Consider the following 72,089-nt stretch of genomic DNA (forward strand, 5'->3'; position numbering starts at 1 on the left):
CCATATCCCCATAAATTAATAAAATTCTAACATATTTTTAAACATATATTATGTTACTATTAAGAAAAGTCTTCCATAGTAGAGTACCAAGCACCCTCTCATTTATTTTGCAAGACTATTGTTCCAAGGAAATACAATGAATTACTGATCAATGTCCCTACATAATGAAATTGACACATCTTAAAGAATTAGTCCACCTACTATGCATGCAGAAAATTGATGCTCCATTACCAGTTTTATTTCAGAAGTTTTAAAATAGTTTGAAATGATAAAATTGTTGATTTTTATCAACCAAACAATAAATTGAAAGTTACGACTAATTTTCATGTACTCAGAAAGTGGATATATCTAAATGCTTGAAATTTAAAAGCTTAACAACTTCAAATCTCAAAGTATGATAATAATGTAAAGAAATATGCTAGATAAATAATTACTTTATTGAAGACCAGGCACAAGGGCATACATGTGACATGATACCACTCATAGGATAGATCTTAAACACTTTAACTCATTGACAGAGAGTGAAGTGGTGGTGCTCTGACTATGGAGTGATAAAGTGAGCACTGTTCAGTCAAGAGGGGAAAGCTTGGGTGCACAGGTTTATTAAATTCCAGTGAGCCATACAACACAGAGCTTGTAGTTATCTATACTGTATTTGAGATTAAAATTTTCTAAGAGGGTAAATCTTGTGTTAGGTGTTTGTGTCACATTGATAATAATAAAGAACAAAGTGGGAGAACACTTTTGTAAGTTGCCGTATAGAGCATGCGGTAAGCTTAAGGCATAGATTGTAGTGATAGTTGCATAAACATATTCGTGTCTCCAAACTCACCAAGCTGTATATATTACATATGTACAACTTATTGTATGTTATACAAAATTATGCACAACAGAGAACCTGTGTCTGCAACACATTAGCGATAAATAGAACTACCTGAGAAAAATGATAAATGAGTATACACTTTATGAACAGCAAAATACTAATGGTGACAAAAAATGCACATCATTAGTCACTAGAAACTTTCAAATTGAAACCACAATAATTTACCTCTATTCACTGCCTAGAATAACTAAATGGGAAATAATTAACAATACCAAGTAGAAAAGTGAGGAATGCTGAGGACTAAATTCTCCTGTTTTGAGTATCTCCCCAACTGTGTAATGCCTATTTTTCTATATGGACCAGCTCTCGGAGTCCCAGGATTAACTGTAATATGGAGTCTTCCAGGATTTCTGGCTGCTTCTAAAACACTCTGGGAATAGAAAAAGTAATATTTTTAATATTAAGTACTTTCAAATGACTATCATTAATTTGATGACTCCCTGCTTTAGCTCCCAAGTAATCAATAGTTTATTTTCAGAAGTGCTTTAACACTGTTTAGAAGAGAATAGTTCCCTCCCTCACAAGCATCACAAGGAAACTATCCCTACTTCCCCTGCTGGAGTTACACCACCACATTATTCACAGGGCATTCAGTTGTCCTAACAACCCAGGTTCACTTAGAGAAAGATGACTCAGAGAATCCAATTCTCTAGTTAAGGTGCATGATTCCAAGATTAGCTATTACAAACTGTGCCACTATAAACATGGGTGTGCATATATCACTGTGGTATGCTGCTTTTAATTCTTTCAGGAAGACACCAAGAAGGGGGATAGCTGGGTCAAATGGAACCTCTAGTCTTTTTGGAGGAATCTCCACAATGATTTCCACAGTGGTTGCACCAGTCTACACTCCCACCAATAGTAGAGAAGGGTTTCTTTTTCCCCACAGCCCTGCCAGCATGTTGTTGGTTGATTTCTTGATAATAGCCATTCTTTCTAGAGTGAGATAGTCTCGCCCTTGTTTTAATCTGCATCTCTTGAATGACCAGTGATGTTAAACTTCTTTTGTATATTTATTTGCTATTTATACTTCTTAATCTCAGAAGTGTGTATTCACCTCAAATGCCCATTTTCGTATTGGATTTTTAAACTTGGGGGGTGATTTTTTTCAGTTCTTTATATATTCCAGTTATTAGTCCTTTGCAGAACAGCTGGCAAAAATCTTTTCCCACTCTGATGCTTGTCTCTTTGCTCTGTTGGTGATTTCTTTTGCTGTGCAGAAGCTTTTTAATAAGATGAGATCCAAGTTGTTGATTCCTTGTAGTATTTCCTATGCAATCAGGGTTTTGTTCATAAAGTCTTTGTCTATACCTATGTCTTCAAGAGTTACAGCTCTTCTCTCTTTCAGCAGATTGCGTTTCTGTTTTAATAGTTAGATCTTTGATCCATTTTTATTTTAGCTTAGTGCCTAGTGAGAGTCATGGGTTTAATTTTAGTCTTCAGCATGTGGAAAGCCAGTTTTCTCAGCAACATTTATTAAGAGGCTATCTTTTTTCCAGTGAATGTGTTTGGCTCCTTTGTCAAAGATGAGGTGACTGAGTGTGTTTGGAGTTGTTTCTGCATCTTCTAATCTGTTCCATTGATCTTTGGGTCTGTTTTGTTTGTTTGTTTGTTTATTTTTTGCCAGTATCATGCTGTTTTTACCACAGTAGCTCTGTAGTATAATTTCAGGTCAGGTATTGTGATGGCACCAGCCTTGCCTTTGTTGCTCGGAATTGATTTTGTTATTCTGGGCCTCTTCTTGTTCCAAGTGAATTTTAGGATTGTTTTCTCTAGTTCTATGAGATACGCTATTGGAATTTTTATTGAGATTGCATTAAATCTGTGTAACAATTTTGGGAGCATGGCAATTTTTACTATGTTGGTTCTTCCTCCCCACAAGCAAGGGAAATCTTTCCATTTTCTGATATCCTCTTCACTCTCCTTTTTCAGAGTACTGTAGCTTTTGACATAAAGATCTTTTACTTCTGCTGTTAGATTGATTCTTAAGTATTTCATTTTTTCAATGCTGTTATAAAAGGTGTGGTTTCCCTAATATGTCTCAGTGAATTTGTTATTTGTGTACAGGAATGCTATCGATTTTTGAGTGTTGGTTTTGTATCCAGCTGTGTGACTTAGTTTGGTTAATAAAAATAGAAGTCTTTTGGTGGAGTTCTTGGGGTCTTCTGTGCAGAGTATCCTGTCATCTGCAAATAATGACAGTTTACCTTCTTCCTTTCCTATCTTTATCTTTTTATTTCTTTCTCTAGTCTAGCTGCTCTGCCTAGTATTTCCAGGACTATATTGAACAGTAGTGGTGACAGTGGACATCCTTATCTTGTTCCTAATTTTAGAATGAAAGCTTTCAGATTTTGATCATTTAGTATGATGTTGGCCATTGGTTTGTCATAGATGGCTTTCTTCAGATTGAGATAAAGACCTTATATTTCCATTTTCATCATCTATGAATAGATGAGCAGCCACGTTAGAGCTATTCACAAGTAATTGGAAGAAAGGGAGAGACATGTATCCTGATGCCAAAATCAATCTGAGACAAGAGACTAATAGATCCAACAAGACATAGACTCTTTTTTAAGAATGCAGATTTAGTTTGAATTACCTGAGTAGTCTCTGTGAAATTTTTAACCTGTGTCATTCCACTTTGAGATTATGTAAGTTATTTTTTATTTTTATAGACATTGATAACTAAGTGTTTGGCTTTAGTCTCAAAAAAAACCCCTGACTTGGGCTTTTGAGAAATGCTGAAATCTTTGAAACTTTGGGAAAGGGATTATTGCATTTTTTGTTATAAACTAAATAGCTGTATCATATTAGGAAGAATTATTAACTTATCATTGTGTTATTTAGAAATTAAACATGGATTCCAGAAAAGAGTTCAGGTGTCAATTTGACAAGGGACAGGATATAATAATTAAGCTTGTCAACTTGATTGGTATGAAAACTGCCTGACAGGTTACAAGAACACTCTCCTGGACGTCTGAGTGGGCCATGGTGGCCTGTCTTTGGGTGCTATAGCTAACCCCTTCCTCTGTGACATTGTTGTCCTACTTTTTCCCTGGCTACTATGAACTTAGTAGCTTTACTCCACCAGATCTGTCCACCATCATATCCCTGCTTTGACTGTCATCCCTGGACTGAATTATCTGAAATAAGGAGCCAAAGAAATCTCTCCTTCTTTTAAGTTTCAGGTTTCAGATAGTTTGTTCAAGCAATGGGAAAGTTGACTAACAGAGTATCTAGGTACTTTCAGGCCATAAAGCAAATTGGCCACTTAACCTGTACTGCAAGGAAGATTCAACTGTGTTTCTAAATGTTATTCTATGCTTCAAAACCATTTTCTATTGCTAGTTTTACTCCAAGCTGACATCCATAAGAAAGTGATAACTCAAACTGTAAAAAGAACATCAGACAGGAAATCTTATTCCTAAATTCACAGCTACATTCCTTGAGCAAGAACCTCAGCACTTCTTGTTTACTTGCCTGGTGGTTTCACCCATAACTTCATTCTTGAAGTTTCTGGTTTATTTTTCTTCCTGGCTGAGCTGGGTTCTAGTTTCCCATTGACCTTAATAATATGACACGTTAATACAGGGAGGCCCCTGAGGGGACCACTGCACCCCAAACAGGTGCAGATGGAGATCATCAGCAAATGTGAGGATTCAACTTCTTTTCGCTGTTTTTATTCTGTCCGGGTCACATGCCTATTGGCTGGTGTCACCCTCATCTGAGAAGGATCCCCCTCCATCCTTTTGATGACCTATATGTGAACCATCCACCTACACACCCAGAATCAGAAATGCTTGGCATTTTTTAATCCATTCAAGTTGATACATGACTAAGTGTTGTACCAATAAAAAAACCAGAAATCCTAGATATAAACACACATTTACAGCCTATTTACAGTTTTTTTCGAGTGCTAAGAACACTCATTCAAGAGAGTCATTTCTAAGAATAGCAGTGGGGTGCTCACTTCAGCAGCTTATGTAGTAAAATTGGAAAGAATGGTGGTGGGGAAATGGTGGCAGAAGAATAAAACTAAACCTTTTTTCTCACCAGTTACAAAAGTCAACTCAAGATGTAGTGAGGACATAAATGTGAGACCTGAAGCTGTAAAACTACTAAAAAGAAAGAAGGGAAATGCATCAGAACATAGGACTAGGCAAGGATTTTTGGACAAAACCTCCAAACCATAGGAAACTGAGCTACAATTAGGCAAATGGAATTACAACAAAATGAAAAGCTTTTTCTTAATAAAGAGACAGTGTGAAGAATGGTAGAGAATATTTGCAAATTAATAGGATAAATATATTCATATCTAATATATAGTATTATACAGAATAATAAGGAATTTAAAAACTCAATAGGAAAACAAAACGATAAATTAAAAAAATCAATATTTTTTTTTGTACCTGGGACTGAACTCAGGTCCTTGTGCTTGCGCAGCAGGCAGCAAAACCACTGAACTAAATCCCTGGCCCATAAAGATATTTTTTAAAGTGGGCAAAATACCTAAAGAGACATTTTTCACAAGAATATATACAAATGGCCAACAAGTAAATAAACAAATGCTTAACATCACTAATTATCAAGACAATAAAAATCAAAACCTCAATGAAATATTATACCCCCAGCAAGAATGGCAATTGTGAAACCTATTAAAGGCAACAAGGGATGGTGACAACGTGGAGGGAAAGCAACAGTTGTACCCTGTTGGCAGGAATGTGAATTGGTACAGCTGTTATGAAAAGCTGTGTAGATGTTCTTCAAATATTAAAAATGGAACTACTATGTGACCCCACAACCCCTCTCCTGGGTACACACCAAGAGCAATGCAGTCTGTGCACTGAAAAGAATCTGTGCTACTGTGTTTGTTTCAACAATATTCATATCAATCATTTTTAAGAAATCCTGATGTGTTTTTTATAATGGCATTTGAAAACAACATACCAGCTCTATATGATTTTCAGGCTTTTAATTTTAAATAAGCACATCCTAATTATACCAAACAATGGTTTTTATTGTGGTGTCTCCACACATGCCCACCACATACTTTGATCATGTCATCTTTCTTCCATCTCCTCCCTCCCATTTTCATTCCCTCCCTGTCATTAATAGTTTCCCTTCTACTTTCATGTCATCCCTACTTTCTGCATTCAGCATATGAGAGCAAACATGCAACACTTTATGAGTCTGGCTTATTTTTATTAATACAGTATCTCTAGTTCCATCTATTGTCCTGCCAATGAAACGATCCTCTTCTTCATGACTGAATAACATTCCATTGTCTGCAGGTACCACATTTTCTTAGTCCATTTATCTGTTGATGGGTGATTGGCCTGATTTCATAACTTGGCTATTGTGAATTGTGGTGTGATAAAAGTGACCATGAAAGTACAGTAACACCTTGATTCCAAACTGTTCTCTTTGCAAATAATTCAGTTCACGAACAAAAGGGTTCAGGAAAATTTTGTTTCTATTCACAAACTCTTCATTAGATGACAAACAGGATGGTAGTCAACTTCTCCACACAAACACAAAAGCAGCCACCTTTTCCAAATCATAAAACAAATTAAGTTCATAAACCAAGGCATCACTGTATTTCTATAATATGATGACTTTGATTTATTTGGGCACACACTGATAAATTGTCTAGCTGGATGAAGTGGTAGATCTGTTTGTAGTTTTTTAAGAAATGCCTAGACCATTGAGGGTGAACCTTTTAGAGCTTTCCATGACAACAAACCACCTGCTGTGGCATGTGTGCCATAGGTTTGCAACTGCTGATCTATACTGTTTTACACAGTGACTGTAATAATTTACCTTTATACCAACAGTGTATAAGGGATCTTTATCTCATGAGTTCTCCTCAGCATTTATTATTTGTTTGTATTCTGGATGACAGTCATTTGCCTGGGTTAAGATGGAATCTCAAGGTAATTTTGACTTGCATTTCCCTGCTGGCTATGAATAATGAACATTTTTAATACTCATACTGGCCATCTGAACTTCTCTTAAGAAGGATCTGTCCATATTACCTGCCAGTTCATTGAGATGATTAGTTGTTCTTTTTGTGTTAAATTTCTTGTGTCCTTTAGCAAAGAAATAAAGAAGATTTTTAGTCCATTACACATTTTCCATAGTAGCCAATTTGTGGAAGAAACTTAAATGTCACTGACAGATGATGGATAAAAATAAGTTATATAAACATATGAATGGAACATTATTGAGTCTTAAAAATGAAGAAAATCCTTCAATGAACAACATGGAATGACCATGGAGAATACTATGTTAAGAAAAATTAGACCGGACACCGAAGGGCAGATACCATTTTAGAATAAATCTAGATTAGGCTAATTCATAGATTTAGAGAATGGAATGGCAGTGGTTTTGACCAGGGCCAAGAGCACAGGTGAGGTGTTAGAGCAGAAAGTTTTGGTTGCACATGATAATTGAGTTATAGAGATCTATATATGATTACATAGAGCCTGTATTAATACTGTATTGGATACACTCAATTTTGTTAAGAGAATAAATCTTGTGTTAGGTGTTCTTGACACAGCAACACAGCAACAACAACAACAATAGTACAATAATAATGAAAGTAGGAGGTCACTTTTAGAGGTGATTGAATAGGTAAATGGAGGAATTTATTATATAGGTAGTGGTAACAATATCACATATGTATACATATCTCATAAACAATGAAGTTGTAGATATTATATATGGAAACTTTTTGTATGCTAATTGTACTTCTAAGAAGTGGTTTTTAAAATGAAAATGCAATATACCTACTTTGGGTAAATTACATATATACATATTTACAAAGTATAAACACAACAGAAGACATGTATCTGAAATATGCTGACACCTAAAACTACATAAGGAACTAAGACTCACTATTTTTACATTAATGAAAGGCATGTATAGAAACTTCACAAAAGATGATATAGTAAAGGACAATAATGTATGGAAATGTATATAACACCATTAGTCATCAGGAACTTTCAGATCAAAACCACAGTATTTTACCAGTGTGCATTTTCTAGAATCAATAAGTTGTACTGGAGCAAGTACAAACACTGGAATGGCTAGAACCCTCTTCTTGTGCTTTAATAGCTCTCCAACAGTATTCTACACTGATCAAACCATAAAATCCAAGGGGTAACTGTAATATGGAGCCTTCTAGGGCTTCTGACTACTTCTGAAACACTCTGGGAAATAGGCAAAGCAGCATTAAAAGGTAAGTATTTTTAATGGCTGTCATTAATTTTAACTCCTCACTGTTTTAGCTCTCCAGGTGACCAATAGTGAATTTTCAGAAGTGCTTGTTATTCGTAAGAGTAAAGGAGTTACCCCTCTGACAGGTGTCATCAGGAGAACTACATCACTAAACCAAAAGCTGGGGTTATACCAGCATATTATTCACATGGTGCTTAGCTTTTCAAACAACCCAGGCTTGTCTATAGGACAGGGACTCTCACATGTGCAGGTTCCAAGTTCAGGGAATGGAATTCCCATTCAAGAGTGGCTGATTCTCTAACACGTTTTTCCAGAACATGATTCTAACACAAAGCCTTTTCATCAAAGGGGATAATTAATTCCTGGGAGAGAAAACACAGATACAAGACAAGATCTCTCAATCTTTATTGAAACCACTTTAAATATTCTTCCAATGCAAGATGAAAATTTTTTTTGTAATAGTTCACACAACCAAAGCAACATTCATCCTGAGTTGGTGATTCATTAGAAAATTTTTCCTTCAAACTTTCTTCTTCACTGAAGGACCAGAGTCAATAATGAAGATTTTTTCTATAATGTGTCAAGAGAATCCATTCTACATTTAAACTCCAGGATTTCTGTGAAAACAATTTTCAGCTGTAGGTAAGAATATTTAGCCTTTAGATTTACAGTCACTTCATTTTGGATTTGATACAGAATTTTCTAAATAATCTCTTTGCAAGTTCATGATTTCTTTTTTAGTGAAAGATTCTTATTCCAAGAGGTCATTTTGAAGATGGAACTGTTTCTAAAATGCCCAAGTATTATTGAAATCATCTAAGACTATGTTTTTGATTTGGCTCTTGCTTATTTAATATTGTTACTTTTCAAATAGAGTAATAGTTACATTTGTCAAATATAGTCATAGGGTATTGCATCCTCCCTCAAATTCTTAAAAGATAGCTAGCAAATAGCATTAACCTAACTTCACAGTGGACAATCAGAGACTCAAAGACAGGAGGCAATTTATAAGACTCACTTCCCTAAAATCAAGAAACATAATTTTGTCATGAGAGATCTCATTTACTAACCAAGACTGACCTTGGTCATGAAAACAAATTCTGAATACACCTCTAATGTACAAAACATCCATATATTAATTGATGGAAGTTATCAACTGGTGAATTCAAGCCCCAATATGGAGAATCCTTTCTAGGATCAACTGCTAAGAAATTTCTTTGGGGCTTCTATAAATACAAGATATTGAGGACTTCTCCTGCGCTTATGACATAGTAAAATGTTTGCCTGTTTTATTACTCAAACTGTCAATTCTGCTTCTTTTTCATGAGTGTAGAACTAGATATGTTCCCAGAACTGCTTTATGTTTTCACATAACAATCATTATTATAATAAATACAAAACAATATTCTCAATCAAACTTTATACATAATGCAGTTGATGTGCAAAGTGCCAGGAAATAGACCCAAGGAAGAGAAATTCCAAATGGAAGAACAAGAATTTGAATCTCAGCTTCCTGACTCTTTTGACTCTTAAGCCAATATACTTAACTACTCTGCCATATGTTTTAAAACAATCTCAGCAGAATATGGGTTCAAAAAATAAGCTGAGGGAGAGGTCAAGATTCATTTTCTTACTATTTGGGACTTGAAATGTATCATCTTTTGTCTATATAAAGCATGAACATTGATTTTGAAGAATTGTGAATATAATAATAATCACTGGTCATATTAAATAAGATTAAATTGCCATTGTTTGTTATAATACGGCAATATGGAGTATATGGGTTAAAGTTAAGAATTTAAAGGAAAATATAAATTAGGAACTGGAGGACAAATAATAAAATAAGAACAACTTGATTGTCATTCTTGGCTATGCTGTTCATTAGGTGCTTGTCCTGAAGCAGAATCTTTGACATGTTTGGGCTTCTGTTACAAGTAAAAAACTTAAAAATGGGTTTAAAATATCAGTCTTGAGCAGATAGTGTGTTTTTAGTAAGGATTAAGCCAGTAAGTGTCTGTGCAAACACAGAATACATGACATGCTAAACAGGAATTAAATATTATCACTGTTACTCTAATGGTAAACATTAGTCTCAGAGATTTTTTATCTATCTCTGAAATGGACTAAATAATATCAACCACACAGGTTATTCTAAGTATTAAAGATAATTGTGTGTCCTGAGGACTTGGTACCATGGTATACATAAAACATACACTAAAGATTTTCAGTACAGTATTAACTATATCAATATATTAGACTTAATGAGAAGTCTTAAAATTATTTTACTACAGCTCTTTTATACCTTCATTGTATTTTCCTCACTGTCACCCTGACACTGCTCACATGAATTGTTACATATTTAATTAACTGAGATTCCTGTCTTTGACTTCCACCTGTCACTGAACCTCATCCTGATACACACAAGGGAAGGAAAGACATTTACTAAAGCAGTATCCAAGATTTGCCCTTCTTCACATTTCATGTCATTTTTTTTACTCATCTTCTCAATTACCTTTCATAGGCTCCCATTTCTTAGTAATAAAAGATAATATTGTCACTTGCATTGATGCCTCTATTATCCTTCTGCTGCCTTTTTAAGTGTAGGTTCCACTATAGTTGAAAAGTATGACTTCCATTTAGGCTCTCAATCATCTTAGACACTTAAATGTACATAATTGGGCTCCTGTTTTGTGTGTTTACAAGAGTTCCTCATTTGTATCCTCTACAGAATCTTCATCCGGGAGAAAAATTGAGTAATAAGCAAGAATTTACAGCTCTTCACTTTTTCTGAAAAAACAAAACAAAAACCAAAAAACCTCATACAATTTCATAATTAAGTAGAATCTAGGCATTTATTGTTTACTAGGATGAAGAAGGTTAATAAAGTCAAGGTGTGTTAACATTTTTTCAGGTAATATAATTAACTTCAACATTAAGCACATGGCGCATAAAAACAATGTGACAGAATTTGTTCTACTGGGGCTCACAGAAAACCCAAAGATTGAGAAAATCATATTTGCTGTGTTTTCCCTCATCTACATCATCTCCATGGTAGGAAATTTACTCATTCTTATCACCATCACTGCCAGCCCACTACGGAGGTCCCCCATGTACTTCTTCTTGGCCCATCTCTCCTTTATTGATGCCTGCTACTCTTCAGTCAATACCCCGAACGTGATTGTAAATTCACTCCATGAAAAGAAGACTATTCTGTTCAATGGATGCATGACTCAGATCTTTGCAGAGCATTTCATTGGAGGCGCTGAGATCATCCTGCTGACAGTGATGGCCTATGACCGCTATGTGGCCATCAGCAAGCCCCTGCACTACACAGTCATCATGAACTGGAGAGTGTGCAGCCTGCTGGTGGGAGTCTCATGGGTGGGAGGCTTTCTTCATGGAACCATACAGATCATCTTCATCTTGCCACTGCCATTCTGTGGCCCCAATGTCATAGACCATTTTATGTGTGATCTGAACCCTCTTCTCAAGCTGGCCTGCACTGATACCCACATTCTGGGGTTCTTTGTTGCTGCCAACAGTGGCTTCATCTGCCTGTTAAATTTCTTGCTTCTTCTGGTCTCCTACATGGCTATTCTCTTCTCCTTAAAGACTCACAGTGTGGAGGGGAGGCAGAAAGCCCTCTCCACCTGTGCTTCCCACATTATGGTAGTCATCTTGTTCTTTGTGCCCTGCATATTTGTGTACATGAGACCTGCAACAACTTTATCCATTGACAAAGCAGTTACTGTTTTCTACACCATGGTAACTCCCATGTTAAATCCTTTGATCTATACTTTGAGAAATGCTCAGATGAAAAATACTATTAGGAATTCTTTTGGTAGGAAAGTTCTTTCAGGTGACAAATAAATTTCCCTGGAGCCCAACATTTATTTCAAAGATGAAAGGATCAAAAGGATAATATTTTATTATCTCACCAAGTAATACTTACAGTACATATACAAACATACTGTCATTCATAGATTTTGCATTAAGGGTGCAGAAAAAAGTTAGGCAATGTAACTCAGGACCACTCTTTGAATACTTGGAAAATTCCATCCAATCAGAGCCTAGTTTTGCTACTTTCACCCATGTAGGCAGATTCATAAGCTTTTTTTCTAATAAAAATAAAGTAAATAATAAAATAGGTTTTAGTATTAAAAAGTAATATCTACAAGATTCAAAAAAAGTAAGCACTGTTATTGCCCATTTTATTCTGTAAAAACACTGATAATAGGGGGAGTTCTCAAAATAGATATTGTGCTGAGTCAGAAGCCATAATATTTTTCAAACTGTACTCTCTACTCCTATGATCACTTCCAGGACTTGATGATATGTTAGTCATCATTTTTGAGACAAAAATTTTACTGGGTCCATTTATAAGGTTGTTGATCATCTGTACATAAAATCTAAAAATGTTCAATAGTATTCCTTGTGACTTTACATGTTAAATTGATAGTCATTTCTTTCCAGTAACTATAGTATTTGTGATGGTTAAGCATAATTACGAACATGATTGCCTTGAGAGCAACCTAGAAGATTAGAAAGCATACATTTGTGTATGCTCTTATGGATCATTGTGGCCTGACCTTGACTAACATGTCTGGCTGCCTTTTCCCTGCTGGTGCTCCTCAGCTCTGCTGCCCTGGGGCTATGAATTAATCCATGTTGTTCCAGCACAGCCTCTGGCATCATGTCTTGGAGTTAGCTTACCTTGGACTAACTGACCATGGGCTGAATCTTCTGAAACTGTGAACAAAATTAACCTTTTCTTCTTTAAGTTGCATGTGTCATATAGTTTGGATAAATAGTAACAGAAAGTGTACACATTTCTGTAATTATATCTGACTACGTGTTTTGGAGGCCTTGGTTCTGGTTTCCAGGGAGAGTTTGGAAAGTTTTGGAAATGAAAGGCAGAGAATCTCTACTATGCTCTAAACAGAGTCTAATGAGAGTTGCTAGTTATAGCTTAGAAAACCAGAATCCTGAGAAGAATGTGCCCAATGAATGTCAGGTTCAGGAAGTTTCAGTTAGGAACAAGGACTCCATTGGCAATTACATTCTAAGACTTTGCATAAGATTGAGATTAAGACTGATCTTGTGAAGAAAATTTCAAGGCAGCTCAAAATTCAGGCTGTGGCATGGGTACTGCTGACTGCTTTTAGACAGGTGTCTAATGAAAATTGGGGACAGAAATATCGGAGCCAAAATATTTTTAAAACTTAAATATTGACCCAAAATAAACTATGTATAAAGTTATGGCTAACGGAAGTGTGGTTGCTGAAAAAATTAGTGCCATTAAAAAGGAACCAAGTATTTTGTACAGTGACAGGATGAAAGAGGTCTTGAGGGCATCTCAAAAGAAATGAAACCCCACCCATTGTTAGCTGAGGGGAAAAATGTGTCAATGTTTCATTTGAGAAGATAGTCCCTGGGACTCCTACTTGAGAAGGGCCTCCCAGGACATCAACTGCCTGGGATTCATCTCACTTTGCTCAGATACTCGGGCACTCAGTGTCCACTCCAGGGGGATCTGACTATAGCTGTGGCTGACAGCAGACTTTGGTGACACCCAGGTGGTGATGATTTTACCAATATGCAGAATGCAGGAGTTGTGAATCAGAAAGGCCTCCATCTAGATTTCAAAAGAAGTCCTGGGAGGCCAGAAAAGAGGTTCCTGAGAAGGCAGAGTATGAATCTATGGTAAGGAAATCAAAGATAGAAGGAAGCCCAAAGTTAGAGATGCCAGGAATGTGAATATCTACAGGCCATGGTCAGAGCCAACCCAAGAGGAAAGCCATGTGGGCTGAGGCCAGCAGTAAGGTGTGCCCTGCAGCTCATATTTTATTACAATGTGCCTTGGGTGCTGGATAAGGAGATTCAGGACTTCATGTTTGCCCTGTCAGGTTTCAGTTGGGATTGGCTCTGATTCCTTTCTGTTTCCCCATTCTTTCCTTTTGGAATGAGAATGTCCACCCAGGGCCATTGTATGTTGAGATTGTGTAACTTGTCTTTCATTGTTACAGAGGTTCACAGCTGCAAGTTTGCCTGGGTCTTAAAACAACTTTGACTTGGACCTTTAAGAAATGCCGGAAACGTCGAGGCTTTAGGAAAAATCCTTTTAGGGAAAGGATTATTATTCTATAAATATAAGCAGTTGATGACATAGTTTACTGTTAATTTTTGGTCCCATATCTTCATTAAAATTTGCTTCTAAAACTATATAACTCTGTCTACACACAAAATAATTTCTGGGTTACTTCATTCTTAATATACACTTAATATACTCTGTTTTACTTCACTCTTAATACCTACATAGGTTTTGGCCCAAGGATAGTTTCTGGGAGCAAAGAGGTGAATAAATAGACACCCAAGTTTTTCACACAGACCATAGACTGAGAGAGTATTTTAAAGAAATTCAACAAGCTTCAAAAGAACAAGAGAAATGATTTAACACTCTAACAGAGAGTTAAAAACAATTTAAAATCAAACAGCTATCCTTAGCCAGATATACAATCAATGGCTTTTTTATATACTAATAGTGAATGATTTAAAATAGAAATCAAAATAGTAATCCCATTCACAATAGCCACAAAAAATAAATATCTAAGAAAAACTGAACCAAAGGAGTAAATGACATTTGTATTGAAAAGTATGTCATTGATGAAAGAAATGGAAGAGGATCTGAATAATGGAAAGACATCTTTTGTTCATGGGTTGGAAGAACCAATATCACTAAAATTCCCTAACAACCCAAAATAATTTGCAGATGTAATGTAACTGCAATCAAATTTGCCATAAAATTCTTTGTAGACCTAGAAAAAAAAAAACACCCTAAACTTGTATGGAATGGCAAAATATTTTGAATAGCCAAAATTGTCTTGAACAAAAATAACAAATTGGAAACCATTACACCAACAGACTCCAAAATATACTTCAAAGTTGTGATAATGAAAATACTTAATGTCCAGCTTGGTGCTTGACACTCAGTGGGGTTTCAATAAATAACACCTGAGGGCCGGGGGATGTAGCTCAGTGGCACCTCACCTGCTTGGCAAGGTCCTGAGTTTGATCTCCTATACCTAAACAAACAAACAAACACATGAACAAGCAAGCAAATACAAAAAACTAACTCTTGGGGTGAGGTGGAATCTCAGTGTTGTTTTCATCTGCATCATTCGAACAACTGCCAGTGATGTTGAACACTTTTGCATATGTTTATTTGCTGCTTTTACTTCTTTGTCTGAGAAATGTCTGTTCATTTCAGATGCCAATTTTTGAATTGGGTCTTTGAATTTGGGGAGTCTGATTTTTTTAAGTTCTTTTTAGATTCTAGATAATAGTCCTTTGTCTGAAGTACAGCTTCTAAACATTTTTTCACACATTGTAGGTTGTCTCTTATCTCTGTTGGTGTTTTCTCTTGCAGTACAGAAGCATTTTAATAAGATGAGATCTGAGTTGTTGATTCTTTGTGCTACTGAGGCTTTATTCATAAAGTCTTTTCCTATGCCAGTGTCTTCAAGAGTTCTACCTAATTTATGTGGGTTTTTTTATAAAACAGAGTACTACTCAGCCATAAAGAATGAGAAACTAGAGACATTTATACCTAAGTGGATGAATATTGAGGCCATACTCCTAAGTGAAATGAATAGGACACACGTGTAAATAGTGAATAGTTTCTCTAGTGTGAGAAACTGAAAGTGTCAATAAGGACTAAAAATGATTACAATGAATAGCTGATAATTTGAAATTGGAAGAAAAGGTCCAAAGGGGTAGGGGAAGTGGGAGCAGAAGGGGAAAGGAAAGAAGGGAAAGGAAAAATTATGAGAAAAGAAAAAATGGAAACAAAGTCTATGTAAATAGGGAAGGGTGGAGGGGGTGAAGGGTGCACAGGTAATGGGGAAAAAATAAGAACCAAGATACGCCATGTACAAGCACAAGCACCCGATGATAAATGTGAACATATTGTATACCTAAAATGTATCAATAAAAGAATTTAAGCAAAAACAGCAACAACAACAACAACTCCTGAGTAAATAGATGAATCAAAACCACAACTGTATGGGATTGGCTAGTTGTCCTGCACATCCCTTTTAACCTCGTGACCTTTTAAAATTGATTCCCTGACCTAGCAATGCTTTTCCTCAACTCTTGCTATTCATTCCACTGACCCCATTTTACCCCAAGAGTGCATCCTTGACTGGTCCTCTCCCATATCTTTGCTGTGCATCCCTCTGAAATTGTTAAGAGAGTAATTTCAAAATTTCCACCATAAGCACAAAATTAGTGATGTGTTAATGAAATTAGTAGGTTAATGAAATGAGCTTGATTTAATTATTCTACATTTTCATCTATCATCTCTCTATCCACCCCTTTGTCCATATCACTGCATCATATTGATGCATAAATATACACAATCATGATTTGTCAATAAAAAGATGTACATTGCAATTGGAGCTTAATAAATCTTTTTGTAATTAATTGAAGAATTTCCCTTGAATACAATTCATTGGTTTTTGTTAGATTCTCACATTCAAGGAAGAAAGTGTATAAAGTTGTCCCAGATTCATCAAACACTTTATGAAATCCACCCTCATACAGGATGTTGACTGGAAAATGTTTCTTGTTTGCCTTCCCAGGAGGAATATTTAATATTAATGATGTAAAATATATGAGTCTGGGGAAAGTCATTTTCTAAAGGGTCCCTTTCCTCTCAATTAAGAAATATGAACCATATTTCATGTAGAAATTACTTTCCAACTCATCTTCTTCAAATTATGGGAAACTCTTATACCGGGTACTTGTAATTAAAGGGATTAATTTAGGCAATACATTATATTTTTTAACTAAAATAAAACTAACAAAATGATGACATTAATGTAGCAGGGAGACTATTAGAAAAGAGAAAAGGGAGGAAAGGGAGAGACTGGGAAGGGTGGTAGTGGGGAGAATATGATCATAGTATGTTGTGTGCATGTCTAAAAACGTCACAATGAAACTCATTATCCTGTGTAGCTACAATGTACTAGAGAAGACTACAAAACCCTGGACATTATCTCATGGCCTTTTCTTTACCTTTCTCCAATAAAATGAATTAAAGCTTCTCCAAAAATGACTGACTTGTAAACAGCATTAAAAGCATGGCATAAATGTCCCTTCAACATATTCATTTTATTTCTTTGATATATAACCATGAGTGAGATTGCTGGACCATATGATAGCTCTATTTCTGAGTTTTTGAAGAACCTCCATACAATTTCCACAATGACTGTACTAATTTATATTCCTGCCACCAGCATGCACGTGTTCCCTTTTCTCTATATTCCTGCCACCAATTGTTACATAGATATCCCTTGTTCAACGACCTGCCTGCTTAATGATTGTTTGAAATTACTACTGAGGCGCAGTTTTTGGTAGATTTAAAATGCAAGAATGTGAGCAGCTGTGCAGCATTTTGGTGGCCTCTACAGTACAATAATATTACAATTTTTGCTGATTGTACCATATGGTATAGTACTGTAGCTTTATGTTCTGTTATACATTACAGGACTGCACGTAAGAGCCATGCAAATAACAGCAAAGTCATCAAGTTGGAGTTTCCTTTGACCATTTATTTTTTCTGAATATTATAATGTACACACTATATACAGTTCCTCATTTAGCGACCAATCCCTTAATGAGCTAGTCACAGGACAGCGACAAGCCAATTGGTTGCTGTCACTTACTTCCAGGGTGGGTCTCCTGTCTTCACTAAATCTCTTCAGCCACTTCCAGGACAATGCTCATCCAACTTAGTTGGACGTTTCGCACTCAAGTTGACACCATCAGTTAACTTTCACAGTATTTTTATTGATTATTTTCTTTATTGCAATTAAGATTTTAGTTTGCTGTAGTCCCATTTGTCTGTTTTTTGCTTCGGTTTTCAAGGCTTTAGGGGTTTCTTTCCCCTCAAAATCCTACCTTTTCCCATCATCCTGAGGCATTTCTCCTTTTTCTTTGTAGTAGTTTCAGTTTCAGGTCTCCATTTTGAGCCAGTTTATGTATCTGGTGAGAGAGAGCGGTCCACTTTCATTCTTCTCCTTGAGGGATGTTACATTTTCCCACCACCATTCATTGAAATGACTGTCCTTTCTTGAAAGTGCATTTTTAGCTCCTTTCAAAATCCTGTTGTTCGTAGATGTGTGTTTATTTTTAGGCTCTCTATTCTGCTTCCATGTCCTGTGTGTTGTTTACCCCAATAAAATGCTGCATTTCAAAATGAATCCTTCTGTCTTCCCTCTGCCCGAAGCACAGGGGATTTTTCTTAAGTGTTTACTTGAGAAACTCATAGATCCCCACAAGGTAAAACACAAAAATTCTGGGTCCTCCGAATGACTTGATGCCCATTACGTCAATCTCAGACTTGAGGACTACAGCAAACTAAAAACTTCTTCTCAATAAAGAAAATAATCTATAAAAATCCTGTGATAGTTAATTGATGGGGTCAACTTCAGTATGAAACATCCTGCGGTTTCACTTCTTTTATGGATCCACAAAAAAATTGTCTATTTACAAGATTATTTATATTCTATTGTTGTGAGGATGGCATGGTGACTTCCAGCAGGTTGCATGTTGAACTGGAGATTAGACCACTCTGGGTTGTAAAATTTTATCTGTTGATTTTTTTTATAGTAAGCATTTGGGGTTATAACAAAATATCATTGTAATTAATAATAAATATAAATTTAATGTATATTCATAGGTATAGCTATCACATTTTATACTGAAACCAAAGTGTAACACATTACTTGTGTTATAATCACATTAAAAGTACTATTGCATTTACATTTGTCCTGTGATGTGTGCTTTAATTACCATATATTTTTCTGCTAAAAGTTCTGTGTGCCAAAACTGGAAAGGAATTCATTACTTTCTGGCATCAGTTAACCAATTGTATTTAAAGGATTTAGGAAGGAAACATTACATATAAATAGATATTATAGTTCTCTACTTTTTTCCTGGAGTTCTGAATTTCTAATTGGGAACTTTTCAGCATGATAAAATTCCTTGACCATGAATCTTAGTTTTCATTATTTGAAAAGGTTATTATTTTAGCTACAGTTTTGTAGGTTATTAACTTCATACAGAATTCTGTTTTGACATTATTTCTCTTTTCTTCTATTCAGTGTAATTTCATTTTGATAATAATCTCCCATAGTTTCTGGTAAAAAAATCACTCATAGTTATCTTTTTTCCTTTACATATAATGTGATATTATTTGAACTTTTGTCTCTTCATAATTTTAAGGTTGTTTATAATTATTATTCAGGTTTTTAACTATGTCCCTATGTATGGCTTATTTTTATTTTCCTTCATAGGGACCATTGATACTTGTATTTAAGCATTGATATATTTCAAATATTCCATAAAATATATTTTCTGCACTGTATATGTCCCCTTTTTATTCCCAAATACTACTTCTCATAGTTTAGATTAATTGCTGCAAACCTAAAATTCATTTAATGAGTCTCAGTTTATTTTTGAAAGATATTTTTATGTTATTTAGAAAGATATTTTTATTTTATTTACAAAAATATTTTCACTCTCCAATACTCTATTGATTAATCTTCAAATTAACCAATCCTTTCTGCTGAATCAACAGTCCTACTGGTTATACCATCTAACAAATGCTTATTTCAGATTCTTCTTTTTAATATATGCATTTTGAAGGACCCTAGTCAGCAAGACAGACTCCATATTGCTGCTTGACCCACCTGCCTGCCCTTTAGATGAACTCAGAAGGAGGAAGCTTAGAAACCTCCTCCCCTTAGAGAGTCTCTTAGAAACAACAATTAACTATTGTTTTACAAATGTTCTAACAGCAGGACGTTCTGCTTCTGTACCTTTTGCTTGCTTCGCTAGTTCTATCCCATAGGGGGCCCTAGAAACTGTTGGCCTCAAAGGTGTATAAAACATGTTTGTCTCCCCTCAGTTGGGGCTCGAGTCCGATGCTCAGCTCGGGTCCCGGCCGGTAGTAAACTCCTGTGTGGATTTAATATCGGTCTCTGGTTGTTTCTCTCTCACTGGGTACAACACATTTAATGCCATTAATTCCCTTCTCAGTCTTGTTTTCACTGTGCTGAACAAGTTTTAATATGCTGTTTTCATTTTCTTTCAGTTCATTATATTCTTTTGAAATTTCATCTTCTCTTTGATCTAAGGATGAGTTAGGTGCGTCTTTAGTTTCAAGTGTTTGGAAATTTTCCTGTTACTGTCTAGTCACTCATTTTTAATGTATTTACCTTCCATTTAAAAAGTACATTTCCTATGATTTAACATTTTAAATTCCATCAACAAATTTTATGGTACACCATATGGTCTATCTTGATATGTACTTCTTGTTGCTATTGTTGTTTTAGTAAGTAAAAATAATATGTACTCTTATTGTTAAATGGATTGTTCAAAAGATGACAATTGGTATTTGGCTTTGAGTTCTATATCTTTGCTGATTTGGGGGCATATTCTATTAGTTATAAGGAGAAAATTCTTTGTGTTTTTCTTTTTCTCTCAGTTGTTTCATGTTTTCCAGTCTATACCTTGCTGCACACATATTAGGATTGCTAAAACCTATTTTAGTATTGGAAATGACAACACTTTACAAAATTATACATTCTTTTGTATTTATTCACAATGACTTATCCATGAGGCGGAAAGAAAAATTAAAAATTCAAGAATGTAAAAACAATTTTAGATATGTAAATTTAAACATACAAAGATTATTCTGTGAAATGTAGATAAACTTTTAATGCAGACTTCTCAAGATGAATGCCAATATTCAAACTGATGCTCTATGGCTTTAAAAATGCCATAGAGAAAATATAACAGTTTATTCATTAATGGTACTTATATAACACCTTAAGGTTAAACTGCTGGGGATATTGACTGTATCAATATGTGACTTAGAAGATGTATTCATACCATAAATATATTTAAAAATTCAAATAAATCATTTTTAAATGACAATAGAAGTCTAGGCTGTCTGTTGTGAGCATAACTTTTTAAAATAAACTTCATTATTGGAACTGTTTCATGTTTAGGCAGAAATTTCACTGTGAGCACCCTAACATCTAAACAGGCTCCCTGATTGTAATATTTTGCATGGTTGGGTTACATTAGATATACTTGTTGTAACTAATAAGTCAGAGTCAATATATTTTACTGAAATTCACAGATTACTTTAGGATTTTCAGTGTCTAATAGAGTCTGATGGGTTTTGACAAAGTTGTTATGTCATGTATTTACCATTACAGTACCATACAGATTAGTTTCACTGCCCTGAAATATACAGTACTCTTTCTTTCTCTCCTTTTCCTGAACCCTTAGCAACTATTGATTTTATTTATTTATTTTTGTTGTTGTTACTGTCTGCAGTATTGACTAATTGAGAAATACAATGAATATTTCATATATGTTTTTATAAATATGTATTACAATGCCTAAAAAATCTTCTGACTTATTCTTTTCTAATGTGTTAATATTTTAAAGCTCATTAATATCAATTGTTTGCATACGCAGCTTGTAGTCCATTTACATAAATAAATATATATATAATAGTACATAAGAGCCATCTATGCTACAATCATAATAACCCATATTGTAAACAAGTATTTAAAGTTGGTATGATTTAAAAGAAATCATGTCACTCCCACAAATTAGAAAAATCAAATAAAAAGCACAAAGTATATTTGACAAAGATGATGCCATGGTTAGCAAAACAACTAGCTAAATATTCTCAATGTCAAAGAATTCTATCATAAGGGTAAATTTTCTTCCCATGCTGTCATTGTTTTAGTTGGCTTTTAGTAAACATGTGGGAAGAATCCTAAGAACAATACCCATGTATTAGCACATTTCTTTGCACGTTGTCTCATAATGAAGTGAAGCTCGCACCATTGTTTAAATCAGATACATTGTGCAGAGTCAGGAAAAACAACTGAGTGAAACCACATGATCAGAAGTGTCTCACAAAGAAGTGTTGGCAGAAAGTAAAACAGCAGTGTGTGTGTGTGTTTGTGAGTGTGCATGAGCTTACAGAAGGACATCCACAGCAAAGCAGAGAACACCAGGCATCAACATAAAAAGTGCAGAGAAATAAACTAGAAAAAAATCACCATTGACAATAGGCACATGAGAGAGATAGACACAAACAGAGAACAACATTTAAGGCAGCTGTGCTTACATATATGTTTTTAGCTCATGTTAGTTCTTATGCATAAAATCAAAACAAATGAACCAGTATATATGTTCATAATTTCTCTTTTCCAGTAAAACCTAACACTCATAGCGCCATGTGGTGATAGATTAAATCCACTATAAGAAAATAGTACTTTCTCTTGACTTCTAGGTCAATCCAAAAACTATGAAGAAAGTTTACTAAATTCCTTTCATCTGACATCAACTGAGATCAGTTTCTTGCTCCACAACTTGCTCATGGCATTTTTCACTTCTGCATTCCTCAGTGTGTAAATCAGAGGGTTGAGCAAAGGTGTTCCAATCGTGTAAAACACAGCTATCATCTTATCCATGGGGAAGGTGGTGGCAGGACGTGTATAAATAAATATGCAAGGTACAAAGAACAAGATGACCACAATGATGTGGGACATGCAGGTGGAGAGGGCTTTTCTCCTCCCTTCAGCACTGTGGTTTCTGAGAGAATGCAAAATGACAACATAGTTGAACATCAGCAAGACAAAGCCTACTGTACAAATGGCCCCACTATTGGACACCAGGAGCAGGTTGACCACGTAAGTGTCTGCACAGGCAAGTTCCAATAGGGGCTCCAGGTCACAGAAATAATGATCGATCATATTGGGACCACAATAAGGCAGACTCAAGGCCAGAAAAATCTGAACTGAAGAATGCACACCGGATCCCACCCAGGCCACGGCCACAAACACTGCACAGATCCTGCGGTTCACAATGGTCGTGTAGTGCAGAGGCTTACAGATGGCCACATAGCGGTCCACAGCCATGAGGATCAGGATTAAAACCTCCAGGCAGCCAAAGAAATGGAAGGAGAAGACTTGGATCATGCACTCACTGAAAGTAATAGTGGCCTGCTCTACAAGGGTGTCCATAATCGTTCTAGGGGCGATGGAAGTGGAGAAGCAGGTGTCTGATAGGGATAAGTAGAAAAGGAAGAAGTACATTGGACTCCCAAGTGCCCGATTGGTCTTGATGGTGGTGATAATCAGCAAGTTACCCATCAGTGTCCCCACATAGAAAACCAAAAAAATGATGAAAACTATTTTCTTCCTAACAGGATCTTGTGTCAACCCAAGTAGAATGAACTCAGTCACATTATTGCTCAGCTGCATAGCTTCATGAATGAGGAGAAAGTAAAAATGCAAAAAGGCTCATCTGCAAAAGATAATGGATTGCATTCAGTTGTGCTGAGAGTTTATAAAATATTTTAAGCAAAATAATTTATGGTGCTTTGTGAGATTATGCAATATTTAAAACAATGATAATGTTATTTACTGGTGCATTCTGTCTACGGTTTCTTATAAGTCACCATCAATCATCAATTGTTAATGACTACTCAATTTTGTGTATTAGACAGAAATAAAGTTATGGATCTGATGCTTTCCTATGAAAGTCTCGGATACAACCGTTTTCAGTGTCACATATTATGATAAATCTGCCCCTTTAATCAATGTAAAATCGAGATACAATTCAATCTTATTCCCTTCATTTTAAAATATAAAAACATACAGGGACCCTTGTTTTAATTCTATATTTGTAAAACAGATAAGAAAGAGAAGATGTGTTGATAGGGGTAACAGAAGTGCTGGAAGCAGAGTGTGGAATATGCACTCAGGTGGAGCAGTTTCAGGTGGAGCAGTTTCAGGTGGCCCCATCCCTGTGTCCTTTTTACATCGCCGAGGCCACTGTAAGAAGCACTACTTCTCCTGAGCACTCCCTCCTATGCCATGCAGCCCTCCCTGACTCAGACTCTATCTGTGCAGAGTCACCGCCCTCATTTTACATCTGGGCACAAAGGAGCCATTCTCTGTGGGAAGACTAGTGTGTCATCTCCCTTGATTTATCTCCTTACGAGTGATGTCCTAAGCCCCAGGCCCCTTTCTTTATGCACCTGAATACTATGATTCCTGCTATTTGGTCAGGAGAGGCTCTAAACATTTCCCTGGCATGAGATTCCAAAGTCACCAGAGAATTCAATACTATCGTCTATACTTTGTATACCCTATTGCTCCAAATGTCATAGAATTAATATTCTGTTATTGCTCTCTATACAATTTGTAAGGGGATGGGAGCACTGTGGAGAAACAAGCATGGATAATATGACATGCAGAAGAACCCTGGGCAGGGACAAACATTGAAGAAAAGGGAAGTTACCCAAGTATTTTCATAAACTCCCTTCTTACATACATGCCACTTTGTCTATCACTTCCACTATATAGGGTCTATACTATAAAATGATTCATATTTGCTCTGATCAACAGAAAGAAAACATTTCAAAATAAGTTTGAGAAGTGTGTCAACTACAAATTATTCTCTGATGATACAATTTAGGAGACAAACAGTAGTAAATTTTATTCTTCAATACACAACATTCTATTCAGAGTTATCAATAGGAGATGAAAAGGCTTCTATTCAACAGAAGCTTTGTCACAGTCAAAATCTCCATTGCCCTTTTGCTGGTTTCTAAGTAGGAATGGTACCCACAGTACCTAAAGAGGACTTCTCTTGCCCAGTTACTTAATTCAAAAGCATGGATAAGCTTTTCTATATGCCATAATCTAATACATTGTAGTAATTCTAAAGGAATAGTGTATCCATCCCTCATTTCCCACATTGTACTGCAATAATGGCATTCAAAATTCTGGTGCTTATAAAATGCAATTTGAGATTCGAAGTTTACTTTTCCCTCTAACAGCAGTTCATATTCAATTATTTTCTATACTAATAGTAATCTCATAAAGCAAAATTTGGATTGTTCTTTTTTTCTGTTCTTTTTCAGAATAAGTGAGAATAGTGTATTCATGAGACCTATGGAATTAAATTTGAAAATTAAGCTAGATAAATTTTTAATAATGCCTTTCTATATGAAAAAATAGAGATAAATTGTTGCTTACCTGTTAGAAGAGTTCGTGTATTATCATGAAGTATCCTCATCCTTTTTTCATAGTAGTCTCTATATATAAAGGTAATGAAAAATGCCACTCTACATTCTCAGGGGAATATTTTAAGACAGTATGATGTAAGCCATAACCATCCTACAGAGTATTATTCTCTAAGGCTTCCCTTTCTTTGCTAGCTATCAATATCCAAACTGTAATAAATTTATCTTTTTTTTTTTTTGGTACTGGGGATTGAACTTGGGACCTTGCGCTTGAGAGGCAGGTGGCAGAACCACTGAGATAAATCCCCTGCCTTAAACTTAACTTTTGCTTTTTCTATTAAGACTGTAAAAACAGAAAGCTACTCCTCCAGAAAATAATTAATCAAATGCAAGCAAGGACTTTATTGCATTAGGCTGACCAAAATTGCCAGAGAAAATGATGAAAATTACGAATGGATAATTATGAGAGTTATAGAGAACAAGAGTATAAAAAGAGAGTGTCATTTGTGAAAAAGGAAAAGGATGTCAGGACACAACTGTGCTCTTATCCAATGCTCTGTTTCTTCATCTTGTACTAGAAGACAAACATTTCTAAATCTTGCAATTTATTTGCAAGTACAATCCAGTCAGTGCTCACCATACAAAAACAAAGTTAGCTAGAATAAATAACCTTTGATGAACCTCATGATACTCAAAAAACAACAAAAATCCAAACCCAAATCTAGTTTAAAGTGGAAAATTATAAAGATCAGGGTAGAAGTTAACAAAGTTGAGGTTAAAACTATACAAAGAATCAATAAATGGAAGAGATGATTCTTTGCAAAAATAAATTAAATTGATAAGCTGTTAGCCAAACTTACCAAAAAATAGATAAAAGACACAAATCAATGCAATTAGAAATGAAAAAGGTGAAATCACAATAGTTGCAACCAAAATTCAGAAAATAATCACTACTATGAAAAATTGTACTCCAACAAATTGGAAAATTTTGGAGAAATGTACATCCCTTGACTCATATGAATTACCAAAACTAAACCAAGAGATAAAAATTCTAAACAAACCAATAATAAGCAATGAAATTGAAGCAGCAATAAAAAAAAATCAATCGACTAAGAAAAGCCCACAACCTAGTGAATTCACTGTTGAATTCTACAAGACCTTTAAGGAGGCTCTAACACCAGTGCTCTTAAAGCTCTTCAATGAAGTGCCAGAGGCCAGCATCACTCTGATCCCAAAACCAAAGACTCAACCGAAGAACAAAACTACAGGTCAATCCCTGTAGACAGAGATGAAAAATCTTCAATAAGCTATTGGGAAATAGAACACTACAAATCATGAAATGTATTGTGCATAATGAATGATCCAGTAGGTTCATCTCAGAGTTGCAGAATGGTTCAGCATACACAAATCAGTAAAAGTAATACACCACATAAACAGACATTGGGATGGAAACCATATAATCACATCAACAGATGCAGAAAAAAGCGTTTGACAAAATCCAACAATGATTCATGATATAAACCCTTAAGAAAATAGGTAAAGAAGGACCTTATATGAATCTGATAAAAGCCATTTATGACAAATCAAAGGCCCACATCTTATTAGATGGGAAAAACCTTGAGAGCATCCCCTCTGAAACAAGGATGTCCACTATCACCACTTCTTTTCAATGTAGTACTCAAAACATTATCCAGAGTAATCAGGCAAGAGAAAGACATAAAAGGAATGCATATATAAAAGGAAGAAGTCAAATTATCATTATTTGCAGATGACATGATCTTCTACATACAAGACCCCTCAATTCCATGAAAACACTTCCAGAATTAATAGTTCTATTCACATTGTCTGTTTCTTCTTGTGCAAGCACTAGCAGATAATATCTTTCAAAGAAGTGCTGTTTCATTTACACTATCAAATTTGTGGAGATATATTTTTTCATAGCATTATTTTATTATCTTTTCAATATCCAGCAGATATATACTGATGTACTCTGTTTCAGTTTTAATATTACTTATTTTTGTCCTTATTTTTTCTTAGTTTGCTTAACCTAGTGCTCACCAATTTTATTGATTTTTCCAAGAATCTCCATTGATTTTGTCAAGTTCTCTATTGATTTCTGAGTTTCAATTTTATTGATTTCTACTTTAATTTATTTTAATTTTTTCCACTGACTTTGAATTTAAGTCTCTTTTCTGTTTCTCAGTGTAGAAATTTACTTATTGATTCTGTATCATTTATTTTTCTAATATACATTAAATGTCTAATAATTTTCTTATATTAAAATTAGTTTTATATTCATCATATGCCTTATAAATAATAAAAGGTGTTACCAGAAATAGCTAACTTTACATTGTGTGTGGGTGTGCGTGTGTGTGTGTTGTTGTTGTTATGGTGGACAAGATTAAGCACATTTATCTTGGCCTCGTATCTCTATTGTGTTTTAAATATATGACTGTGCCTGACATGTCAACTGTGAGACAGAAATGTAAACACTGGACTTCATTATGTCTTAGGAAACAAAAAAAATGATCACAAAAGCATCTTATGTTAGTTTAGTAGATTCTCTAAAATATTGCCTGTTACAAGAGACATGCTTAGAATTGTTTACTCCAAATCAATAATCAGGAGGAAGATTTAAAATGAAGTGGAGCCTTCTAACAGTTACTAAAACTGAGATTCACATTAATATGGTAAGATTGAAGGATAGTAGATGTTCGTGATAGAAACTTTGATTTGTATATCTAAGGCACAGATGTTCACTTGCTCTGCAAACTTTAACCATGAAAATTTCATTAGCAATTCTATCTTGCCAACTTATTAAGCACCACAAATATAAAAAAGAATCTTCCTACAGCAACACTGGTTTCCCTTTAAACTTGTTCACAAAAGAGAAGTGTGTTATTTCCAAATAATCAGGTTAATTGCATTTATTTCACTAATATTATCAAATTCAACTAAGTAGAGCATATAATTTTTATTTCAAATATCGGGTTTTTTTCTTGCTGCTGTCCAGTCTCAGTAAATATATTCCTAGTATGGTTAAATATTTTGTCTTAGTTTTGCAACTTCTGTTATTTTATTTTCCTACATCTTAGTGTCACATTTTCTGTTATAGCTTCAATACATGACAGAAATATGTGCATATCTCAATGTATTGTAACATTACATTTGGAGAATCTCATAAATATTATACCAGTCATCTCATTAGGCAAAGAAAACAAGGAAAAAGAAGGTTAGAGTTTCATACACATGAAAAGTCTCTGTTTTAAAACACCTAACTTTTCCTACACAGGCTACTGATAAAATGAAATGAGCAGTCCCGTCACACTGAGATAACCCCTTCACCTTAGGAGTATCCCAGAAGCAGCTCAATATTTTATTGGAAATGTGTTACATAATGAGTTAAATACAGAGAATTCACTTTACTTATGGGTAATCACAAGCTTTGAAATGTGTGACTCTATGAGTGTTTTCCTTTTTATTTAACCAGTGTGTAGACAGAGTGTGGCATGTGGTTCACAGGGCATAGTACCCGATTTGAGCTCTCCAAAAAAGAAAAAGTTTCAGGGAAGCTGCTGGTTTATGACCAGGAACTCAGAGTATCAGTTTATTAGATTATTAGTGAGAAAATAAAATGTAATTAGATTAGGGTACAAAAGGTTGGTAAGGACAAATAAGGGAAAAAAGGAGAACCTGAGGTAGAAATACTGTTGGTACATAATTATTCAAATTAATCTGTATCTATCACTGACACAAAGAACCATGCTTCTTGAAATTAATAGTGGATATATATATCCACTATTAATATTTATATTATATATAATATATAATTTATATATAATATATTAATTATATATAGTGCTTGAGGCTTTTAAGGTATTCATAACAGTATCTTATATCTGCACCATTTAAACATGATCACATTACAAACCTATACTTATACATTCAAATTGTAACTGAAAAAGTAAAGTAATCAGACTGGGCCATCTATTCATTTTTAGATTTCTGCTGTAATTTTCAAATGTCATAATTTTCTCATGACATTTTTCACCTCTGCATTCCTCAGTGTGTAGATGATGGGGTTGAGAAACGGGGTCCCAAAGGTATAAAACTTGGCCACCATCTTGTCCATGGGGAAGGTGGTTGTGTGTAGATGAATATACAGGGGCCAAAGAATAAGATAACAACAATGATGTGAGAAGTGCAAGTGGAGAGAGCCTTCTTTCTCTCTTATGCACTGTGGTTTCGCAGTGAATGCAGGATGACAAAGTATAAGATCATCAGGAAAACAAAACTGCTTGAGCAGATGGCCTCACTGTTCAACACCACCAGCAGGTTGATCATGCACGTGTCCATGCAAGCGAGTTTCAACAAGGGCTGCTGATCAAAGCAGTAGTGGTCAATGAGATTGGGTCCACAGAAGGGCAGCTAAGATGATCTGAGCTGTGGAGTGTATGAAAGACCCTAACCAGGCAAGGATGATCGAGAGGAGACACACTTGCCTGCTCATGATGCTTGAGTAATGCAAAGGCTTACAGATGGTCACATAGTGATCAACAGCCATGAGGATGAGTATGAAGATCTACAGGCAGCCAAAGAAATGTACCAGGAAGGCTTGGGTCATGCACTCATTGTAGGATGTGACTTTCCTGGCAGAAAGAGCATCTGCAAGCAATCTAGTGGCTGTGGATGTTGAGAAGCAGGAGTCAGCAAAGGACAGATGAAACAGGAAAAAGTACATGGAACTTTCTAGAGTTCAGCTGCACTTGATGGTCACCATGATGAGCAAGTTCCCCACCACTGCACCCACATAGAAAATTGAGAAGATCAAGAACACTATTTTCTGTCTCAGAGGATCCTGGGTCAATCCTAAGGGTATAAACTCAGTTATGCTGTTATTTAGTGGCATTGTTTCAATTGATGTCAGGAAATCACAGTTTGGAAACACTTAACCTGTCAAGGAAAAAAGAAAAAAATATAAAATGAATTCTAAATGTGGGGACTGAATACATACATGTTCTCTATCATGAAACTGCTACTTCCTAGCAGGATAGCACCCATCAATCTATGTTGCTTTTTTGAAAAATATGGAATTTATGTCACTTATTTAATGCATTTATCAGATTACACATGAAAATAATGAAAGAGAAAATGCTCCTTCAAACAAAATGAAGGATTATTTTTGTTTGAGTTTCTAAATGCCACTTGTACCTGAATGTCTATATCTTTTTCAAGGTTTGTGGTTTCCTTTCAGCATTGCATTAAATGGATTTTTATGTCATTAATCTGAACTTCAGAGCCCTCTTCTACACCAAAAGTTTATAAGTTTAGTCTTTTAACAATGTCCTACAATTCTTGGATGTTTGGTTCATAATTTATTGTCTTGTTTCTCTTTCTTAGTGTCTGTGTATAGTAATTCCTCTACCTTACCTTCAAGTCCTGAAGTTTTGTCTTCTCCTTGATCCTGTCTATGGATGGGTGAGCATTTCCAATGACTTTCTTATTTAACTTATTATGCTTTTCATTTCCAGAATTTCTGTTTCATTCTTCTTAAGAATCATATCTCTTTGTTCAGTTGCTCCTTTATATCTTCCATTGTCTTCCTTAGTTCATCAAGGTATTTATTTATGGTCTCTTAGAAATCATTAATCATTCAATATCTTTATATTCAGTAACAGACAGGTTACAGAAATATGGAGGAGGAATGTTGCCTTGTTCTTTTATACTTCTTGTCTTTCTACATTGAAATTTGTGCATCTGTTGGGAGGAAATCGTTTCTACTTTTATTTGAGGGTCTTATTAGTCCCCAGCCTTCTTTTGAAGGTCTGATCCCCAGCACCACACAAAGAGGAGGAAAAATCACTGCAGTAATGTTGATAACACAAAGCCAAACCAGGCATTGAAATACATATAAACCAATTAAAAGCAACAACTATATGAAGATTAATAATATAAAACAAATTTCAATAGTAATATAAAGTAAAATGCTAAAAATTAATAAAGTTGATAATATTATTAAGTATAGAGGAGGTGGGGAAAGGGAAATATGGAAGAGATAAAATGTAAAAAAATATAGAATAAGACGGTGAGAAAGAGAAAAGTGAAATAAAACTTCAATTAAAGAATTAAATAGTTAAGATGTGTTTTATGTATATACATGTATCAATCCCCATGAGGCATATAATCATTATGTACTGCAGACATGCACTAATAAAAAATAAAAATTGAAAAAGGAAAATATTAAAAAGTAAATAGAATTACATAAGAACAAAAGAGAAATCAACAAACAAGAAAAACAAAACAAAAAACAAAGGCCAAAAATATTAAAGAAAAGAAGGAAAAAATTAATCTAAAAATGTCCTTCTTTTCAAAGTGTTTGAGTAATTGCCTTCCAGTAGTAGTCGGGTAATTTCCTTGCAGTATTGGAATCCACCAGATATGAGGGAAGAATAGTGAGTCATAACTGGGCTTGCTGTGTATCCACATCCACTTAAGTGGGGCATAAGGCTAATTTTATCATAAAGGCACATAAATGTGGGTGTACAATACCCACGTTTATTATTTAGAATATTTCTATTGATGAATTATTAATTTTAATTTTATGAGATTTATTATATTAAATAATGAGGGCTTAACAGGAAATCTTTTTTTTTTGGTATTGTGGATGGGATCTTGTACTTGCGACCCAGGCAGTGGTACCACTGAGCTAAATCCCCAGCCCCAGGAAAAATATTTTAAAAATAAAGTATTGAATTTTTAATATTCATTGAACATTTTTAAAAAGCATCAAGATTTCCAAACATCAACTGTTTTTTGGTGTACAAAGTCTAAAAAAGATCAAAAAAATAAATCCTTATATGAACTACCATGAAAATACCAATAGCATTCTACAAAAAAATTTTTATTTCAATTATCACACCTAAGGCAGTCTTCATACATGAGAACAGCACATTTCATACACACTTATTGCTTACTCTGACAGCACATGTGCTTTGCTTCCCTGGCCTTTTCGTAGGACACACTTGATATCTCGCTGGACATGTTGTTTTGTCAGGAGGTTCTTACTATATTATGCAATGTGAGTTAACAGAAACATAAAATATCAGTAAAATAAAGAATCGAATTTTTAATATGTACTGTGCATTTAGAATAAACATCAACATTTTCACATCAGCCTTGTACTTGCTTACAAAAAACTAAAAGATAATATTAGAAATAAATTCCCATCAGAACTACAATGAAAATACCAATAGACCTCTACAACAGAAATAATTTTTGCTTCAACTGTTGCAATCAAGGCAGTCTTCACACATAAAAACTGCATGCTTCATAAACAAGTATTACTTACACAGAGAGTGTGTATGTTTTGTTTTCCTCTTCTTTCTTGTAGGGCACATCTGAAATTTTGTTGGTTTTCCTGTTGTCATAGTAGGCCTTTGTGATGCTGTGCCTGCCTGTTCACCTGTCAGCTCACCAGAGTGCTCTCCACAATTATTTTGCATAGTTCCTTGGGCAGAAATATTTTGGTTTTCCTCTGCGGTAAATGATCTTTTATGAGTTCCAGTTCCAATCATCTGAGAAAATATCTCCGTGGTATTTTTCACTTGTTATTTGCTTTGTAAACTATCAAACTTTTTATGCCACCCATGTTTAGGATCACATAAAAAATAATCATTGGCCAACATTTTGTGTTTCGAGTGACATCATAGTTGCTGCCGAACTCATCAACAACATCTACTCCACCTTTGGTTTTGCTGTAGAAAGTTTCCATCTCAGGCTTCTGCTAGTTTCCCTATCATGGTGCAATATTGACATCAGCAGTACCAGTTTGTTTTTCTTTGTCATACATGAGGCCAATGTAAACCTTTCTGAAATCCAAAGATTGTACTATACAATTCACTGTTTTGAAATTGCAACATTTCATTTAGAATTTGTTTTGCTCCTGCATACGGTTCATATACTGGTCAGCTTGTGCTCTGTTAGGAAATGTAACATGAATTGGAAACTGCTAGATCAAGGGTCAAATGTCACATTCTGATTAGTTTGGGAGATAAGAGCAACAAGCCTGTTCACAGGAACGTTTAGTTTATTCCTATATGAATAAGGACCTGCTGCATGAGTTCCAGAATAAATTTCTAAACTGAAAGCATAATAAGTCTTTACATCTACAAGGGCATTTTTATGTCATATTTTGACCCATCACTTTTTCCTAAGTAATCCCTGTAAGTACAGAAGACTTCTGAAAGTTTTCAGTTCAGTTTTTGAGGTGTCATAAAAATATATATATTTTTTAATAAGGCTATTGACATATACAGAATGTGTTACTTGTATTTCAGTCTTTGTGTGTTTCAAAACATCTTGTACCATTTCATCTGCTACAGTTTCCAACACTGAATGGCAATGCTGGCATTCAGTCCAATTGTTTTCAACCCTACCAATTTCTACATTATATTTTTGGACTTAGTTCTAACATTGGATCATTCCACTAGTTGTGTGACCATTTTGCAACATTTCTACCAGTCAAATATGCACTCACATTGCTGTTTTCTTTGCATCTGAATCAAGGATATCTGCACTCCCTGTGTCTGTATCAGTCAATTCTTGCTCCATTTCACTATAACAGTGTAGGGAACAGGGAAAGGGGACATTACTAGGACCTGTGCAGTAAGTCATAGTCTCCTGCAAGCCATAGCAGCACAAGGTGAATTAACTTATTACACGGGAAAGGTAGAAAAAATGAGACTTTGAGAAGAAGCTGAGCTTTTTGGGCCTGATCAGTGCTGCTCTGGGCAGCAAAGACAAAAGCCCCCAGCTTACTGCACCTTTTATTCAGTACATGGGGAGAAACAAATGTAATAAATGACTTGCAGAGAGTTCAGTACATCTGGATAAACAGTGTAACAATCCAAGAACAATGAGGAATTGAATAGATGAAGATTTTGTTCCTCCGAGGATGTCTTCAACTGGTGTAATCTTGTCCTGGAGCATCACAGCATCACTGGATCAATGAGGTCTCAGTTGTGACGAGGGGCCAAAATGGAATTATGTCTCAAAATGCCATAGGTGTCCTGTAGGCAGGAGAACTAGAGCTAATCAAATGGTTTTTACCTAAAATTATGTAGCATTGCTCCCGACATCACAGAATTTTTGGCTTGCATGGCCAGCGTCAAAGTCATAGTCATCCTCATCATCCATGTATGAGTAATATGGTGATTCACTTTTGATCTCCTCCAAAACGTGCAAATCTGGTTTTTCACATGCCATTGTACTGATTGGGCTATTTCTACCAGAAAAATCAAATGAAAACTTTAAAAAAAAAACCCTAAATGCACAGAACTTTATCAAGAAGCATTTCATGAATAAAACTCACCTGTTGGTGTTTGGAGATCCTGTACACACCTTGACATTTGTCTGCCAAGTAGGCGAATGTACAGATGAGTTTTTTTCTTTCCCCAGGTGCAGCTACTGTGAGTCACACCCACATTTCATTATGACAAAATACATATTTTCATAACAGAAGAGTAGTGTGGGTGAATTTTACCCTCCTGTGATGCTTAGGTAAACATATGCAAAACATGTTAAAGAGAGCATTATCTGGGTAAAAATCCCAGTTTGACACTTTTGCACATGTGCGTACACTTTGTCATTCATTGTACCAAGTGGGTAAACACAAAAATTGCTTCCTGTATCCCCCAGGTGCAACTATTGACACACATAGCCAAGTAGTATTATGCTAAAGTACAAAGTTTTAATAGAAAAGTATGAGGTAGATTGTTGTAACTCAATGTTATGCCCAAAGACTTTTCTGTGCAAATACTGAGTCCCACCTGCCTTTCCTAATGAGCTGGGTAAGTCAATGGTTTTTTGCTTGCTTCAGGTTTTATTTTTTGTTTGTTTCCTTCTGAGCACCCAGAGCTACTACTATCCCAAACTAGCTTTGCAGCCTGTGGGCTTGTGAGGTGCCCCATTTGCTCCAGGGGTCCATCCGTCCCTCTGTCTGTACACCCAGGGAAGTAGGAAATGTTCAAGCACAGGTTGGGAAAGAAAAAAAAAAAAAAAAAAAAAAAAAAGGACCACTCTGTTCTATGCTAGAAGAAGGAAATATGGAAAGACAAATCTTCAGGGCTCAATCCCAGCCTTCTCTAACACAGTTCCTTCAGAAAAAACACACAGGCCTCACTCTTTATCACAGAGGAAGAAGCCGCCAACCACTGTGTCCACAGCCTGAGTTCACCACTGCTTAAACTTCTCAGAGGCCCTGTAACAAGCTCTCCCTCTCTCCACAACTGCCTCTTGTGGCTGTGTGCCCCCGTCACTGTGGCACCATGATCCCAGAGACCCTGAAGAGTAATTGTTCTGTGACTTCTAATTCCTGGAGTGGCTCAGTCTTAAACAATAAACCCCTCCTCAAAATGGCTCCTGATTATACCACTCCACCACATGGTGGCACTACAGTGTTTTTGTTCTCCACTGCCTGCCATACAGAGGAAGTCACTTTCAAAGAAAAACCCCACCCTGTGTGGCAGACTACAATAATCATGGATTTTTTCTGGGGCTAGTGCTGCCTGCCTGCTGTTTATTGATGGGGTTTCTGGCTTTCTTGGCTCTTTCCAGGTTCACCTTGTGCTTGTAGAGTTGGGATCCCCTCTAGCCCTGGAAGCCAATGTTAGCATTTCAGATGGCTTCATTCATTTCTCTGCATTGTCTTCTGTTCCTTTGTAATTTTTAACTTTCCTGTAGGCTCTTTCTTGATTCTCGAAGTTCTTCTCTTTATTTTTTCTAAGTAGTCATTTTCTGGGTGTTTCAATTCCAGGTTTCACAGAAGTTGTGACTCAATGCTAACTTCTATTCCACCATTTTAAAGCTTCTGCAGACAAAATTAAAAGTAACTCTAGGGCTGTAGGTGTACCTCAGTGATAGAGCAGGTGGTTAGAAAGCTTGCTGTGGAAATTCTTGGAGGGAGCTGCTCTTGTGCCCTAGTCAACAGGTGAGCAGGCCTTGTATGTGGGTCCATGGAATTTTACTTGAAGTGTAGATCCCCTGAAAAGGATCTGATCATCAGACACATAGGGATGGGCCTGGAGTCTATGTTCCCAGGGACCAACTTGAACCCTGCACCCATGACAGGGTCTGACAATATGGATTGGGCTTGAACTCAGTCTGCAGAGGCTCCTAAGCATTGAGATAGGTCTTCTTGCACGCACTGAATGTATCCCATATCCTGAACTCACATTTGCCAGGACTACAATATGGGGTCAGGAGGGTCTGTACCGCACTAGATTTCACTGGGGCAGCCACAGTTTCAGGTCCTGAGCAAAGTATGTTACTAAATTTCCACTTTTTCCTCCACTTCTCTCTATTTCTTGGATCAGGGGAATGGAAAAAGTAAAACTTCTTCCCATTTTCTTCAGGGTGTCTTTTCTGACATCTGTGCTATACACTCAGTGCTGCAGTCTCTCGCCTGGTTTCCTTAACTCTTGTGAAGGTGTGTGTATGTGGGTAGTTGTTCAAACTGCTGCTTCTCTGTGGAGATGAGTGCTGAACATTTTTCTTTCAACATTTCAATGACACCATTACCACAATTTGAAGATTCTGATTACTAAAATACATCACCAGTAAGGTCCTGAGAATTAATTACAATAACTTTAAATAAATAAAAGTAAATAATTACATAAGTGCATTGCATAATTACATTCCATTACCTTATTTTAGAAGCATAATTTCTTAATTTAAATAGTTACAACATACAATAGATACATAGTGTGATCTAAAACTAGGATGAATAGTGCACTTACATGTTTTTAAAAAATTATTACAGTAAAAGACATATTGCTATTAATTCCCCTCAAACTACTCTCCCTCGATTTAAACATGTTTATCCCATTATTCTTGCCACTTTATGAGGAAGTTCTTGATGTCCTTTCTACCATCTGTGGTTACACCTTCATGACTGCCTGGATGTTCTCAATTAATTCATGGTCATTTGAACTTTGCAGAAGAGCCAGAAGTTGCATAGTGCCAGATCCAGTGAAAGAATTGAATTGAACACATTACTATGTTTTTATTTGACAGATATTGACAAAAACTTTTGATCAATGCAGGTTGATCAAAAATACGCTGAACATATCATTTTAAAAAATTATTACAGTAAAGGACACATTGCCATTAATCCCCCATCAAAATACTCCCCTAGTGTCAAGCACACTTATCTCATTGTTCTTGGAAAAGTGTCTTTATTGTAATAAGCTTTTTATAACTTAAATGTTAACCTTATTTTTGACCAATTCTTGGACATTTTTCACATTTCTTTATTTTTTAATTTCCAATGGTGACCTCAAAAAGGAAGTGCTCAGGACTTCACTGTACAACAAAGGTCTCAGTCAAGAGTTCTGTTTTCTGAGTCAGGGCACAACTGCTAAGCCATGCAGTATGTTTAATTTGTCCTGAAAACATTTTCACCCTGCTCATGATTTTTAGGATTATGATGGACTGAATAAGTTTCAGAAAGCAAAACTGAGATTCATTGATCCATGACCATGGGTACAGGCTCAGAAAAACAGAGAAACAGAAAGTGAGAGGGGGTCTTTCCTCTCCAAGCCTGGTGACTTTTGAAGGCAGCACCCTTTCTCTTAGCTCCTGCTGCATTTGATGACACTGATTCTGTGATTAAAGACAGAACAAGGGGCTTCAGCAACAGAGGCTTCCTTTCCTTTCAAACAGTCTGTCTTGGCACCACAATTTCCTCACGGCCTGCTTCATGTCTGTGTTTCTCAGCGTGTAGATGAGGGGGTTGAACAAGGGGGCAATCGTGGTGTAAAACAGGGCAAACACTTTGTCATCACTGACAGAATCCATCATGGGGGCATAGGTGAAGATAAGGGACAAGAAGAAGCTGCAGTGATGTGTGAGCTGCAGGTGGAGAGGGCTTTGCAGTGGCCCTTGGACAGGCAGGTCCTCAAGGTGGACAGGGTGATGATGTATGAAATCACCAAGGCCACAAAGGTCAATACAAACAGCACCCTGGTGGTGGTGATGATTGTGATAACCAAGAGCCTTGTGTTGGTGCAGCCCAGCTTCAGCAAGGGAAACATGTCACAAAAGGAATTGTCTGATTGTTGTCACAGAAGGGAAGTTTAACAATGATCAGTATGTGCAGGAGTGAATGAAATAAAGCCCTAGTAATAGAGACCATCACAAGGACATAGCTCAGCAGTCTGTCTGCTCATGATGACCATGTAGTGAAGGGATCTGCAGATGACCACATAGAGATTGTAGGCTATGACCCCTAAGATGAAGATCTCGGTGGCACCAAAGAAGTGGGCATAAACATCTGGGCCATGCAGCCACTGTAGGAGATGGTGTTCTGCTGAGCCACAAAACCCACGATCGTATGGGGGCCACCATGGAAGTGAAGCACACATCCATGACAGACAGGTAGCTGAGAAAAAAGTACATGGGCTGCTCATGAAGGTGGCTGCCCCTGATGGTGAGAAGAATGACCATGTTTCCTGACAGAATTGCAAGATAGCAGAGTGAGAAGAGCACAGAGCAGATAGCTTTTGCATCCAGATCCCTAAAAAGTCCCAGGAGTATAAACTCCATGACAATTTCATATTCCATTGCTTCTATGGGTTTGATTATTTAGAAAGAGAAGATAATACACCTGAAAGACTATAACTTTTGAAACCATGGATTTATTTTCAGTCATTTGCTTATTCAATAAATCTATGTTGATCGTGTGTCATGATTCCATCAGTACAATTGGAGCTAAGCGTACAAAAAGTAACATAATGCATAGAATACCTACTTATAGTTAGTTAGAGTACAAACCCAATAAGAATAACAGTGCAAATAATCAATTAATTGCAACTGTGTTGCATTCCAAAGTCTTATGCTTACCACAAACAACAAAGTGAGTAAGGTAAAAATGAAGTATACTTTTTAAGTTAAACTTTGAGAGGCAATCTCATATTGCAGCTTAACAGGGGCTCTTAACTCTACACTATGCATGAAGAGCCATGAATTTATCTATTCTTTGAAGCTCAGTAGGCTACTCCAAATACTGGTCTTTCCCAGAGACTAAAACTGCTCAGTTCTGTGTTTGATGGTGCCTAGTGGTGCAATACTCCAGTAAATTCATGATTTTAAATAGTGAACCTCTGAGTAACCACCTCAGAAAGTTCCTTTAAACCTTCCCTAAAACATTTCTCTTAACAGGTAAAGTGAGAGGAAAAGCACCAAGAAGATCTTAGGAGAAAAGGGTTGGCCTACTGTTTGGGCTTCCAGCACTGTTGTGGCTTCCTAGAATTTATCTCATTCCCAGCTTCTCTTTCAGTAGAATACAGGAGCTCTCTGGTTTTCTCATAGTCATATTTTCTGGCACTCCCTTTTATGAGAGCACAGTCGGGGAGATGAATTGCACCCAGACACCTTGCTTCACTTCTGTTTCACCATCTTTGTCTCTCCATTGAACAAAATGAACTCATTTTTTCTTTACCAGAATCACTGTATGTTCACGGGGCCAAGTCCCAGAAAATGTCAGGGAAAACAAGAAAATGTTTAATACCAAATATTACACTCTGTCTCTTTCTTCAACTAAAAATATCTTGATCGAAAAGTGTTTCCCACAGCAACTAAACTCAAATCCCAGTTCTATAAAAAGCAAACTGCATTCATTAATGAGAATTTGTTAGCATATTTTTAAATTAGAACACGGATATTATGCTCTTTGTAGTATATGGGAGAAAAAGCTTTAGGAAAGGCACTTTGAACATGCAAAGAGATTATGAAGAGGACTTTAGATAGTTTAAATCTTGTGATTTGAAATCAATCCATTGTCCTGAAGAAGTTCCTTCACGTCTAATTATTTTCCAAAAATCTCTGGAAGTGTCATATAAGAAAAAGTCCAACTGGGATGGATCTGAGTTGTGAATTTTTTGAGTCAAAGTTTTTAAATTATTTGAACTTTGAATCATCTCTACTGTCCCTGAAAATGGAACCCTTTCCTTAATTGCAGAATTTTATTGAAACATATAAAAAGATTAAAGCCTCTAAAGATATTTCCTTACTTTGTACTTTGTGATTATGAAGTATAAATATAACAAATAAATTACATTTTCTAAATCAATCAATACATTCAATGGTTAAAAATCACTATTAGCACAGCTTGTAATAGCTAAAACTTGGAAACAGCTCAAATCTCCATCAACTGATGAAGAATAAAAGATGTGATTTTGTTATATTATGGAGTACTATTCAGCCATAACAAAGCACAAACTTGAGACATTTCTAGGTAAATGGATGCACCTTGAGAACATACTCTTAAGTGAAATAAATCAAACACACATGTGTACATATTCCATCATCTCTCTGGTATGAGAAACTGAAAATGTAAATAAGGACCAAATGTATAATACATATTGTGAAATAGGAAGAAATTGTTCAAAATTATGCTGAGTGTGAGATACTTTGTTAATAATTAAAATATTTTATGCAAAAGGGTATAATGTTATTAGGAAATGAGCTGAGATAGATTAGCAAATGAAAATGTATTCTTTTAAGATCATGATACATAGTGTATTTACCACTATTAGCTAATATTTTTGTTATGAAAAATTATTTTTCATAGAATGACATTTATATTCTTTGTATTAACAACTACTTGTATTATAATAAAATAAAAATTCAGAATAATCAAAATTCTTCTTTTTTTCAAAATTCTTTTTTTATTACATACTTAATCCCTCCCTCTCTCACTGAAAAATGTGAAAATGGGAGACAAGGTGACTGAGTGGTGGTGGAACTGATCAAAATATCTTAAGTACATGCACACATCTTCCAGAAGGAAATCAATTAATCCATATAATCAATAAAGATGTGAGAAAATAATAACCCCACCTAGGAACTACAGAAAAATGCTGCAAGTGTTTTTAGTAAAATTTGAAAAGCTCATTGCAAAATTCAGGAATAGTTGATATCCATCATGGTTAAGCTAACTTTTTAAAGACAAGAAAATGAATGAACATCCCTTTTCAAATATTGAAGTATATCATAAATCTGTGACAAAGAAGTTTTAGAAGAAGTAGATGGCAGTGCTAAAGACAGGCAATAAAAAAATGCATGAGTATATTACATTTGAGTCTATATTCCAGTTAACATTTCAAATATGGTAACTAATGTTAGAACCCTGAATTTCTACTGAAAAAATATCTCATTGGTCACAAAATAATATATTTGAGTTGGCTGAAATATACATATATATCAAAAAAATTATAAAAATTCATATTAAAGAACTAATTACATAGAACGAATTTTTACCTGAAAAATATTTAAAGAAATATGTAATAAATTTCAGCCTTTCAGATGACCAAAATCCATATGAACAAATTATTTTAAAAAGTGGCAAAATGGTAGTGTATGTATATATATATATATATATATATATATATATATATATATATATATATATATTATATGTAGTATATGGTAATATATGGTATACAGTCCGTAGGCATTGCTTGGATGAATCCACCAAAATTAATCTCTCATGATTTGAACTAGTTGCTGTTTGTCTCTTCAAATGAGCTTTTTAAATTATGCTTGTTTTAAATATGTGATGTTAAATATCAAGAATAGATTTTACAGTCAGTGGTCAAAAAGTTTAAGAAGGAGGTTTATTTCTTGCTAGAAAGTAATAAGAGTAATATTCACTTATTATATGTGTGTAAAATCTTTCTTTGCTTCTGTCATGGTGGATTTTTTTTTCTTAAGATAATTAAGGTCAAACTTAAATGCTCCTCTTCCATAAGAGTTTTCTTCACTATATGATTTTTCCTACAATCCCCTTTCACTTCCCTGTTCATCCCTTTGAACTTTCTTTACCTAATTTCCCAGATCATGTAATTTTCCTTTCAAAGTCTAATTTTGGGGAGATTTGTTTGTTTGTTTGATTGTATGTTTTAATAATATAGTTCTTATTTTATACTCTCAACAGGCTACGACTATTCAACAATAGACTAAGTGAAGTTAGGGTTTACACTGTTTTGTATTTTATCTAATAATTTACATTTTATGTTGGAAGAGTAATAGTGATAATTTTAAATATCATTACAATGTGTTAAAAGTATGCTAAGTATGAAAGGTTTCCTTTTAATTTAATACTTTATGATGTCTTAACAGAAGTAGCAGCCAGAACTTCAGGGGCATCTGATTTGACCCCACTTGTTAATGGATGTATGGGTTGTTTACAGCTTTTGGGTATTATAATTAAAACTGCTGTAAATTTTCTTGTACAGTTTTTTCGTGAACATAGCCTTTCATTTATTCCAAATACCTAGGAATGGAATGGCTGGTGGACTTTTTGAGAAATCTCCAAAATATGTTTTCTAAAGTGGGTATGACTGTCTACTCTCCCCAAAGAAGTGTATTGTACTTGCTCCTCTATACCTGCAACATCAATCTTTCAATGTTTATGGTAAACAACTGTACTGTATTACAACTACCTTCCTGTGATATGATTTTAATTTATGGGTAATACACTAGCCTTTCCTCCTGCCTACCTCTCTCTTCCATTTTCTTCTTTTTAACCTCTGCTTTGATTTTCCCACTTCCTAATTCTATATATTGTTACCATGCATTTCATATCTACATATGTTAAAAATATGAAATACACTGCTGTTGTTTTGAAATGAAATCTGATCTTGATCAAATTGCTTAATTTGTTGACATTTTATTTTTGTCTGATCCTGAATAATGGAGGAAATAATTCCATCCAATGATGTTTTAAATATTTAAGTCAGAAGATGCCCTTAAAATGCCTACAATGACTGATGTATTGCAAAAAACATTTAATGAGTATAAAAATATTGAGGATATCTTAGTGAACTCATGATGTAGATGAGATACTATGAAATACTGATGTTTGTATTAAATTCTTATGTGATTACCAGTAGTAAGCCTTTTAGCACTGTAATAAAATATCAGACACAGGGTACTCATGGACAAGGTTTGCTCAGCTCACACTTTGCAAGCTGAATATTCAAACAACAAGAGCAAGCTCAGCAGGTCTTCCCTGGGCTTTATCACCTCCTGGCAAGGAGAGCAATGGCAAGACTGCAGGGGGAACAAGTGAGGGGATCTCAAACAAGGAGCAGAGTGGGGAAGAAGACAGGGGATAGGCTCGCTTCTTGCATAACAATCCCTCAGAATTTGAGGGGTCACATGAGACCCACCTTCCAAGACCTCACTCTCAATGTCTGGAGTCCCTCTCTTAAATTTCCACCAGATCACAGTTACACCACTAGAGACAAAGACTCCAGTGTATCAACCTCTGCAGAGATAAACTATATCCACTCCACAGCAACTTGGTATGGTACACAGACAGTCCATGCTATAAAGAGGCAGTTAGCCGCACTTCAGTGAATAGGATACACATGCACAATACACAAGTATATTACATTTTTCATTCTTGGCTTCTGTACTAATTTTCAGCAACAAACTTGTGTTCTGTTCCAATCTATGAATAGGAGTGGGATATTTGTTCTAACTTTAATTCATTCTGGTCATTATCTGTTTTCCTGTATACCTCACATTTCAAATCATCCAGTGTAGAAGTAACAGTGCATTACTGTTATGTGGTTGCTAGCCCAGGAAGAGTGAGTTAGCAGATTGTTGATTTATTAACTGACTATCTTGAACATGTGTTTATTTTGATAATGGCTTTTGTTGGGATTCTGGATCTCTCTCTCTCTAGTCTCTCTCTCTCTCTACTCCTTTTTTCTTTTTTTTTTTTTTTTTTTTTGATTATTTGCCGAAAAAAGTCTTCCATAGAAGGAAAGCAAAATGCAAATGGTCCTGTACATCTGCCCAGGTGTTTCTCCTGCTCTTCAGAAGAGAACTGTGGCTAAACTAGCCAGATTTCCTGAACTCCCCCCGGGAGCTCAGTGACTGATTCTAAAAATGGACCTTAGGTTTAGACTCAGGAAACTCCCGGAGCATGGAGTGAAACAACCTTGGACAATTGAGTAATGTTATTTTAAAGAGAACTTTTAAGAAATACTTCTGAGAAAAAGATTTCTCTTTACTTTCAAAATAAATAAATTATGATCCCTTCTCTGGATATGTGTAGCTCTTTCAGTGCAATATTTTTTAGATGTAATAGAAAAGCAGTAAGTCCTAGAACAAATATATGCATGCTATTTTAACATGTTTTTGTTTGCATTCAGGTATGAGCAGGTGTCAGGCAGTTGTATCAGCAATTGAAATCCTAGGTCATTTTCTTATGGCATGAAAAGATACTTTATTCTATAACATAGGACAGTTTGCAGAGGTATTTAAATTTCACCCTCCTTGGAAAATTGTGGAATTATCTTCTTGGAAATGAAAAGAACACAGTCATGAAGACATTTTCTGAGAAATAACATAAAATTCTGAGTCAATTTATACATAGCTTGTATTTCAAGTGTAAATACTAGGAAAAATTTGGCTATATAACTGAGGATCCTGAATGAGCAACCAAGACATTTTCCTGAGTAACATAAAACTGACTTAAAGACCATCAACAATTGATGTGCAGGTAACTATCCTCATAAGCCTTGTTTGAGGATCTTTCGATCCACTTGGTGCTTATTCTGTTATTTAGTGCTGTACATTCAGATATGGTCCATTAAAATTTGAACAAGAGTAAGAACATTTTTAGCAATGTTTGGTTTCATTGCATAGTGCAAGCAGAGTGTAAACTTTGTATAACACATTTAAAAATAACAATGTTCAGATTGTTAATAATACTGCAGGTTCAACCTTTGGAAAAATTCTCACCTTTCAAATGTCATTATCCTAAAATTGTCTAGATTTGCTAAAGTCAAGAAAAGTAAGTTTCAGTAATAGTACATGCTGCTGTCACCAATAGAAAAACATACACCTATTATGAAAGTACTTAACCTACAGGAGAAACATTTGCTGAAAATATCTTTTAAGGAGTGATTGGAACTGTTCGGCGATACCACCAAAGATGAAAACTGATTTTTTGATTTAGTTTTGAGAGTACAAAAAGTTACTTATTTAAAATTAAAAGTTAAGAGATTTCACAGGATTGATTTTTATCTTTCCCTCTTCCTTCTTCTCCCCCTCCCTCCCTCTCTCTCTCTCTTTCTTTTTTTCCTTTTTTTCTTTCTTTTTTTATTTTCCTTCTTTTCTTCCCTCTTTCCTTCACTCCTCCTCAGCGCTGAAACACAGTTTGCATCCAGCTTGTTCAGATTTCCCTTCTAAAGTCTAGGTTAGTGCTTGATTTTTATCACAAAATATTTCATTGGAGGTGTCTGCTTGTTTGAGACAATTTAAAAAATTATCAATTCACTCATTTTAAAAAAAAAAGGATAAGGAAAAGATAAATAATTCTTAGTTATGTGCCTTTTGTTCTTGAAGAGATTACATTTCATAATCTCTCACTCAATTCACTATTTCCATGAATGGTTTATTTCAGTTTAATTAATGTTTAAATTCAAATTAAGAAAAGTTAAACTGTCCTGTGTGAATGAAACAGATTTATTAATGAAGAAATTTATAATAATTCAACTTATGTTTTCAAAACTTTATCATAAATGATAACAGCAAGTGAAAATGTGAAACAATTGTTGGGAATAAATATATAAAATAATTGTTGGGAGTAAGCTGTGCACACTGTCTGAATCCACGCTGGATGATTGTCATCTTTTTGCTTATTTGGAAAGGCTGTATAGCATTGAAACGAACTGCTTTATAAAATTTACATCACAGATTGAAACATACAGATGTAGCCACATTTCAATTTATATTTGTCACCTGATGGCAAATACATGGATTTGGAGCCATCTAGATGACTGATATTCTTTATGTATCATCACAAATTTGCTGATATATAGATGATGCTGCATAAAAATTGTTGTTTATTATATTTTATTGTTTTATTTTTAAAATTTCTTCATTTATTTAATACCACACACTTCTACTTAACAATGTATTCTTTCCCCCTCCTCATGCATAATGACATAAAAGTTTCAAAAATATTCCTTCATTTCCTGATTACACTTCCTTAACTTAAAGTCATTCACAGTGCTATACTAATAATACCTCCAGGTGAGAATTTTACTTCCATAAGTATGCAGGTTTGAATATTAACAGTTACACTGCTCTAATTCAAAGCCTGAAATTGTGTAAAGCTTTCAAACAGAGCAGTGCTGCTCCACACATTTATTCTTAGAATTGTGGTGGTGGATTTGACAGTGATCTCAGAGTCTGTCACCTTTCTTGATACAGGAATAACAGAGGTTTAGGGCTGGGGATTTAGCTCAGTGGTGCCGCCCCTGCCTCACAAGCGCAAGGTCTTGAGTTTGATCCCCGGTACAAAAAAAAAAAAAAAGAAAAGAAAAAGAATAACAGTGGTTTCTTCTACTGCTGTGCATCTGAAACATCTCCCAACATTTATGGCAGGCAACTGAAGAATTAGTTCTACTTTTTAAACTCTATACTTCATTAAACCTCTGATCTCAGTATTTCACTCAGTTTTTAATCAGTTCCTTTATACAGAAAATAATATGTTTGGGTTAGATGTATATTTTAATTCTTAAGTCATTCTAATGACTAGATTTCCTTATTATTTAAAACATTTTAAGTTCATTTCATGTGCATTTACATAAAGGAATGCAAAATATCATTTTCTTAAATGAGAGATCACTTGTAATGATAATTATGCCCATACATTTTTAATAAATCAGCAAAGCTTATCAAGTTTGAAGGAGTTTCTATAACTTATATACAGTTTTAAAGATAAGACATACTGTCTTCAAATAGAGACTAGAAAGTTGGAGGGAGATACTGACAGAAAATAATCAAATTGAGACTGTCTCTTCCTGAAAAATGCTAACTTTATTGCTCTATGCATATTGTTGCAGTAAAAGTTCCATAATAATAAATAGGATCTATGGGGCCATATATATATCTGCCACATATAATCTGGGAGTAAAGTAGACAGTCTGTCTGAATGCTGTTTAATTTCTTACCACTGGGGAGAATAGTACTCAGAAGTGCATCCTATCTGTAGTGTACTCTTCCATTATCATCATGTGAATTCTACCCTGATCCTATAATTATTTGTGCAAAGCCATTAATAATCATACAGTTACATTGCTTATCTTTCATTCACTTTTAATACCCATAATTTATTTTAGCAGAACATATTAATTGTGTAGATTTAAAATTATCTGTAAATTTCAATTACTTTTTTCTTTGTCTCTATAATATTAATGTTACTGATTCTAGAGTTTGCCTGAAGATATCTTTTTCACACTAAAATTTAAATAAATATATACAAATTGTTTTGTTATTTTTCATGATGTATTGACAAAAACTTCAACTCTTTTACTCTGTATTCAATTTTCTTTTTGTCTTGTAACATAGATGTCAAAATTGTGTTCTTTAGTTTAACAAGAAGGGCCCACATACCCAGATTCTTACCCCTATGTTTTGAGCTGTATTATCCACCAATCACACAGCTAACAATTTAAGGAATTAAAAAATTGCAAATACATTCATTGAGCAGATATCTGAAAGCAGTTCTGGCACCTGCTCTCTCACTTGCTGGGAGAAGGGCCTGTTACCTAAACTGAAAACACTGTGAATGAAGAATAAAAGTAAAAATTACAAATTAGATAAATATCCTGCATTATATAAAGAAATTTTTTCATATCTCAAGGTTATAAATAGCAACATCAGAACTTCTTTTATTTTAAAATTGCAATTTTCAATCACTATATTTTCACAGTTTAATAAATTATATTCTTAGTGTTACCAATATGAGAGATGGCTTGGAACATCTTTTCTTTTTTTCTTTTTTTTTTTTTTTTGGAACATCTTTTCAAAAACAATTACTGGAGAAATCAGAACAAAAATAAATATTATTAATATTTGTTTTATGTATTAGCTTCCATGATTTTTTTGAGTAGCTTCTGTGACTTTCTGGTAGTCTTTATATGATTGTGATTTTTTTACAAATGCTTTTATCTAAATTCATTTTTCCTCAGATAATTATTTGTGCATTGTGTATCATATATGGAAAGTCAGAGAAACATCAGAATTCATTCTCCTGGGTCTTCTGCCCAGAATATACAGATATTTTGCTTTCATCTTCTTCCTGTTTTGTTACCTTGCCATCTTGGAGGGAAACCTTCTGATCCTTATCTCCATCCAGTGCAGTTCCCTGTAAGATCAACCAATGTAATATTTTCTCAATTATCTATCTTCTATGGGCATCTGGTATACCTCCTATGTGCCACCCAAATTGACTGGCAATCTCCTAGTGGAAAGAAAGTCCATCTCTTACAGGAACTGGATGTTACAGATCTTGGCCATGCACTTCTTTGGAATGATTGAAGTCTTCATCCTCACAGTTATGGCCTTTGACCACTATGTAGCAATCTACAAACCTCTCTACTCCATGATTATCATGAACAGAACTAGATGCAGCCTCCTGATAGTGGCTACCTAACAGGCTGGTGAGGTTGCCCATTCCTTTTCCCAGTTTTCTATGATAACTGGGCTGCCCTTCTGTGGTCCCAATGAAATTGACAACTACTACTTTGATATTTTTCCTTTGCTGAAAGTTGCCTGTACTGATAACCTACATCACTGGTGTACTTGTGGTTGCCAATTCTGCAATGGTTGCCTTAGTAACCTTTGTTCTCCTGTTTAGGTCTTATGTCATTACGCTGTTCACATTAAGATATCATTCAGCCGAGTGAAGACGCAAAGCCCTGTCTACCTGTGGATCTCACATCACTGTTCTTATCTTATTTTTTGGACCTTCCATCTTTTCTTACCTGAGACCCCTTAAAATTTTCCCTGCAGCCAAAGTCTTTGCTCTATTTTACACCATTATTGTACCCGTGTTCAATCCCCTAATCTACACCCTGAGAAATTCAGTGATGAAAAAGGCTCTGAGAAAAGTTTGGTGTCAAAAGATATTTTTAGAAGAAAAATATAATTGATTTGTTATACTTATGGTAAATAATTTTATGCAGCAGTAAATGTTTATTTGTCAGCACCAAGGAATATTATTAGTTTTTTAAATTTTAATTTTATTAGTACATGTTTGCAGTATATGACATTTACATTCATCTTGGGAAGTAGGTACATGTACCTAACAGAGTTTGTTTCTTTTTAAAATCCATTTCTTACCCACCTCCTTCTGTCTCTAATCTGCTTTCCTCATCTCCATTCCTCTTCTTATCATTCTCAGCATGTGTTAATGACATATAATGCTTACTGTTATTGTGGGTAATTGTTATCAGTATATGGCACATCTTATTCAAATCATGAAATGCAAATCATTCATTTATAAATATCAAAGATCAGGAACTGGAAAATTACCAGTAAAATGAAAATTTCACTAGTAAAACTGAGGAGTAGAGAAGGATATCTACACTAAAAATATTGTAGGCTAAGGAATGATACTTTTGTTATGTAGAATAATCAATTCTGATGCTGTTGCAAAATTTAAACAAGTATTTGTTTTTGAAATTTACATAGGGGACGAAGCAATTGTTTTAGCATTCTTTAGAAATAATACAAACAGGTCATTTGCAAAATTAAAAACTAATTTATTTTCTTAAGGAGGTTTATTTTATTTATTATATGAGATATTAAGCTAAAATTATGACATTCTAAAATCAATTAGATAATGACAATGTTCACGCAGATAATTTTGTTTAAAATGTGCAAAGAAGTGGTACTATGCCATGCAGGTGAACCAGCCCCTCATCTCTCTGAGATATTCCAAAATTATGCCAGATGTATAAACAAGAGAAATTAGTTGTCACAATTTTTGTGGGAGAAGTGGTACCAAGGAAAATGCTTTAAAAACATAAATTTTCCTGGAGCACATTTTTTGCATGTACTATTATTTGCTTTATGTTTAGAAAAAATGAGAACAAGAACACAGAAATATATAGACATTAAAAATCATATCAATATGTCCACGGAGAAAATATATTATTTGTAGATGCTGTGTAGAATAGATTTCCAAGACAAATTTTTCCAAAGCAACCAGTGTATGTGAAAAGGGTTCTTTTATATCAAATAAACAGTATTCCTATGTAAACAAAGAGAAGGCAGATAAAAAACAACATTAACAAAAGCATGATTGAAAAACATTTTAAAATTTAAAATGCAATAAAATCTTAAAAGATACTTTCAACAGTAAGAAAACATGACAGGTATGGAGGAGGAGAAAATGTTGACAAGGCATGTAAATTATATCAATTTATATTGGAGGAGAATTGTATACACTGTAGTTTTGACAAGTTACTAATAAAAATGGTATTATACTGGATTGTATCATTTCTCTAATACCTTCTTGGCATTAAAAGAATTGTTATACTGTAACAATGCCTACAGGTTTGGGGAGAAATAGGCTGAGAATTATAAATATTACTCCTCTTCCTATCATCTTCTATGAATTTCAAAGAGAAAATAACACCTTCATATTTGTTTTTCTTTATAGTACACACTATCAACGTGCTTTTTTTGATCAAATATTCTAAAAATGTTTCTTCTGAAAAAAATTTGAAACATCATAAATTATGAGCCAATATAAAATTTTAAGAGTGGAATCATATGTATTTGACAGATGTATTTTTTATCTATCATGAAAGGCCACATCTAAAAGCACTAGAATAGAGGAATGTGAACATCAATGAAGGGACCACTCATTAAACTTTGATCTGGATGTCAGACAGCAACTTAATCACTGCATGACCCTAGTCATAAAGGTCTGAGCAAAAACTCAATGCATTTTTCATTGAATTTTTTTTTCCTTTTAACAAATTCTTGAGATGGAAGTTTTTAAATTACATAAAAAGCAATATTAAGGTTTATTAGTCCCCCCCCCTGAATTTTACGTAACTAAAAGCCATTCTATTTCTCACAGAAAATGCAAGAAATACACTTTTTGAAGAAAATGAAACCCATTGTCTACAAGCCAGAACTAGCCTTCTCTTCTCAGTTTGCTGGCATGAGAGAAAAAATATGACCTTCAAAAAATTTCATCAAATTTATTTTCTTTGCAAAACTTTTCTTGGTGTAAAGTTCAGGGTAATTAAATCTGGGCCCAGAGGATGGATGGTGACTAAGATTCCTAAATGGGGACTGGTGACTACAACCTTCATACCATTTATAATCTGGATCCTAGTCTGGCTGTGGCAGGTCTCCGAATCAGAGGAAAGGAGTGGTGAGTGGTCCTTTCTGAAGGTAAATCCAAACAGCATAGAAAGAATGGTCCATGCTCCAGAATAAACACAGACCTATGCATGATGCACTTTTAGATCATCCACATTATTTAGCAATCCTGTGAGTTAGCCCTCTCTAGAAATAACTTGAGTGATACAAGTACAGGTTGTGGTTTGCCTCACTTGAATGTTTAAATTATCCCATTGATTTCAGAATGTTGGTTTGAATATATTACTTTTCACTGTTTGTGTGAACGCTAGCTGCATGACAGGTGTCAGTTGTCTCTAAAGACAAAACATTTTATTTTGCTTTTTAGTTGCTAGAGGTCTATGCAGAATGCAGTGGAAATCCAGAACCACAGTAATCTGAACAGTAGGAGGACTATCAGAATTCCAGTGAGGTCAGGAGAACACAGTATCAGGGAAGTTAAAGGAAAGTATTCACAAGGATTGGGCTTGAGAAGATTCATGATGAATTATTTCTTCCTTCCCATTCCCGTTCTGCACATGTGATAGCTGTTTTTGGTTCCATTGTTTAGAAAATGCATGACTGCCAGGTAACTTTAATGCAGGCATCTCTTTGAATTTGACAGACTAACTTCTTTTAAGAGTAGAGTGGCAGGAAATTCAAGGAGTTGCCCATTGTGAGCACATTGTGATGTTTCAGAGTGATGTGTACAGGGGCTTGATGCTCATTTGGGTAACGAACTTCAAATCAGAAAAAAAATGTTTAGACCTTTTAATAGAAAGTCAGCAAGGTATTCATTAAGAAACAATCAAACGGTAAAGAAACACAAATCACAAGAACAAATGAGATCCTTGAAGGAAGCAGGACCATGATGATTGATCCCGAGTCATCGGAGAAATGAAAAACAATGAATAAGATGAACCAAAGACCCTAGCCATGTCATTAAATAAAAACAGGAAGTATATTAAAACTTGAGTATGAGTTTATTTTATCTCTATTTATTTTGCTGCTTATCCCTGTTGGTTGCAGTAATTGTTATGACACTGATTTCCACTATTGAATAATTTATTTCTGCATTTATTTTAAATCTTTAAAGTTTTCTTCTCTTAATTATCAAGAAATATTTAACAATTTTTAAGGGAATAGTAGCCTAGTATTTGAGAAGCGATAAAAACAAATGCATTCAATGTAATTAATTTTTGAGCCCCTGTGATGTGCTGAATATTATTTATCTAAAAGGGAGTTAATTCTCTCAGCAGAAGTAGAAAAAGTTGTACTCATTAACAATGTAGTTATCAACATTTCTGTGACTTGGGCCAAGGATTTAGCTCAGTGGCACCACGCCTGCCTGGTAAGCACAAGGTCCTGACTTCAGTCCTTGGTAAACCATGCCCCCCCCCAAAAAAAAAAGAAAAGAAAAGAAAAGGAAAAAATTTCAGTGACTTGAAAATAATACTACTAATAATATTATTACACAAGTCACAAGGATTTGAGAGAGGGGTTAGAATTCAGAATTATATTTGTGCCTGGATCCTCAGCATTTCTAGGTAGACTGTAAGAGAATCTCTCTCTTCATGAGGTGTTTAGTTATGGTTTTGAAAATTAAATATGTATAGCTTACTTCAGAATAGATTAGGAATTAAAATGTTTCAGTCATTGAGGTTTTCAAATAACAAAATAATATCCAATATTTTATTACATATGAATCAAAAACTGTCCTGAGTGGATAAAACTTTAAGTACATTACCAAGTGAGGTTTATGTTTTTTCACATCTTGAATATTCTATTTTCTAGGTATATAGTGGAAAATTATTTAAAATCTCTATGAGTCAGTGTCATCTTTTGTAAAATGGATTTACTAATATTTACTTGTTAGAGTTACTGTGATGATTTTAAAAGTTTATACCTACAAAGAGTTTAGAAAAAGTTTAGGCACGCGGGAATGCTGGAATTCTAAGGTGATACAAAAAATATTAGGCTTCTGGATAGTAAGTGTAATTAAGTAGTTTACTGAGGTCAGTACTTAACTCTGACAGAAGCTATTATACCCAAGTAGTTTTTCTTCAGTATGTTGATAGATTTCACAAAAATATTCATTTTGTGAGATAATGTGATGCAAAATTTTATATGAAGGGGCCGGGTATTTAGCTCAGTGGTTCTGTCGACAGCCTCACAAGCTCAAGTTTCCAAGTTCAATTCCCATTACCAAAAAAAACCAAAAAAACAAAATTGTGGGCTAGAACTTCACATTGTAAAACACAATGGGCTGGGGATTTAGCTCAGTGGTTCCGCTGCTTACCTCCCAAGCACAAGGTCCTGAGTTTGATCTCAGGTACCAAAAAAAAAATTATATGAAAATTGTCTTATAAGTCTTCAGGACTAGAATCATTATTTTATAGACTGAAACCTAAAGTAGGTGAATACAAAATCCTAGTGTGAACGATGAGCTAGATTAGAAAACAAATCAAGACCTCTTCCTCCCTCACCCACTATTCTTGTGGCACTTAAAGTATCACTGGAGACTGAGAACTTGAGATTTATTGCTTTCTACACAAATACACAAACTGTAGATTGGTCTTTATAAATGGGTCATATTTAGGACAGAAAGAAGCAATCCTAATGTGTAGGTTTTGTTTATACCAATATTTTTCTAGTCTTAGAAAATTTGACTGAATTTATCATCCCATTTTGTAATTTACAAATCTATATTAGAATGTCTTTAGTGATGGAAATCTAACGTACGGTGACTTTCTCAAACTTTTACAGATGAATTCAAACTTTCAACTGAGAGAATTCTAATTTCAAGGTCTGATTTTCTAAATGGTAGTTTAGGGATCTGCATATTTCTTCTTATTGACAAAGTCAATTCAGTTTTACATTTGTAAAGTACTATTACTCCTGGATGCTCAGCAGAAATGCAGACTGATTAAAAAGACTGAGGAAAACAGATGTGATAAATATCATATAATGAGTCACAAGTGAAACAATCCAGTAAAACTGAATTGGATTTCATTCATAGCATTTATTTTTAATCACTACATTATTGTATGTTTCATGTAAGTATACAATTGCAGTTTAATTGAATACAGAAATACAAATATTTCTAAAATATTAGCATTTTACTATCAAAAGTGCATGCAAGGGAAAGAAACAAACTTAAATCAATTGCTTGGATCTTTTACTGAGAGTATTTGTCTTTTACTTTCTTCATATAAACACAAATTTATATATACATATATTATACATTTACAATTATATTATCTTTGTGTTCTAACTCACTCTAAAATGATTTTGACATTGAGTATGTTCCACCAACTAAATTATACACCACTGATATACTTTACATTTATTAAAAAAATGTGTATGATAACTATGATTTATGCTTATAGTTGGGTCTTTAACAACATTTGAGTTTGTAGGATCCAAAAGTATGTTCTTTATAAGTTGTACATGGAGAAAAATTTGCAAATGAATAATAATTTTTGAGCAACTTTTTAATTCTTTGATTGAGTGTATTCATTTTTATTAATGTCAACTTTGGACAAAATGTCCTGAAAAGATGGTTTATGAAGCCATCATCAGACTAACTAGAAAAGAACATCAAAAAATGTTTTTTATTAAATCTATGATTTTCTTTTTCTGAAATTTTGGAGTCTTGTCCATTAAAGTTAGTTACATAATGTAAGTTCCATTATCAACATTCTTCATAAAATTCCTGGCTTTAACTTAAGCTTCTGTCTTTTCAGGTGGTTGTTAATGTATTTTTGCTGCACCAGGCCATGGGAAATAAAAATAATGCCACTGTGTTTATTCTCCTGGGACTTTCTCAAAATAAGGAGATTGAAGCCCTCTGCTTTGTACTATTTTTGTTTTGTTACATTGCTCTCTGGATGCAAAATATGCTCATAATAATTTCTATCACATGCACACAGCTAATTGACCAACCCATGTATTTCTTCCTCAATTATCTGTCACTCTCTGACCTTTGCTATACATCCACGGTGACACCCAAGCTAATGACTCACTTATTGAAAGAAAGTAATATTATTTCCTACAGTAATTGCATGCTACAGCTCTTCATCATTCACTTCCTTTGAGGCACTGAGATCTTCATCCTCACGGGGATGGCCTATGACCACTACGTGGCTATCTGCAGGCTGCTGCATTACAGTGTAATCATGAGCAGGCAGCGGTGTAACTGGATCATCATAGCCTGTTGTTCTGGGGGATTTCTGCACTCACCATTAAGTTCCTCCACAGCATCTTCTTACTGTTCTGTGGGCCCAGTGAGATAGACCACTACTTCTGTGATGTGTGTACACTTTGCTGAAATTGGCCTGCATGGACACACACAAAGTTGTTCTCTCGGTTGTTGTTAATTGGGGTCTGATTGCACTGATGACATTCATGATTTTTATGATGTCTTAGGTTCTGATACTGTGCTCCATTAGGGTGTACCCTGCTGAGATCCGTTCCAAGGTGCTCTCAAAGTGTGGCTGTTACATCAAAGTGGTGGTGCTGTTCTTTGTGCCAGTGCTCTCCATTTACATTAGATCCAACATAACGTTTCCTGCAGACAAAGTCTTTGCTCTTTTCTATACCATCATTGCTCCCATGTTCAACCCTCTGATCAACACATTAAGAAACCTGGAAATGAAGGATACCATCAGGAAAATGTGGTTTTACCAAAATAGTTTGGGAAGGAAGGAAGTAGTATGTAAGCCAATTTAGAATTTTATTTTATGGCTCAATGCTCGGTCTAAGAATTGAAATGGAATGATATGAAAACAAGGTTACAGGAGTTGCGTGGAAAACACTGAATCAGCACGGTGCAGACAGGAAGGTCTGCGGACTGGGTTCCAAGGTCACCAGTAGCCCTGAAAACATCAACAATCCACTGGACAACACCACCCCCCCAGCTCCTTTGGCCTCTTCTCTGTACAGCCACCTGGTTACACACTATAGAGACACAGAGGAAACCGGACCACCAGAACACTGTACTGGAGCTAATCAAGTTCTCAGCATTTAAAGAGTTCCTGCCCAGAGGTAGGGGCTTCTGAGCCACGGTCCCACAGCTCCTGGTCCAGAGGAAGGGGCTACCTGCCACCATCCCTCCCTCCACTCCCAGCCCAGAGGAAAGGGCTTTTGGGCTGCCCTCCATCCCACCACTCCCAGCCCAGAGGTAGGGGCTTCTGAGATGCCGTCCAACTGCTCCTGGTCCAGAGGAAGGGGCTTCTGGGATGCCAAACATCCTGCCACTCCTGGCCCAGAGAAAGGGGCTTTCAGGAAACCATTCCTACTGCCACTCCCAGCCCCTGGCCCACCTCTCCCAGTTCAGAGGGGATGAGCCATGCAGACGCAAACAGCACCCCCCTGCCCCCACAGTCGAAATGAGAAAACACATAAGTCTCAAAACCAGACTTCCAGATCACCTATAGCAACCCCAAATGGAAATGATATGGAAAACTCTGATACTCAACCACCTGGACCCACTGAACTGGCAACAAAAGGGGATCTGGAAAAAATGAAATCAGAAATAATTTCTCAGATAACGGGAGAAATTGTGCCCCTAGTGAAAGACATGATTAATAAATCTAGAGAGGAGCTCAGCAACATGATGGAATCCCAACATAGGAAATAAATGGAGTCCATAAAACAGATGCAAATAGATTTCCAGGAGATGAAAAACTCCACTGAATGTCTACACAGCAGAATGAGCCAATGTGAGGAGAGAATTTCAGATATAGAAGATAAGATTGCAGTTAGTGACCAGGAAAAGAAAAACTGCTTCAAAATTATAAGGGAACATGAGAAATCAATCCAACAGCTGCTAAATGATGCAAAGAATAACATAAGACTGATTGGGCTCAATGAAGAAACAGGAGAGAGTGCAGATGACATAAAAAAAAAAAACTCTTCTCAGAAGTAATGGGAGAAAACTTCCTAAGCAAGGGAAAAGAACTTGACATACAGATAAGAGAGGCATATAGGACTCCAAATAGCCTTGATCAAAAAAAAACTACACATAGGCATGTAATTGTTAAGATTCCAGAAACTCAACGAAAAAGTTTTACAAGCAGTTAGAGAAAAAGAAACAAATCGCATACAAAGGAAAGCCCATCAGATTCACAGCAGACTTCTCAACACAAACCATCAAGGCAAGAAGAGCTTGGAGTGATATATTCCAAGCCCTAAAAGAAAACAGCCTCCAACCCAGATTGATGTACCCTGCAAAACTATATTTAAAAAACTTGTGGAGAAATAAGACACTTTCAGGACAAAGAGCACCTTACAAACTTCATGAATACCAAACCAGCACTCCAAAGAATTTTACACAATATCCTAGTAACAGAAATTGAGGATCACAGCCCCAGGAAGAAAAGCAGAATGAACCCATCTGGCATGGCAAGAAATTAAATGTAAAGGGGGAGAACCTCCCCCCCCAAAAAAAAGTCATGGCAGTGATATGTTAATATGTTTCAGTTATAACCATCAAGGTAAATGGTCTCAATTCACCAATCAAAAGAAATTGACAGAATGGGTCAAGAAGCAAAATCCAACAATATGCTGCATACAAGAAATAAACTTAATTCAAAAGGAAGCTCATAGACTGAAAATTAAAGGATGGAAAACAATACTCCATGCAACAGGAACCCCCCAAAAAGGAGGAGTAGCTATCCTCTTTGCAGATCAAGTAGATTTCAAACCAACACTGATTAAGAGAGACAAAGAAGGACACTACATCCTTGTAAACGGAACAATCCAAGAGGAAGAGATGACAATCATAAATATCTATGCACCAAACACTAGTGAGCCCAACTATATAAAACAAATACTAATGGACATGAAAAGTCATATATGCACTAATACAGTTGTAGTGGGGGACCTCAAAACCCCACTGTCACAGATAGATCAACTAAACAAAAAATAAGTAATGAAATACTAGTCATGTCTTTTTGTAGTGCTGTGAGCAGGCACAGAAAGGACCCTTTCTTTTTCCATAAAGGCTTTTTCAGTAATCACCACATTTCAAACACTGCCTGTAATTTCAATATTCTTTCAATAGTCTTCCAAACTCATTGCAAAAATTTGACATTAAAACTATAAGTTTTGTACCCAAGACATTGATCTGAACTATCAATATGCTTTCTAAAAAATAACATAGTCCCAGGCAAAGGATTTGACAGGATTGACAGGAGATTTACATAGACTTTGTTTCTACTTTTTTCTTTTCTCATAATTTTTCCTTTCCCTTCTTTCATTTCCCCTTCCCCTCCCACTTTCCCTACCCCTTGGACCTTTTCTTCCTATTTCAAAGTATCAATTATTCATTTTAATCAGTTTAATCTTTATTTACACTTTCAGTTTCTCACACTAGAGAAACTATTTGGTATTGGGTGGAGGGGGTGAAGGGCACACAGTTAATGGGGAAAAAATAAGAACCAAGATACATCATGTACACGTACAAGCACCCAAAAATAAATGTAAACATACTGTATACCTGAAATGAACCAATAAAAGAATTTAAGCAAAAAAAAAAAAAAAGATTTGACAAGAGATTTTAAGAATGATGGAAGCATCCGCAGGCACATATTTAGCTCTTCAGAGAGTGAAATTGGTAGCAGAAAGGACTTCCTTTACAAAATGTGTGAAGTGGGGGTGTAACTGTGCTTCTCTGCAGTTCAAGATTTATAAGGAAATCACTCACTCTGACCTACTTACATAGAGTAAGAATGAAGACCCCAGCAGATGGACCCACAGAAGTGTGGTCCGGATGCACCACAGCTGAGCAGGATGCCCCAGTGCTAGCTGAGGCCACCTCACTTTATCAGTGCCTCCTGTGACTGTCTCTGGCTCTGGCCCCCTGCCAGCCTGGGGTCCATCCCACTCTCATTAACCAGCCAGACCTGCAGAGCACTGTGGGCATCCAGAGATGCTCTATTTTCAAGGACATGAAAGTTACTGAGGATGCTGATCTGCTTTAAAATACTTCAAAAACTGTGATTTATTAAAATAAGACAGAATCATTGATAAACAAAAGTAAAATTCAAATGAATGTCCTTGCAAAGGGATGATTTTAAAAATATACTAATGAGCAAAGTAATATGATTATGGTGTTACTTTTCTAAACTTCAATAGACGGGATAATTAAAACTAATCTCTTGATTTCAGATCTTGTAAAAAATGGCCCAAAATAAATAAAATTATTATAGCATTCAGTTATTCATTTTTTCCTCTCAATTAAATTTGAGAGAACCAATCGTCCATTATATTCATCAGGTTGTTTGTTTCTGTGTAATATATTTTTATTTTATTCTTATATTGAGTCCTGGTATATGTGTAGGTAATAAAATCAATGACAATAGCAATAACAGTGAAAGAAAGCTGTATTCACGTTGCCAAACACTTCACAGACTGATTCCAACTAGGATTTCACCTCGTGCCCTGCTGCAGTTGGTTCTTACTGTTTTCAGTTGCCCGGCACCATGGGAAAGCATTCATGTCTTGGAATGCTGTGACTTGGGTTTATCTACTAATATATAGAAATATATAGAAATCCCAGATCCCATGAATGTAAAAGGGTAATTTGAAAATAAATCCCTCTGATGGAATTGCCAATCATAAAACCCCAGCAGGAAGAATGTGAGAAATTCTAATTCCTTTATTTGTGAACTGTCCTTGCCATGCATTTTTGTTTAGAAGGAAAGACCATTACACGTTTAGAAAGAAACTGCATCTTCTGTGTTGAGATGTGAATTTAACAAAGTGGTAAATCCTATGATTTAGAAGGTGATAGATCACATGTGCAGGCAATATTTAAAGTTGTCCTCTTGCTTCCTGTGAAAAACTGAAGGTTCCATATCAGTGTAAATGGTGTGCCTCGGGCAAGTAGCATGCAAAGCTTCAAAGGAAACTTTCTGCAAGAACAACAACATAGTTATTGCCAATGTTTTCCTTCTTTCCTCTTCGGGGCACTGTCATACTTTAGACTTCACGTAGAAGTTGGGATGGGATAGTCATTGTTAAATACTAACTACTGAAATATATGAAACTCTCAAATTAAAATTTCCTCACCAAGACAAAATACTTGAGTAATACAGAACTTAATTTAGCAAAAATAAGGTGAAATAATCAAGATTAAACTACTTCCATTAGCTAATCAGTACTGCGATGCTGGTAGAGCCGCCTTTGTCTCTCGGATTTTCTGAATTATTTTCTGCAGTGCTGCTTTAGTGATCATTAATTTCTTTAAGATTTGTTTCTTGTAAAGTCTTCACTTTTCTACCACATTTGACAAATAACACCACCAGATACAGAACTCTGGATTAAAACTATTTTAAATTCTCGCCCCGCCCCGCCCCGCCCTAGATAGGGCGAGGAGGCGGGGGCCGCTTGGTTTAGGCATCAGCATCTCTTGAGCACTGAGGTACTAGGCTGCTGGCATCTCTCTGGGCATGGGTCTTGTGCAGGCGGGGAGGAGGCTTTCGTCGTGCGCGGCGTCTACTGTGACATCACGGTCATTGTGTTGTGACAGTGACGCGGAGAGTTGTTCCCGCGACAACGAGTTCCGAAGCTTTGGCCCGGAGCTGGCTCTGAGGCCACCTGGCTGGTCGCTGCGAGCGCCTGACCTTTCTCTTCCTGGACTCTTCGCTAGCAGCGACCCTGAGCCAACAGCTGGCACCACTGGCAATGGCGGCCTGGACGGCATCGCACCGGCCCATCAAGGGGATCTTGAAGAACAAGACCGCTGTGACTTCCGTGGCGGTGGCCTTGGCCGAAGAGCCAGTGCCGGGCCAGAGCGTCCAGCAGGAGCTGAGTAAAAAGTCCCAGAAGTGGGATGAAATGAACATCCTGGCAACCTATCATCCAGCCGACAAAGACTATGGTTTAATGGACACAGATGAACCAAGCACTCCTTTCCATAGTATGATAGGTGATGATGAAGATGCAGGTAGTGATTCAGAACCCACTGAAGCCCTAACTCCAGATGTCTAAGCTAAGAAATTAGCTGCTGCTGAAGGCTCAGAGCCAAAGTATCGGATTTGGGAACAAGAAAGCAGTGGAGAGGAGGATAATGATCTCTCACCAGAAGGGCGAGAAAAAAAGTGATAATTTGGAAGGAAAAGGAAGCTTCAGCACAATGAAGGACTGAATATTAAGTTAGCTGGAGAGTTCATTTCAAAAGACCTAAATGATAATGAGGAAGATGAAGAAATGTCAGAGACTGAAGATGGAGAAAGCACGAATATTGAAGAATCGAAGCAAGGATCTACTACAGGTGATCAATGGCAAAACAAATCCCAAAGTTCATAGAAGAGCTTTGTTCTGCACTGCAGTTGTCAAATACAAATCCTGTTACTATAATGCACTGCTTATTTTCTCCACAATTCATGACTTAAGTACCCAAATACACACGTTTATTATATATTGCCAAGAATTAAATGATAACCTTAGAGACTGATTAGACTGAAAATGCCTAATGAATGCACACATTCTTATGCCTCATACTTCACCACAAACACAGTATAACGTCATCAGTCCAAAACTGCTTTACTTTCGTAAGAACACTAGTTAATTTGTATGAGTATTATATAGCTTTTTATGCATTAGAAGTTAATGTCTTTTAGGGGGAGGGAAACTAATTTATTTTCATCACTTGTAGATGTGGTACCTCTTACAAAAAGTTTGTTGGGCTTTTTGTATTTTATCAAAAGCCAATTGGAACAACAGGACATATAGGTTGATAAATAGGCTTTAAAGGTATTTTTAACAGTTGTCTTCAGTTTGATTTGTCTGTTTGACTGAAAAGGATTCCAAGAGTTACTGTTATATTTTCTGGTTACTACCTTCAAAATTCCCATTGAATTTCTTTGTGCTTACAAGGAAGAGACTGAAATTTTTCTCATCAAAACTTAAATAAATTGCCAGGTTAAACTTGCACTAGTGTCTGCTCTGCTTGCTTTGCTACACTGGGCAGACTTCACATCACTTTCTTCAATAAATTCAATTCTAATGTAGCTATCTCAGCTTCCCCTTATGTACCTATCTTTATTTCCACTCCTTTCTACACATACAAGGATCACAAAGATTGTCACAATGTTAGGAACTCTCCTTTCTCTAACATACTCCGTCATTTGCTGCAATAATGAAATTCTCATTGCCTATTAATGCCTAATAGTTCTACTATGTGAAGAAAGTAGTTGAGTAGCTGCAATATTATAAACAGGATATATAATTCAGCTACTCAATTTTTGTACTTCTCTGGTTTACTTCTTGATAATTAAATTGCTATTATTAGCTCATTTGACTTAATTAGACCTTAGGAAACAGATAAGGACTTTTTGCATGATGAGAGAATTGTATGTAACCAGTGATATGATTGCTCCTGAATGTATAGACAGAATTAAGCCTGAACATTTTTTAATTTAAATTTTTTTAATAGTCCCTGTGTAAGGGAGTATGATAATATATATTATGACAAATGTCCTTTATTCTTCTAACACAGGATTATTTGGATTATTTTTTCCCTGAAATGAAGTGTCCTGTGTATCTTGGTTTAGTGATTTCATTTCTAGTCAATTATTTGCATCAATTTTTTTGTTAGTACCAAGAATCCATTATGTGAACAGACTTTTAAAATAATTTCTGTATATTTATGATATATGAAAAGGCTTTTATTGATCTTCCACTTGCAAATTTATGGAAATATCAGTATGTTGAAATCAATAAAAAGTGGGATAATTAAAAAAACTCTATTTTAAGGCTGATAAAACTATATTCCAAGCTCTCCTAGTCTTCAAAGTTTGTGCTGAGAAAACCATTATTCTGATAGTCTTGATTTTGTAGGCAACTTTTTGGTTTTTCTCTTCCAGCTTTTAGGGTTCAATTTGTGCTGAATTTCTCAAATTTTGATGATGCTAGAAAAGACTGTTTTCTGATTCTGGCTATTTGAAGTTCTATCCACCTCCTGGATTAAATATTAAATTCTTTCCCAGATTTGCAAGTGTTTTTCTATTATTTCAGTTTTAAAATTTTTATTTCTTTGGAAGCAGCTTCTAGGTTTCCCTTTATTTTTTAAATTCTCAATGCTCTTTGTGTTTTAGAACAGGGCATTCAAGGAAAGTAATTGTCTTAGTTACTTTTCTTGCTGAGACAAAATACCCTACACCCAATGTTAAAAGAGAAAAGGTTTATTTAGTTCAGAGTTTATAGAGGATTCAGTCCATAATCTACTGACTCCAAGTCAGGGTGGCACATGGCAGAGGGGCAGCAGTTCATGGCAGTGGAAAACAGCAAAATCAATAAGAGAGCCTTAACAGCATCTTTCCACCCCTTTTGTTTTATTAGACAACCAGAATTAGGACAGTGCCAAACCAATGAGTGCACTAGTTTAGTAATCCACACCCTTAATCCCAGCATCACGCACTCTAGATTCACCCATCTCTGAAAATGCCACCTCTGACCTCATGAGGCTTTGGGTGACATCTAGACCAAAACCATAGCAGTAATAATATTTACTCTTAGGAACTCAAGCAAAATGCATACCTTTAAATGCTAATTTTAATCACAATTTCACGATTTTCAATTTTTATTTTTATTAGCACACATATGCAGTATTTGATGACTACATTCCTCAAGGGCAGCTGGTGCATGTACATAACATATTCTCATTCGTTGTTCATCCTTTGCTCTCTCCTACCACACCTCCATCTCTTGGTCAATTTCTTTTGCAAAGACTCCATCTCTCAGTTTCCTATTATCTATCTTTACTTTAATCCTTATTTTGTGGTTTCTTATATAAGAGACAGCATCCAATACTAAAGCTTGTACATCTGAATTATGACTCCCAAAAGAATGACCATGATCAAGAAATGAAATAACAACATATGCTGGTGAGGCTGTGGAGAAAAAGGAATCCTTTCACATTGCTGGTATGAATGTAAATTAGTACAACCATTATGGAAATCAGTGTGAAGATTGCTCAAAAACTAAATATAGAAATTCAGTTTAATCTAATCATTCTCTTTCTAGGTATCCTCCTGGAAGAGTTGAATATGTCACATTACAGTGATCCATGCATACCATGTCTATAGCAGCACAATTCATAATAAAGTGGAACTTCAAGAAAAACAAGTGTTTTGCAGCCTTGCGCACTACTTTCACCTTGGGTCACCCCCATCCCCTATAGCTATAGCTCCTTGTTCTGGTACAGATTGAAATTGGAAACTATGACCTATAAACAAAGATCATGACACTCTGTTCTCACACAATTCACAAGGCTCTGTCTTCTTTCAAGTCCAAGCTATTAACTCCTTTGTCTTCTATAATCTCATTTTCCCCAGGTTCACTCCAATGGAAAGTCCACCCCCCTTCCACCAAATGCAGAAATCTAGAGCCTTTCCTTTGTTCTGGGCTCAAGATTTAGATGAGAGTTTCTTGAGGCAGTGTTCATCTAAAATAGACATCCTCTTGTGCCCTCTTTGGTCACTCCCGTCTTCCAAAATCCCACAATAATACATAAATCTTTGAAGCAGCCTGTATGTGCCTCAGTTGGGATTTTTAGAGGCACTTTCAAATGGGAACATCTAATTCTTCTTAAGTTTTCCTCCAGAAATTAATTATATTTTAAAATATCTGTAATTCTTAGAAGAATTCCCTGCACCATGATAGGAATTCAGTAATTACAAAGTCATAGAAATGTGTTTTTTGATTAACTTTGGAATAAAATTATAATATATTTGATCATCTATCTGAAGAAGACATGAATACAAAGTAATATATCCCAGGAACCCAAGCTATGAATTTACTATAATTTTGATGAAATAAAGCTATTTACTGTGAGTTTTAAGAAATTGAAAACTGTTGAAATTTGAAATACATTTTAGGGAATATTATTGCACTATAAATTTGTAAAGTTGCTGAATTTTCTCCTCAGACAGTAAACCTTCAATAACTTAGCACTAAAAATTCCGTGGAAGTTAGAATTTAAACAAGCATGTGATCATTTTCCTCACCGAGTGAAGACTTAATGTCTGGTTTGAAATGTGCTTACTGCCTAATGAAGGTTGAAACTGTTAGGTGTCTTGTCTCAGGCACATTAGGATCTTTCTGGGAAAATTTGAGTTCTGGGGCACAATTAAAGACCGTGTAAACAAGGTAGACAATGTCTTGTAGGGACTGGTTCTGGACTCCAAAGAAGGAGATAAAAGTTCAGGAAGAATGGTTAAAAATATTTTTTAATGAGAATTAATCAAAATGGACAATTGATAGCAATATTTCTTCCTCTACTACTCATTGTGGTGTCCATAGAGATTGCGTTATATAACCAATATGAGATGTATCAACACAGCGATACTTGAAAACCATGGAAATATCACATTTCAAAACACTGACAAAGTCTGGGAGTCAGTTTGATGTAGTATTACAATATTTCATCCTTAAAGAATCCTTCACAAATGGGCATGATCACAGGACCAGAACACTCAGATTTCTGAAGGTCCAGAGACAAGAAATGGTGGAACCATTAACACTTATTTGCTACCAAGCTCACAGGGCATCAAAGAGTGGCTCTCAATCTTGAGTTTATTTAATCCAAGGAAATTAAAGTGAAGCCAAATCTAACCAATTTCTCTACTTTTTCTAGAATATAACACAAGGCCATCTCTTTGCTCCAGGAGGAGAGAAAAAATGTACAACAATGTAGGAGGGAAAGTTCCACACTGGGATTTATGCTTCCCTGGGCTTTGCTGGGATACATACCCTGTTCAAAGATTACATTATTTCAGCTTCATTGTGTCTCGCATAATGCTTACTATTCTTTGACTTGGAATATTTTCTTATCACTCTGGAAAATACTTTGTGAAAATGTGCAAAATTTTTTTAAAAACACTCCAGTTTTGAGGAATTAAAGAATCTAAGTTTTGGTAAGAAACCCCAATGAGGATGTTTCTAGTACATCAATGGACAAACCTAAGCTTCATGAAGCCTGAAATGTAGGTGGGCTTGGGCATTATTTTTAACATAAGTGAAACAGAAATGCAGATCCAGAATGAAGGCCAGACTCGGCGGGGCTGTGCCTGTACTGGTTCTGAAGACAGAGTTTCTTCAGCTTTCTATGAGCCTTGGACTCCCGGTCTCACGCGCTTCCTGATGTTCTTTTCCTGCTTTTTACTACTTTTTAATTTCTTTGCTCTTTACTTTATATCATGTGAGAAAAATGCTTGAAGTCGACGAAGTGTCAATCCTAAAATGCACGCTGGTCAGGCCGGTCCTGAGAGAACTCACTAGAATGCTCCTTGGCAAGTAAGATTGGAGGTGCGCGCCCTGTGGGTCAAGGAGGCCTAGCAGTGGGCTGCAGCAGGCAGGAGGCCGCCTCCCTCTGGGGCCTGGAGTTGGACCCTTCCAGCTGCTGCTGCTGTGTCTGGTGACAACATGAACACTCAGTGGGTCACACCCTGTACTTAAAGGTGATGGAATTCACCGCCTGCCTTTAGTTTTTCTACAAATTAATTTCAGTCCTGAGAGTAGTTTCTTCTTCTGGAACACAATTTTGAGTATATGCACAGTGTATCTTTTCATATTCACTTATTTGGCAAAAAACAATCCCATAAATTCCCCCACTTTCTTCACCACGTACTGTGAGGTATTCGTATTTAGGTAATTTCCCCATGTTTAGTATTTCTCTGCTGACTGGGTCCCCCCCACCGCACCCCACAGCTACACTCTGACACCTGGGGCCTGCAGGTCCCAGTCCTGCCTCCTGACCTCTTCCCTGCCTGGACGATGCTTTCTGGGCAGCAGTGGTTCATCCCTCTCCGCTGCCTGCAGAGGGCCATCTGGGCTACGTGGACCTTGCAGCCCTCGTGGTCTCAGTATCCAGGGCTCCTGTGCAGGACCGGGCCCTGAACCCCCACCCTCTGTGCCCTCACAGGAGCGCTCCACACAGGTGCTCTTGGCTGCTGCAGCCCACCTCGCACCTGCATCACTTCCCTGCCAGGAGAGTCACGTGAAGTGGGGCACTCAGGGAGCTGCTAAGATAGTGGCATTAGGGGGACAAAAGGGAGTGACAGGTGCAGCAAGAGGAACGACGCACGGCCAGTCTGGCCCTGACAGGACTCCAGAGGTGACGGTGTGGCCGCTCCTGCAGCCTGGAGCGATGGGGTGTGTGGGGTGAGGAATGAGTCCACTTGCACCTTGGGCTGTCTACTCCAGAGAGATGGGAAGGGAAGGGAGACTAGGTTTATCCCAGAGATTTAGTTTAAATCCACTGCGATTGATTAATATGTCAATGAAATAATTACCAAATATGTGGAATCTTTAAGTCAGAGAACCTTTAGTAAATGTAACTGTTTCCTTACAACACTTATCACAGTTAAATCTTTTCAGTCCTTTTAAATGTCAGGAAGCTTTTTGCCATCTTATGTGCATTAGCACTTTACAGTTACTGAGTTGCAGGACTGCAATACAGGCCCCAGGGAGGAGGCCACACTCCCTGGGTGAGCAACTCCGCTCTGTGTGTACAGCAGCCCTGGGCAGAGCACACTGCAGTCACACAGCCCTTCCCAGCAACCTCTGTCTCTCATTCAACACAGCAGTGCCATCCAGCCCCCTCTTCTGCTCCTGGAGGAAAGAAGACAGCTGGCTCATGTGTGTGTGCGTGTGTGTGTGAGTGTGTGTGTCAACAGGCTCAGCCTCACTATCCCAATGTCAGGTGCTGGGTCCATCTCCTGAAAGTTGGACAAGAAAGATTTTCTACAAAGCTTGTCTTCTTTTTTCAAAACTAACCATTTATACTGAGTCCACTTTATAAAAATGTGGTAATCATTAAAGAGGAAAATGAATGTTTTATTGAAACTTTTTGTCTTTTTGAGCACATGTTTAAATATAAACTTACATAAAAGCATAGCATACATACAAATATATCCAAATGTGTACACAAATATATACTTTTACATTTAAATACATGAATATTATTTCTATGATCTATGTGTATTTATATTGCTTCCTTGTAAAGGTGACAGCTTCTTTTCTTTACTTTACCCTTCTGCTCCTTCTCTTGACTGTTGCGTTGGCAGCTGAACTAACCTCTGGCACACAGGAGGGAGCCCTTTGACACTCAGCCAATGGCCCTGCTGGACAGGACACCTCAGTTTGCCAGAAATTTCCTCAAAATATCTGTAGGATCAAAATCATTCACCACTAAAAGTTAAAAATATATACTCTGGGCAACTAAAAACCTACTTCAATCAATAATTTTATCTTTCACCTGACATGTATTTGTGCAACACAAAATTCTTCTTGGAAAATTACTTTCAGATTTTCAATGCATAATTCTGCAGGAAAATGGAATTTTTTGCTACAATTTTTACTCAGAGCAAATTTGAGAGTTTCAAGTAAAATGAAATAAGTAGATAAGATGCATTACAGAAGCATACAATTCATTAAAACAATTAATTTTAGGCATTTAATTAAACTATATTTGAAAAGATAATAGCAAATAATGCAGTATATACAGCATTTCAAAAAGTAAAACGATGTGGCACGCCCTACCGAGGTCCCGAAACATGCCGAAGACGCTGAGTCACCCCGCTGCAGACAGGCAGGTCTGCCCACGCACTACCGAGGTCCCGAGTGGCACAGAACATGCCGAATTAGCCCGCTGCAGACAGGCAGGTCTGTGCATGCCCTACCAAGGTCCCGAGTCACGTGGAAGATGCTGAATCACCCTGCTGAAGACAGGCAGCAACCTGGTACCACACTACAAAGATGCAGAGGACCCCAGACCACCAAACCAAGGTAGTGAGTCCTGCTGCTCCCGGCCGACAGGTAGGGGCTTCTGAGCCGCTGTCCCACTGCTCCTGATCCAGAGGAAGGGGCTTCCCAGTCACCATCCCTCCCGCTGCTCCAAGCCCAGAGGAAAGGGCTTTTGGGCCACCTTCTGTCCTGCTGCTCCTGGCCCAGGGGAAGGGGCTTCTGGGCCACCTTCCCTCCCACCACTCCCGGCCCAGAGGTAGGGGCTTCTGAGCTGCCATTCCACTGCTCCTAGTCCAGAGGAAGGAGCTTCCTGGCCACCATCCCTCCTGCTGCTCCCAGCCCACAGGAAAGGGCTTTTGGGTTACCATCCCTACCCTGCTCCCAGCATCTGTCCCACCTCTCCCAGCTCAGAGGAGGTAATCTGTGCAGGCACTAACAGCCCCCCACCCCAGTCGAAATGAGAAAACACATAAAGAAGTCTCAAAACCAGACTTCCAGATTACATACAGCAACCCCAAAGGGAAATGAAATGGAACACTCTGATACTCAACCACCTGGACCCACTCAACTGGCAACAAAAGGGGATCTGGAAAAAAGGAAATCAGAAATAATTTCTCAGATAACAGGAGAAATTGTGCCCCTAGTGCAAGACATGATTAATAAACCTAGAGAGGAGCTCAGCAACATGATGGAATCCCAAACTGAGAAACAAATGGAATCCATAAAACAGATGCAAATAGATTTCCAGGACATGAAAAACTCCATTGGAAGTCTACAGAGCAGAATGAGCCAATGAGAGGACAGAATTTCAGATATAGAAGATAAGATTGCAATTAGTGACCAGGAAAAGAAAAATTGCTTCAAAATTAGAAGGGAACATGAGAAATCAATCCAGCAACTGCTAGATAATGCAAAGAAGAATAACATAAGACTGAGTGGGCTCAATGAAGAAACAGGAGAGAGTGCAGATGACATAAAAAAAACTCTTCTCAGAAATAATGGCAGAAAACTTCCCAAGCAGAGGAAAAGAAGTTTAACATACAGATAAGTGAGGCATATAGGACTCCAAATAGGCTTGATCAAAAAAAAATCTACACATAGGCATATAATTGTTAAGATTCCAGAACACAACAGAAGAACAAAGTTCTCCAAGCAGTCAGAGAAAAGAAACAAATCACATACAAAGGAAAGCCCATCAGAATCACAGCAGACTTCTCAACACAAACCATCAAGGCAAGAAGAGCTTGGAGTGACATATTCCAAGCCCTAAAAGAAAACATCCTCCAACCCAGATTGATGTACCCTGCAAAACTAGCTTTCAAAATGGATGGAGAAATAAGATACTTTCATGACAAAGAGCACCTTAGGAACTTCGTGAAGACCAAAAGAGCACTCCAAAGAATTTTACACAATATCCTAGGAACAGACATTGAGGATCACAACCCCAGGAAGCAAAGCAGAATGAACCCATCTGGCATGACAATAAATTGAATGTAAAGGGGGAGAACCCAACAAAAAGAAAAAGTCATGGCAATGACAAGTCAATATATTTCAGTTATAACCATCAATGTTAATGGTCTCAATTCACCAATCAAAAGAAATAGACTGACAGGATGGGTCAAGAAGCAAAATCCAACAATATGCTGCATACAAGAAACACACTTCATTCAAAAGGAAACTCATAGACTGAAAGTTAAAGGGTGGAAAACAATACGCCATGCAACAGGAACCTGAAAAAAAGCAGGAGTAGCTATCCTCTTTGCAGGTCAAGTATATTTCAAACCATCACTGATTAAAAGAGATGAAGAAGGACACTACATCCTTGTAAAGGTAAGAATCCAAGAGGAAGAGATGGCAATCATAAATATCTATGCACCAAACACTAGTGCACTCAACTATATAAAACAAATATTGATGGACATGAAAAGTCATATATGCACTAATACAATTGTAGAGGGGGGACCCACTGTCACAAATAGATAGATCAACTAGACAAAAAATAAGTAATGAAATACTAGAACTCAATTGAACTCTTGAACAAATGAACTTAACAGATGTTTACAGAGTCTTCCACCCCACAAAATCAGATTACACATTCTTCTCAGCTGCACATGGATCATTCTCCAAAATAGAGCTCATACTCACACATAGAACATGTTTAAGTAAGTGCAAAGGAATTGAAGTTATCCCCTGTATATTATCAGACCATAGTGTGATGAAATTGGAGATCCATAGCAAAAGAAAGTCAAAAATTTCATAAACACATGGAAATTGAACAACATACTTCTGAATAACCAATGGGTCACAGAGGAAATTAAAGAAGAAATCAGACAGTTCCTTCAATAGAATGACAATGACAATACCACATATCAGAATATATGGGACACAGTGAAAGCAGTCTTATGAGGGGAATTCATGGCAGTGAATACACATATTAGGAAAACAGAATGAGCCCAATTAAACAACCTGATGCTGAACCTCATGCTTCTAGAAAAAGAAGAGCAGGACAACCCCAAAGCTCATACAAGGGAGGAAATTATAAAGATCAGAGGAGAAATCAATGCAATGGAGACTAAGAGAACGATACAAAAAAATCAATGAAGCCAAGAGTTGGTTCTATGAAAGAATCAACAAAATTGACAAATCTTTGGACAACCTAGTCAGAAAAAGGAAAGAAATGGCCCAAATCCATGCAATGAGGAATGAAAAGGGTGAAATTACAACAGACCCAGCAGAAATCCAGAGGATCATCAATATCGACTTCCAGAACCTATACACTAATAAGATGGACAACACAGAAGAAATGGACAGATTCCTAGATACATATGAATTTCCAAAGTTGAACGAAGAAGACCTAAAAATTCT

The 72,089-nt window shown here is 36.1% G+C and overlaps 2 protein-coding genes and 5 pseudogenes across 2 annotated transcripts; 4 read left to right on the forward strand and 3 right to left on the reverse strand.

Moving 5' to 3' along the window:
• The first annotated feature begins 1,874 nt into the window (after nucleotides 1-1,874).
• LOC101711112 (olfactory receptor 4C13-like) lies at nucleotides 1,875-11,992 on the forward strand. Its single transcript, XM_087197944.1, has 2 exons — nucleotides 1,875-1,919; nucleotides 11,048-11,992. The coding sequence occupies exons 1-2, from the start codon at nucleotides 1,875-1,877 to the stop codon at nucleotides 11,990-11,992; spliced, it is 990 nt and encodes a 329-aa protein (XP_087054070.1).
• Nucleotides 11,993-22,545: 10,553 nt separating this feature from the next.
• On the reverse strand, nucleotides 22,546-23,596 carry LOC101717936 (olfactory receptor 4C11). The gene has a single exon (XM_004841185.2). It carries the CDS (start codon nucleotides 23,476-23,478, stop codon nucleotides 22,546-22,548), a length of 933 nt encoding a protein of 310 aa, XP_004841242.1. The 5' UTR covers nucleotides 23,479-23,596.
• A 5,648-nt stretch (nucleotides 23,597-29,244) lies between these two features.
• On the reverse strand, nucleotides 29,245-30,188 carry LOC106009091 (olfactory receptor 4C11-like; annotated as a pseudogene).
• Nucleotides 30,189-37,883: 7,695 nt separating this feature from the next.
• Nucleotides 37,884-38,867, reverse strand: LOC106009045 (olfactory receptor 4P4-like; annotated as a pseudogene).
• Nucleotides 38,868-48,329: 9,462 nt separating this feature from the next.
• LOC147822136 (olfactory receptor 4P4-like) lies at nucleotides 48,330-49,264 on the forward strand (annotated as a pseudogene).
• Nucleotides 49,265-55,191: 5,927 nt separating this feature from the next.
• Nucleotides 55,192-56,231, forward strand: LOC147822137 (olfactory receptor 4P4-like; annotated as a pseudogene).
• A 4,810-nt stretch (nucleotides 56,232-61,041) lies between these two features.
• LOC101712527 (protein phosphatase inhibitor 2 pseudogene) lies at nucleotides 61,042-62,389 on the forward strand (annotated as a pseudogene).
• Nucleotides 62,390-72,089: the final 9,700 nt, after the last annotated feature.

This window comes from Heterocephalus glaber, unplaced genomic scaffold (genome assembly GCF_053883595.1).
Source record: "Heterocephalus glaber isolate CG9 unplaced genomic scaffold, H.glaber_assembly_v1.0 deba00001673, whole genome shotgun sequence".
In the NCBI taxonomy this organism is placed as follows: Eukaryota; Metazoa; Chordata; class Mammalia; order Rodentia; family Bathyergidae; genus Heterocephalus; species Heterocephalus glaber.

Bases quoted from the DNA above. Each gene is read 5' to 3' on its own strand.
- LOC101711112 (XM_087197944.1), top strand. From the start codon at position 1,875: ATGTTAAACTTCTTTTGTATATTTATTTGCTATTTATACTTCTTA. The intron at 1,920-11,047 runs ATCTCAGAAGTG...AATATAATTAAC, and splicing joins TTTGCTATTTATACTTCTTA to TTCAACATTAAGCACATGGC.
- LOC101717936 (XM_004841185.2), bottom strand. From the start codon at position 23,478: ATGCAGCTGAGCAATAATGTGACTGAGTTCATTCTACTTGGGTTGACA.